This window comes from Diuraphis noxia, unplaced genomic scaffold, assembly GCF_037042655.1.
Source record: "Diuraphis noxia isolate RWA-SAM2 unplaced genomic scaffold, SU_Dnox_SAM2 contig0001, whole genome shotgun sequence".
In the NCBI taxonomy this organism is placed as follows: Eukaryota; Metazoa; Arthropoda; class Insecta; order Hemiptera; family Aphididae; genus Diuraphis; species Diuraphis noxia.
The window spans coordinates 70,564,548-70,636,636 of NW_028301711.1; the positions used below are offsets into that span (position 1 = coordinate 70,564,548).

General features: G+C 28.8%; 1 protein-coding gene, 2 long non-coding RNA genes and 4 pseudogenes across 3 annotated transcripts in view; 5 read left to right on the forward strand and 2 right to left on the reverse strand.

Annotated features, from left to right (window-relative positions):
- LOC149061547 (uncharacterized) overlaps nt 1–3,531 on the reverse strand; it is a 4,414-nt gene extending 883 nt beyond the window's left edge. The window contains exons 1-4 of the mRNA XM_089216947.1: nt 3,167–3,531; nt 2,243–2,414; nt 1,306–1,414; nt 665–801 (exon numbers count right to left, since the gene is read on the reverse strand). Of these exons, the coding sequence (XP_089073073.1) occupies nt 665–801; nt 1,306–1,414; nt 2,243–2,408 (412 nt within the window). The 5' untranslated portion in view covers nt 2,409–2,414; nt 3,167–3,531. The remainder of the gene's footprint in view (nt 1–664; nt 802–1,305; nt 1,415–2,242; nt 2,415–3,166) is intronic.
- The window catches only part of LOC149061545 (uncharacterized), a 14,308-nt pseudogene extending 6,436 nt beyond the window's left edge, over nt 1–7,872 (forward strand).
- LOC149061548 (uncharacterized) lies at nt 3,271–5,099 on the forward strand (annotated as a pseudogene).
- Nucleotides 7,873–18,624: 10,752 nt separating the features above from the next.
- On the forward strand, nt 18,625–22,684 carry LOC149061549 (uncharacterized). Its single transcript, XR_016190150.1, has 3 exons — nt 18,625–18,785; nt 20,989–21,094; nt 22,590–22,684. It is a non-coding gene; the product is annotated as an uncharacterized LOC149061549 (long non-coding RNA).
- Nucleotides 22,685–35,626: 12,942 nt separating this feature from the next.
- Nucleotides 35,627–45,114, reverse strand: LOC149061550 (uncharacterized). Its single transcript, XR_016189513.1, has 6 exons — nt 44,075–45,114; nt 39,479–39,638; nt 38,615–38,786; nt 37,688–37,796; nt 37,048–37,183; nt 35,627–35,906 (listed from the first exon to the last, which is right to left on the reverse strand). It is a non-coding gene; the product is annotated as an uncharacterized LOC149061550 (long non-coding RNA).
- On the forward strand, nt 39,583–41,411 carry LOC149061551 (uncharacterized; annotated as a pseudogene).
- LOC149061552 (uncharacterized) lies at nt 41,505–45,095 on the forward strand (annotated as a pseudogene).
- Nucleotides 45,115–72,089: the final 26,975 nt, after the last annotated feature.

Below are 72,089 nucleotides of genomic sequence, written 5' to 3' on the forward strand. Positions count from 1 at the left end.
CCTTACAAGCCACTCATGAGCCCTTTAAGGCTGCATCCGAATTGGTTCCCGATATTCTAGGTAGGCGGCACACGTCCGAATTGCTTCCCGATACAGACTTACGAAAAAGCAAAATACAATATAATATAAATGAAATATTTAATATTATAATTAATATTTTAAATGAAAAAATTGGTGAATTCTTCGATTATATTTTAAAAATTATATTGAAAAAGATAGCTCACTTCCACCAACAATGTGGGCTGAATGTACCAGTAGTATAGAACGAACTATACTAATTGCTGTGAATCATTTCACAGAAAATTCAACAGTTGCTTTTATTCCGCACATCCGAACATATAAAAATAATGAAATCAGTAGATTAAAATTTTTTTTAAATGTTTGTTATAAGTTTTTACCTCAATAATAGAAAATAATAACTATAAAGAAAATAAACGAATTAAAAAAAACGATATACCGCATATATTTATTATTAGGTATTTATTTTATATTTTTAAATTAAGATTTTAATTTATTTTTAATGTTTGTTATATATTATTTATTAAGCCAAAATTTTAACAACTCGGGAACTAATTCGGATATACCCTTTGAAAGAACCCGGGAACCAATTCGGGCATTTCAGAACCAATTCGGACACTCCGATTTAAAGTATGTAGGTACTTACGTAGATCAAAATAATAAAATAAAATATTAGTGTAATCCGTTTTTCGGATTTTAAACGTAAATCCCGGTTTTGGTTTTGGAGTCGTAGTTGTAGTTGAAGTAGAAGTTGAAGTTAAAGTTGTAGTTGCAATTGTAGCCCTGGAATTTATACATATTAATTAGTTACTGAAAAAATTACATAAGTAATTTGAAATGTAGTAGAATCTTATATAGATACATTTCTATTAAATTAAGTTAGAACATTTTTTATTATTAACAGGTTAACCGCCATGTGTACCATCTCTGGTACATGGTTGATTTGCCATTCGTATTCTAATTTTACCTAAACAAATTAATTTATAAGATATTAATGGGCTAGTCGAAAATTTGTTTGTCTAGCGGGCTACGAAATATTTTCCTGTGTTAAAATCGTATTTAAGTGTACCATAGTAGGCACGCAAAAACATATTGGCAAAACAACAAGTGTACCAAAAATGGCACACGTAGCGCTTTTGGCAATGTACTGAAAAATAACGTAGCAGTTAACCTGTTAAGTTTGTAACTTTGTTTATGAATTTATCGTAAGTTTATTTTTATATAAATTTTGTTGAATGGTTAATTTAAGTTTACAATTTTAGATATTTTATTTATGTTATTACATACCATTTCGATTCAGGAAGGCAATAATGATCTTTCAAATATTTCCTGGTGCACGGAGTTATTTTACAACACTCATTAGCGATAGCCCTTTTAGATTTGAACGAGTGACTTCCTGAAAACAAAGGTAAATCATTAGCAAAGACAAACATTTTTCAATAAATCTAACTAAATAGAATATGCTTATAATAAGTTAACATGATCATCAGATTACCATTTACCATATTTCTTTTACATTTTATTCAATTTTAAATTGTTTTAATTACAAACTAAAATATACAAGGAGTAGCAAGGAAAGGGAAGATTAGAACCCCTAAAATGTTAAAAAATTTTAAAAAAAGTTTGCTTTTTAGTTCTTAATGTATTATATTAGAGCATTACGAGAAAACATAATGTTTATTTCGTCAAATCTACATCAGCACGCTATGACCATAATGATAAATCAAAATTTCTCCGTATCTTAGTAAGATACACTCGATAGTCGATAGTGTCAAAATAATCGATTATTTCGATTAATCGATAGATTTTGAAAACAAAATGTATAATATTTACTATATTCTTAGTTTTACGATATTATTTAATTCGCTATTTGTTCGATAGTGAATTGGATTGATATAATCGATATCATCGATACGACTTATACCACCATCATGACTCCTGTGGCTAGAAACCTTAACCGCGGGGGAGGGGGGCATCGCAGTCTTTGAGAAAGATTTTAAATGATCTAACTAAGTTATGAAATTTTCGTTTTATTTTTTCATACTTATAAAAAATGAGAAGAAACACAAACCCCGATAATTAACTGTGTGTGTGTGATAGGTATCTAATTTTGTATTCTAGAGTTCGTTGATTTTACAATTAATATAAACTTTATAGGTTAATTTCGACCAATAGACGATACTATTATAATTAAGAATAAGGTACTATAGAAAATTATATTCACGTGGATCTTCGTTGTAGCGGCCTTTGCAGATGATTGAGAGCTCAACTGCGAGATTTGATCCACAAAACCTGAACGGAGCTTCCCAGTACGAACTATTATTAGCGATAGATCCAAGAATTAAGTCAACGCACAAGCTCAGTACCAAAATAATCAAATTGAACTTCATGATTTTCTGAAATAATACACAACATTATACGATGTGACTATAATATGTTAAAAACCTGCAGAATAAAACTAATACGTTTTTGATCTTGATTATTGTTAAATTCATTTGTAAATTAATATTATTGATAAATTAAATACTAAAAATAATATTTTTTTATCACACAAATATAGCATATCTTATGCAATTTTTATGAAATTATCGAACGATTTTTGTTATATAAATTTAAATTGTTGAAACCTAGTTTTTTTTAATTAATAATAAACCAACTAATAGGTAAGTAACAAAAAATATCATGCTAAGTATCAATATATGAAAGCCTATGTTGATAGGTACCTATTATTCATACTTGTATAATTTTTAGGCCGTTGGTAGGTTAATTTATTCTACGAATATAAGAAATATATTTCTACTGCATTCTATTTATTTTAAGTTAGGTTAGGTTAGTCTGCACATAAAATTATTTAACGTTATTTAAAAATTGAAAACTAATTTAACTGTAATTTTCCATCAGAATTTACATAAGTAGGTACATACTAATTGAATGTAAATCTTTATTTCTAAATAAATATATTATATGTTTTGTTTGTGAAAAATATTTACATACAACAATATAAGATATTTAACTATATAACTCAATAAATAAAAATATTTATTCAATATGTATCTTGATTAATTTTATATTAAATTTTACCATTGAAATTACCTAACAATAAGACCAATAAGTAGTCTGTTGATAGTACTTAATATATATAACATACCTTATTAGAGGTACAATGTCCGTGTAGGATATAGTAGATAGTTAGATTTATCTGGTAGAAGACTAGAAGAGTAACAATAATATTGGACGAACACTGCAGTCAAAATGAATTGTGATCATTCGCAGTATGGTGTAGTTCTGAGTCCTGACGCAGCTCTCACCTAAATATATAAAGTTATTATAGATTGAGAAAGTAGTGAAGAGGAGGGGATTGATAAAACCACACACTTGTATGTGGTGAAAAAGGTACGTTATAGGCTATAGGCCAGGAGTTCCCAAAGTTAACTATTCCCCCCTCCTTGTTGATGATTCTGAAATTCAAAGAGTCCTGCTTTAACCTCTGCTTTACCAAGAGATTCTAGGACATTATTGAAAATATCCAAGACTAAATTTTGTTCAAAAATAGTTTTTCCTGGAAAATATATCCATATAGGACTTGAAAAACAACTTAAAAGAATTATTTCTGGAACTTTTCAAGATTTAATTCATAGTTTCAAACTAATAATTAATATAGATGGTATTCCAATTTTTAAAAGTTCAAACATACAAGTGATACCAATTTTATTTGGGATATATTTTAGATATAAATTAACTACAATATAAAGTGTTCTCAATTGGTTTATATTTTGGTAAAGGTAAACCTCATGATATGGATTGTTACCTAGAAGAATTTGTTAATGAAGTCAATTATTTATCAGAGAATGGTATTTTACATCAAAGTGGAAAAACAATTCCAGTAAAAGTTGTTGCTGTCTGTTGTGATGCCCCTGTAAAGGCAGACATTCTTGGTATAAAGTCTTTTAGTGGGTATAACTTTTTATAATATTGGTTAGATACAGAATTTAGAAAAACTGAAACGTTACTTACAAAAATCCCAGGACTGCATTTTAACAACTCGTTTGTTTTAGATAAAATGCACCTTGTTTATTTAGGAGTAATTCGTACTATGATTTTAACATGGAGTACAGGAAATGTTCCTCACAAGTTGTCTAGCCAACTCTGTCTTAGATTATCATCATTATTAGTTGAATATCGTTCATGTGTACCTATTGAAATTAATAGGAAGCCAAGAGAACTGAAACATTTCTTCGTTTTGAAAGCTATTGAATTTCGAACATTTTTGCTATATTTAGGACCAGTTGTCTTAAAATCTGTTTTTACTAGTAAAAAATATGAGAACTTTTCAACTTTTAATTTTGCAGTGACTATATTATTATCACCTAAAATGTGTAAAGATAGTGGATGTGTAATTATGCCAGATCATTACTACGGTATTTTGTTGAAGACTTTATTCATCTGTATAATAAAGACTTTATCACTCATAATTTCCACGGTTTAATTCATATAGTAGATGACTCTGATCACTATTCAGGAATAACATCAAATTTTACTTTAGAAACAATATCTGCATTTCAATTTGGAAATTATTTGCAAAAAATTAATCAATGGTGCGAGGATATAATAAACCAGCTGAACAAATTTGTAATCGATTATTAGGTGAATGTTTTTTATTGGAAAACTATTTTGAAACTCCTCGGCAATCATCATTATCAAAAATATCAAATATTCACTGTGATGGTCCTCTACTAGCAAATTGTTGTGGACCACAATACAAGATTCATATGTTTCAACACTTTCAATTAAGAATAACAAAACCTGATAATTGCTGTGGGTCAAAAAATGGTGATATTATAATGGTGCACAACTTTGCTTATTCAAAGTCACTAAAAACTGAAGTTGTCATTGGTAAAAAATTTATATCACAAGAAGATTACTATTCAGTGCCGTGTAATAGCTCATCACTTGGAATTTATGTTGTTCAACATTTATCCATCTTAAAAATGTGGCCAGTTTCAGAAATTTGCTTAAAATATATATATTTCCCATACAAAAACCAGTCTTATATTGTCTTACCTTTAATTCATCTATGTTAAATACCTATTGTAAATGTAAAGATTATTTATTAGGATAAGTATATTTTGTACTTTAAATATTAGGTTATAAGTGTTAGATTTCTGAACAATAAGATGGAGAATGTTACTTCTAAAGCATGTAAAATATTTGTTAATTTAATTTAAAACTTAAATGCTGAATGATGTAAATTTAATGATTATGTATTCAGATTTCAGTTACATATATATATATTTTATTTTAAGTTTAAGGTTGTTTATGTTTGCTTATGAATTGAGGCCGAGCATAAAATAGAAAAAATATATAAATTTGTTGTGTTAATAATCAATTAAATTGTTTTCTTATTACTGCAATGTGCAATTAATTACAAAATTATCATTGACTACTTTTTATAGTGCTATTTTTATGCCCCAACAAGTTATTATTAACCTATATCATATAATATTTGAAAAAAATACTTATATCAAAATTGATTTATTCTTATATAGGTGATTATGAAAGAGGATACAAAATTATGATAAAAGCAAATAAAAAACAAAGCGAGTCAAATTTAGAGTCAGAATTTGAAATGAGAGGTAAAGGTTGCCAAAATAAAACAACTTCTTCAAGGCTACTTTTTGAAATTAGTAGTAGCAATGAGGATATTGCTCTGGATAAAAATGATCTACATCCTCTGACCAGTTCTACTGAAATCCTAGAACCACAAGCCAGTTTACGACCAACCAACATTGATCGTCAGTTTCCTACTCCTCCACCTATATTGTTGAAATCTGCTACAAAGAGGACATATAATTCAATATCAACATTGTCACCTTCTACTTCAAGCTCAATTTCTAGTGCAATTATGAGTACTCCAGTCGATAGTGATAAGATTTCTAAGTCTGTATGTCCTTTAATAGGTACACGTTATAGTAAGAACGAACACTGATGCTCTTCATCAGACCTGTGTTTCATTTCTGATGAGTTAAAAATCTTAAATTATTTACTGATTATTTTTAAAGTTATTAATTTTAATTGTACCATTATTGAAGCCAATATTATGAAATTAAGAAATACTGTTTCTTATATTAAACATCATCTCATTGATAATAAAGATACAACCGATGATAAAAAACCTGTAGTAGTATCTAATTATGAAATGGACAATGTAGTATTTCCAATAAAAAGTGAAGATGGTCTTAAAATGTTAGAAAAAAAACTTGAAGATATTGAATATTTCCATAAACTGGTAATTATGAAATGTTTAAGGTAGCTAGTAGTTAAATTAATATTTTTTTTTTGTTATTTTTGAAAGTTTTAACTAATGCATAATAATATTTTATGTGTTAGTTAAATTAAATAACACATTTTGATTTAATATTATAGTACATACCTAAATTCTTTTAAATTAATAAGCCAAGGTTAGTTTATATTATTACTAGAAACCAATTTATAAATTGAAACAATACATATATATATATATATATATATATATATATATAAATAGTTCCTAAATAAAAATTCTCTCCTAAGTAATATAATTTCATTATTCCTACCTATATTAAAGAACATCACTATACTAAAAACAAGTACTTATATAATATGTATACAAAACAATATATATAATATTTTAAGCACATAGATATATTTAGGGTTATGAAGAACAAAATTATTAAATACTATTGTAAGTTATTAAAAAAAATTGTGTTTATCTGTGTCACCCATAGGCTCTATATATAGCGCCAAAATCTCTGAATCTATCAACTCATTATCTTGATAAATAATAATTTTTTCAACTTTGGATTTTTACTAAAATATTGTAATTATTTTAGCTACAATAATACACAAATAAACTTAAAATCAAAAAAAAAAAAAAAGTTAGTGTTGTGAATTTGTGATATCCTTTAATAAAATTATATTTTCTGTATTTTAAAATATGTTTTAGACCATGCATTAATAATGTACAATTAACTTAATAGGTGTCCACAATTGCATTTACCAATGGTGGGATAAAGAGTTTATCTAAAATGACAACATCGACAATGAGAATAATGTTTTTCGATGAATTTATAGCAGATTATAGTTGGAAGGGGCAAAAAAAAAAGTCTTGAAGCAAGTCCAATTCACAAAGTTATAATAAGTAGGCAATATTCATATCAACTATATTTTATTATTTACAATTTTAATATTTGTTAAGAAGTTTCACATCCTTGAATTACACACAACATTGTTAATTTTCTAAGGCTGATTCTTACAATATCCAGTTAAAGTTGTCGGACTCTTATAACCTCCGGAATTCTGCCGGTAATAAAATCTGTTATCAGTCTGTTAGCATTAACTGACACTACCGTATATTGTAAGAACGACCCTAACAGTAATAAAGAATAATTTTGAATAGAGTTATTAATGTTTCATAAATCTCGTAGTAAATCACACACTTTTATAATATAATGTTCAAAATTGTAGAGAAGCTTGTTTCCAAATTAAATGTGTATATCTCATATTTTGTATTAGGTACATTATTTTATGTCATATTATATTGTTTTATACTTTTTTATTAGGTGCGATATAACACAAATTTCCTACCACTACAAAAGCTGGTATTATAGAAATCATAAGCCCATGGATGGCTCAGAGCGAAACCAGAATTAAAAGGTACACATTTTCAGTTATTTTATTTACATTATTATAAGATTTAAATTAAATATACATTTTTTAATATGATTGTATTTATTAATTATAGAAATGCCATTAAATTATCTTTAGACTACTGCAGCAATAGATGATGATCTTGCCACATCTGACCAGCCTATCTGACCTGACCAGCATTTTTTAATGTATAGTCTTATTTACAATTGTTTAATTGTTACCTATTCGTTACATCCAAGTTCAGTTATTATTATTTTTATTTCATACTTAAAAATTGTTTTTTTTATATAAATAATTATACCTATGTATACATTATAGGTACAAATTTTATTATATACTTATATTGTTATTTGTTACATCCAAGTTTAGTTATTGCAGTTTTTATTATATAATTATACTTAAAAGTTGTTATTTTCTTTTAGTAGTACTAAAGTATACCCTATTATAGTATACCTATTACTTATGTATACATTATATATATTTTATTAAGTATATATATTATTATTTTATTTTGTATTAATTGTATACATATTGATATTATGCTTATAACCATAAAGGTTCTTTATCATTTTATTTAAAATTAATTTTTTTTGTGTCTTTCATAATATTGAATTATAAATTAATAATTTTTTTTTTTTTTAATAAACAATTTCTTGCAATTCTATATACATAGGGTGTGTATAAAAAAAATTAACATATGTACCTACCTATAATAAGCTGAAAACACTGCATTTTTAAACTGCATATGTTTAAAAAACATTTAGAAAGTTTTTAAAAAATATATTAAAAACCTTTTTTGTTTATTTAAAAATGTTAATTAAACATTTTTTTTATATGGAAAAGCGGCCATCAAAACATTGCTATATATGTTTTAAAAACCTTTTTTTATTATTTTTTTTTATGTTTTTAAAAACATTTTTTAAATATTTTATTGCTCATATAATATATTATAATTCTCTTTGTACAATTTTTTTATCTATGATATTTTCATTGCTTAAATAAAAGTTATTTGTTGGAAACGAGTGGGATATGCATTTTGGGAGTGCTTTATAATATAATATAATCATACATTACGGAGGATAAATTATATGACATTATTATTTTTTTTTTTTTTGGAAATTATTTTCGATTGCGTCATATTGTGATGGTGTTGTGTAGTCTTTCCCATATCGTGTTGTTTCTTTATGCCCAAACATGGTCATAATTTAGAACGTAGACAGTGAAGAATGTTAATAGCTTACTGCGGTGATGTGTCATTTTTGTTTATTTGTTGTGATGTAATTGTTTAGGAATGTTGGTAGTTAAATATTTCTTATACCAGGTACCTACTATGTTTTAATTGTGTCTGATTTTCTACACCTAAATATGTTTGTAATTATTGGTTTCATCATTTTATACTTCTATCTATTTAATTACAGAAGTACAGAGAATATTATCTACTTTTTAGTATAATACATGATAATAATCTTTTTATAGGCTATCTGTCTTGTATATTTTTATATTTTTAAAACATTATTATTTGTATAAGTAGCTACTAATTAAATAAAATTTTAAATAAATAGAGGAACTCACTATCACTAACTCACTTAATCAAATAATGATTGAATTTTGATAGTTCTATGGATAATAAATAATTGTGCATGTTTCTGATTATGTACAATTTTGTTTTTATGTGTAATACATAAATATTGTAACTAATCCCACTAATATAAAAATTAGATATACTATAGAGCTTAACTATTTTAAGTGGTAGTTACTCATATGGGTTTAATTAGCTCAGTATGTTTTCAATCAAAATATTTCGTCATTAATTAACAAAGTTCGTAAATCACATACCTATTTTAATACGTCTGTCAACCTTGGACATACTAACGACATTATATTAATGACACCTAATATAATAAAACATTAACCACATCTTTTTAGTGCTGTAGTTATCTACATAAGTATACACTAAATAACATTTAGACAATGGAATTTACTAGGGTTGCCAACCGTCCTACATTGGGCAGGACTGTCCTACATTTGTTAGTACTTAGATTTGTCCTACGCGTCCTACAAAGCTTTACACTTTTTGTAGAACAATCCTAAATTCCTACATTTTACAAAAATAGACATTGAAATGTTGAATGTTCTTTATATTATTATCACAATATGTCAATATGATATTATTATCGACGTGATAGAAGATTATCATAGACTCTATGACAGGGGCGTACCCAAGGGGAGGGTTTTCGGGCCTGGACCCCCCATGGATTGACTGGATTTAAAATTCATAAGGTGCAAACCACTGATTGTGTAATAATATGGTTGATATAGTATATTTACATTATTATTATCGGTTAGGTTTATTTTTATTAATACTACCCTTAAGTAGTGCATTTACTGAAAGAGTATTTTCTGTTATGGATTTTTGAGAGAAATAAGTGTTCAACAGCTCTCATAAAATCTGAACAATTAATTTATTTTAATTATAAAGAAGACTGTTTTGAATTTTCTTAGTCAGTAAAAAAGAACAAAGATTTAATTAAGTTGGAGAAGAGTCAATATAAATATTCCTTCAAATGATTATTTTTGTTATTATTGGCTATTGTTGTTTGTAAAAGTCTTGTTTATTATTTTTTATTGTATAAGTTTTCATTAGATGCATAGTTGCATTTACTGAAATTTTTAAGTTTGTTACGAATTAAATAATATATGCTATTTAGTATTTATTATAGTTATTATTATATTAAATTCTGTTGATTACATAATTACACTGATTACAGTATGGTTTATTAAACTATGCTATGTTTATTTAACTATTAAACTGTTATGTATACATATAACAAGTATAAACTGCCAATTGTCATAATGGTGGTATTTTTTTATTTTTATTTTTGGTTTATCTAGACTGCAGTTCTCCCCCTCCCCATTTAAAAATTCAGGCTATGAAACTGAAACTATGCGACTATGGTATATAATGTGAATGAAAAAAATTGTCCTACATTAAACAATTTTAAATTGAATTTAGTGATTTCCCACGGTTCTAATTCTATAAATATTCAATATTGATCAGCTATTATTTACCTACCCATTTTTCCGGAACGCAACTATTATATTATTCAATGGTTCCGTTACAATCGTTGTCCGCTGTCTTCTCGAGGTGTAATCAGAGAGAGTTCCTGTTCCAGCTCCATAATTATATCTGGAACATCCCTGTCCATAGTTGCCTACCAATGCATTGGTCCACGGACTAAAATAGTGTACAATGCGACACTGTTAGCATGATGTGTTGCATCTCATAAGGAGTGTAGGTGAAAAATACATGTTCTAAACTCGAGTGCTAGAAGCATACCGATTTTATTGTGTATAAAGTACCGATAGCAGTACATGCGTTAATACATCATAATTGCATAACCTTTATTGTAGATAGCAGGTAGGTATCATAGCTATTATAGCTATGTAACATCTCCCTTTTTATATATAAACAAAACAGATTACCTATAGATTGAGTTTACAAAAGTGAAATAATACATAATGATACAAATTATAAATTAAGCTTAGTTGAAAATACAACACGTCGCTTACATATCCAACTAGGCTTCGAAACAACATTATCTTTGTTCAAATTATACCTGATCTGTTTACCGGCAGGCCGTAAATGTACAATATTTCGTAGTTTATTATTACCCGTGTTATCACTAAAAACATATGATCTGGGCGTATTGTTTTATTGATGATTTTAGCTGGCTTCCAAGTTTTAGAATAAATCTCTAAACATAATATAGTTTTGTTTTCATATTTTTATTTTCACGTACTAATTTAAAATCATTTACTAACCATAGGCTGTAGAGCATTGTTTAAGATTGGAATTTTCGATCTTAAAGTGCGACTCATTAAAAGTTGTGCTGGGGAAAACTTAGAGCCTATGATAGCACTGTTTCGATATTCTAACAACATTAATTGTTTATCAACTTTACCTTCATCCGATATTTTTAGTATTGATTTCGCAATACTTAAACCTTTCTCCGCAAGTCCGTTTAATTTTTGGGTATCTAAGGCTTGACGTAGTTATAACAAATTCCCAATCAGTCGCAAAATTCTGAAATTCATTAGAATTAAATAGCATACGACATGGAAATCTGTTCACGACAAAGCAACAAATGGGCCAAATAGAGTTGTGCGTAGTCTAACAAATAGGAAATTGTCATTGAATACTAGTAAGACCTTTTACATGACGTTCACTATAAATAGTACTCAAATCCCTATAAGTGATTTAAAAATTCACTTTTGTGAAAATGCTAAAAAGTGTGCTGACACAAATACGTGTAAAAAAATTCAATGAGTTCAAAGTATCAGATATTTAGGTATAACTATTGATAAACACCTGAGATGGGATCTGCACATTAATTATTTACTTAAACGCCTGCGTATTTCATTGAATCATTTTTATAAACTCCAGTCAATTTTACCTAAGCACCTCATCAGAATAGTATATATATCCTTATATCAAGCTGTTCTCCAATATGGTGTAAAGATTTGGGGTGGTGCAACTGCGAATGTAATAAAACCGCTACAACTACAGCAAAATAAAATAATAAGAGTATGTCTGGGTAAAATAGATTTAGTAGGGTCAACTGTACATAACTATAAAGAGCTAAACGTTTTGCCTTTTAAATTAATTTACCAGAAATTAGCAATATTATGGGTAATTAAAAATATAAACACTTGGTTTAATTTAAAAAGAGTAGAAGATAAGAGAATAAACAGAGCATATAATGCTCCTGTAGCATATACAAATACCTCATATGGTCAAAGATTTCTGGACTATCAAAGTCCTACTATCTTCAACTCCATGAATAATGAATTAAAAAATACAATTTGTATAACACCTAAGTATGCGAAAAAATTGGTTTCTGATTGGTTATTTACTAACATGGAAAAACTTTAATACTTGTACTAGTGTTACAAATTATTATGCTATATAAAAAAAAATAATAATATGATAAATGTAATTGTTAAATGTCTTCTTATGTTTATTTTTACCTAGTTGTAATATTTTACCTTTATGTGTACTTGTTTCTGATAATTATTTCTTATTTTTTAATGTTAAATTTATTTTTAAATGATATTATGTAATTAATTCTACCACTTTATAACTCTCTTTCTCCAACAGAAGCGTAAGCTTACAGGAGAAAGATAAATCAATTAATGTTTTATTTAATATGTATCTTGTTAAGTATTATTTTTTCTGATTAATAAAAAAAAAAATAAATAAATAAATAAATATTATCTGCCACAAGTTGCTTTGGAATCCAACGTATCGAAAAAATAACTTTTAGTATTTTAATTATATTATTTGAGGTTTTAGAAGATAAATAATTAAACTTAAGCCAACCAGAATAGTATTCAACTTATACTAGGTAAATATCTTTCCCATGAATCATGATCCAAAATATCACACCTAACTTTCTCATAAGGTAGATTAGAAACTTCTTGACATATCATAGGGTCTTTAATATTCTCATTTCTAAAGTTATTACCTACATACTGCAAAATTAGCAACATATTTCTCGATATCTTTATCTAAACCTTTCCAATAAAACAAGGAACGTGCCCTCATTTCAGTCTTACAAATTCCAAGATGAATTTCGTGTAGTTTAAATAAAATTTTATTCTGTAACTTCATAGGGACAAACACACGATTATTAAGAAAAAAGTGTGGTAATTTTTTTTTGTGTATATATATATATATATTACGAGTATTATTGTAACGCCATATCTATGCCGAAAGTCCACGGCAATTATCGTGTCAGATAAGGCGATCGTCGTTCGGAGATATTTGTCGTACCGATAGTCAGTTGTTATAGTGCGGCCACCGACGAACGCCGATTAAAGGCACGTAAACTATTAAATATTTAAATAAAGTTCTTTTCCGTAAACCCGAATTATTTTATTTACTTTACTTTTATTTTAATAATTGCTCCCAACTGAACACCCAAAAATATAGTGTTCTACAGTTCAGGTGTGGGGTTCATACGGAAATTGTGCGGTAAGTCGGTCGTGTGTGTGTGCGCTAAACTCGATTCGGTTTGTTTTTCTCTTTTTTTTTTTTCTGCATATATATGCATATAAAGCGTTAGGATACGCGAACGTGAAATTTTTTTTTTTCGAGTGAATATTAATGAAGTAATATTTTCACCAGTAATTATAGTACTTATATTTTGTGCTGCGTGTACGAAGGCCATGCTATTTTAGCTGGGGCTGTCCGACGACGTGTTATATATCTGTTCGTTATCGGCGAGTGGCTCAGCGGAGCGAGTTGTTCGTACTATATATATATTTTATTACCTGTAGAGCTGAACTTATCGCGTGCGCGTGATGGCTGAGAGTAATAGATATAGTGATAGTGACACGACAACACAACACCGACGATATTTGGCAGATATAGCGATGGTAGTACCGGAATTTGATCCTGTACATGGTGCACTGACGATCGAAAAATGGATCGATAAAGTGGAAGAATATGCTATTCTATACGAGTGGGACGATGTTGCGATTCAACATTTCGCATTAACGAAACTCGCGGGAGTAGCTCGACTGTTCTCTCTACCGAGAGAAGAACGAACGTGGTTGCAGTGGGTACCACTATTGAAAGAAACTTTTCCGTCGACAAATGAAGACGTTTTACGGATAAAGTTGGACGCTCAAAATTTTACTAGGAAAACAGGTCAAAATATGATAGAATATTTTTATGAAAAACTGTCTAGGTGTAATCGGGCCGCCATGGACGATAACGAAAAGATACAATGGATAGTTCGCGGGATCGGCAACGATCGATACCGAGACTACCTGGGCCCACTATCTAACTACAAAAAGCCGGCAGATTTATTACCACATTTGATATCGGCAAATGATTACATCGAACGTGATAAAGAAAAAAATGTACAAAAATCGAACGAAAATTCAATTGTGAAACAAACACGTACAACGGGAACGAATAATTCAAACAAAACGTCACTGATTTGCTTTCAGTGTCGTGTTGCTGGTCATACGTCAAAGGAGTGTGCGAAGAAACCAACAGTGACTTGTTTTCGGTGTGCTAAACCAGGACATAAATCATATGAATGCCGTAATAAACCAAACGTGAGTGATACGACGTCAAGTTCTGTGCCGCAAGCCTCTTCGACGACCAATGTAAACGGGAAACAGCGATCGGTGTTGAAATTGAGTGACGGAACAGTGAGTCAAAATAAATATTTCAAAACCGCCATAATAAATGGCGAACGAGTACAAGCATATATCGACATGGGTGCTGCGTGTGTTGCAATGCGAAAGTCGGAAGCTGATCGATTAAGGATTAATTACGACGACACTACGCGGGAAGAATTTGTCGGTTATGGTTTCGGCAGGGTGAGTTCGTTGGGCCGATTCAAGACTACAATAATAATAGACAAAGTGAGTGCATATGTTACAGTAAATGTTGTTCCGGATGACGTACAAGAAATTTCGCTTTTAGTTGGTCATCCTTTCACGGAACAGCCACACGTCGTGATAATAAGTGCGCCTAACGAATTACGCGTGGAAGAAGTCGCGTCCGTCGAGATGACGGACCACGTCAACAAAACGCCAATGTGGGCCAAAGAAGCACTAGTAATTCCTAAAAATCATGTGGGACATATCACTGTTGTCACGACACTTCCGGATCGAGATTTATGTGTTGAAGGAGGGATACGCGCTACCCGGCAGATGGTGCCGCGTTGTTTGGTATCGACTGACGGCGAGGGGCGCGCGGTGGTGCCAATGATAAATTTATCTGATGGAGACGTCACGATTAAAAAAGGCGATACAGTAACAAGAGGGGTGCTATTCAATGAAGTGTTTTCGAAAGGTGAAAAATGTAATCGTGAAGTAAACCAAGAACCCGTGTCGCCCGAAGAAGTTGTGAGCGATCTCGCGGCCGATCAAGCCGGCGAAGTATTAACATTATTAAACGAGTATAAAGACTTGGTAGCTCGAAATTTGCGACAAGTAGGGTGTACCAACCTAACCGAAATGAAGTTAGTACTTAAGGACGATCGACCAGTAGTGTATAGACCGTATCGGATTTCCTATAAAGAACGAGAACAAGTGCGCAGTATCATTGACGAACTGAAAGAAGCAGACATAGTTGAGGACAGTGAATCGCCGTACGCCAGCCCCATACTGTTGGTGAAAAAGAAGAATGGTGACGTCCGCATGTGCGTGGATTATCGTGCATTGAATAAGAAGACGGTGCCGGACAAATACCCACTACCAAGGATTGACGACCAACTGGACAGGCTGCACGGTAACACGTATTTTACTAGTCTAGATCTTTTTAGCGGTTATTATCAAATACCAATTAATGACGTAAATACGCGCGCACAGACTTCTTTTGTAACGCCCGACGGTAATTTCCAATTTAAACGTATGCCTTTTGGTCCAACCAATTGCCCCGCAATTTTTTCGCGAATGATAACTGCCGCCTTAGGTAAATTATTGTATACGGTCGCTCTAGCTTATTTAGATGATATTATTATTCCGAGTAAAAGTGTGGAGGACGGCCTCGAAAAATTGAGATTAGTATTACAGTCACTGAGAGAGGCGGGTTTAACGATAAAAATCGAAAAGTGTAGATTCTTTATGCGAAGAATCGAATATTTGGGTTTTGAGATAAGTAAAAATGGTATAGAACCGGGGCGTCGAAAAATATTAGCGGTAGAAAACTTTCCCGTTCCTAATAACGTGCGAGCGGTACGCGGGTTTATAGGGCTAGCGAGCTACTTTCGTAGATTTGTGAAAGGATTCGCCGTGATTGCTCGACCACTGACAGATCTTTTGTGTAAAAATACGCGTTTTGAGTGGACAGACGAGCGAGATGAAGCATTTAAACTGTTAAAGAAAGCACTTACGAGTCGACCTATTCTATCGATGTATGAACCGAATGCATATACAGAGGTGCACACCGACGCAAGTCAACATGGTGTAGCAGCCGTACTAATGCAACGACAAGCGGAGGACGGTAAAATGCACCCTATAAGTTATTTTAGTCGTAAGACATCGAAGGACGAGGCGAAGTACCATTCGTATGAATTAGAAGCACTGGCGATAGTGAGCGCGTTAGAACGATTCCGCGTGTACTTAATAGGTATTTGTTTCGTAATTAAAACTGATTGTAACAGTCTAAAACTTCTAGCAGATAAACGAGATCTAAACCCAAGGATAGGTAGGTGGTTTATGAAATTATCGGAGTATCAATATAAAATAGAACATTTGAAAGGAGATCGAAACTTAATTGCTGATGCCCTAAGTAGGAACCCCGTAGAGTCGGAACAATCGGTGGATGTGGCTAACTTAAACGTGTTTGGAATAAAAATAACGACCGACTGGGTGGCGGCGCTCCAAAAAGACGACGAAGAGGTGGCGAGGATGATTGCAAAAATAGAGACTAATGACCCTACTACGAAAGATAGATATATGATAGAAAATAATAGATTATACAAGATAACAAAAGGGAGGTGGAGGTTGTATTTACCAACTGACCTTAGGTACGATGTTGTTAGTACTACTCATCGGGAATTAGTACATCTCGGGATAGAAAAGACACTATCTAAAATAAAAGAAAACTTTTATTTTCCCAAAATGAGAGAGTTTGTAACAAAATATATTAATAGATGTGTGAACTGTATGTTTTACAAAGTACCAAAAAAAAGAGAATTGTACTGGCATCCTTTAGATAAAGGCAGTGAACCGTTTCAAGTGATACATCTCGACCATGTGGGACCTTTCGTTATGACAGAGAGAGATAATAAATATATTCTTACGATAGTAGACGGGTTTAGTAAGTATGTCGTACTACGCGCCGTAAAAGACGTAACGGCTGTCGAAACTGTGTATTATATGCGCGAGTTTGTGTGTACGTACGGCCGGCCCGAACGAATAATCACAGATAGGGGTACCGCGTTTACGGCAGCGATATTTGAAAAATTCTGTCACGAACTAAATATAAGTCACGTGAAGGTAGCATCGAAAAGTCCACGCAGTAATGGTCAAGCTGAGATAATAAACGGAGTAGCTGTCAGGTGTTTGGCGATGATGACCGAGAATTCAGATAACGGCGATTGGGATTTAAGGGCGATGGAAGTGCAGTGGGGAATCAATAATAGTAGGCACAGAATAACAGGTCACACGCCGTCCGACGTAATATACCGTTTCAAGATTACCAGTCGTGTAGATAATCCATTAGTGAGCGAGGTGTCGAAAGTAAACAAAGATAAGGGTATAACAGAAAAAAATATTAATCCGACTGAGGTTCTGCAGCAACATCGCGAGAAAGAATTATGTAAGATAAACCAACGAAAAACAAGACCTGAAAAGTTTCGTAAGGGGGATTTGGTGTTAATTAAGTGGGAGGCGCCAGCTTCGGGGCAGAGCAGGAAGCTCGAGCCCAAGTACAAAGGCCCGTACCAAATAGCGCGAGAACTAAGATATGACCGATACGTTGTCACTGATGTAGAAGGAGAACAGTTGGGTCAAAGGCCGTTTTAGTGGGGTGATAGGATTTGACCGTCTAAAGCGAGTCTGTAAATAAAAAAAAATAATGTAATGTTTAAAGACGTGTTTTCAAAAGAAAAAAAATATATATGTAATTATATAAAAAAAAAAGTATGTTATTCTACCAATTGTTAATTTTTATAGTATTGTATTGTTCATTTGTTTTGTCGGGACGCCAAATTATCAGGTAGGCCGACTGTGGTAATTTTTTTTTGTGTATATATATATATATATTACGAGTATTATTGTAACGCCATATCTATGCCGAAAGTCCACGGCAATTATCGTGTCAGATAAGGCGATCGTCGTTCGGAGATATTTGTCGTACCGATAGTCAGTTGTTATAGTGCGGCCACCGACGAACGCCGATTAAAGGCACGTAAACTATTAAATATTTAAATAAAGTTCTTTTCCGTAAACCCGAATTATTTTATTTACTTTACTTTTATTTTAATAATTGCTCCCAACTGAACACCCAAAAATATAGTGTTCTACAAAAGTAAATCGTCATCATATAATATTTGGTAGGTAACGCATATTAAAATATGGTATAAGCTCACGCGAGACTTTATTTTTATGCTTAGGCCAGCCATTCTTGCACACGTATACTAATTGTTTTAATAAATCATCTTTAATTGTTTCTTGTACAAACTCATTTCGAATATTTTTAGACATATTAATTGAATGAACTACATCGGAAACATCGATATGAACGTCATTATCTCGAGACGATATACATGCTCGACTTAATGCATCTGCGATAAACATTTTTTTTCCGGTACATGTATAAGATTAATATCATATCGTGATAATTTGACCTTAATGCATTGAAGCCTTTTAGACGGAATGTCATTTATGTTCTTTTTCATTAGCGAAATTAAAGGAAGGTGGTCGGTTTTAACTGTCACGCGCCTACTATAAATATAAATATAAATATAATATAATATTAATATAAATATAAATATAAATATAAATATAATGATGAAATACCTTGCACGCAAATAAGACTGACAGAAATTCCTTATCAACCTGTCCGTAGTTAATTTCGGTTTCAGATAAGCTTTTCGATTTAAAACAGACTGGTCTGCCTTCTTGTAACAAAACACATCCATTGGCAAATTTACTACTATCTGCCTGTATGATCACGTATTTTGTGTTATCATAGTTTCTAAGTACGGAGGGACTAGCAATTAATGTTTTAAGTTTATTTACACACTCATTATGTATTGATGTCCACACAAACTCATTATTTTTTGTAAGAAGATCTCTTAGTGGCTTAGTCAACATTGCCAGATTAGGAATAAAATTTCCGACGTAATTAACCATACCTAAAAACCTTTGCAAATCTTTTATAGTTTTTGGTACCTAATACTCGAAAATAGATTTAATACGATCACTATCTGGTTTCATTTTAAAATGTATGTCCAAGGTAATTAACTTTATCTACCTTATATTAAATTGCGTTTTTATTAAATTTAATATTATTTTTCATAGCCAAATCTAAAACCTGTTTTAATGCACAATCATGTTGAGTCTCAGTGTTACCAAAAACTAAAATATCATCAAGATATTATATGAATACATTTTCAATACTTCCGAACACTTTCATATTCCATTTTTGACATATTTCAGCTGCATTATTTATTCTAAAGGGAATTCTATTGAAACAAAAAATACTAAACGTGCATAAATTAGAACTCTCTAAATCTAATTTTTTAGTTTATTTATTTGTTAACGGGCTGGGCCCTATACAACAGTTTAACATAATACAATAATATATAATTTAAATAATTAATACAATGACACAATTAAATTTATATAAGATAATAACTACAGAATAATAAGTATAATAATGATAATAAAAAAAATAAAAAATATATATATATATATATATATATATATATTACCTATATATATATAATAATAAAATGTATCAGTTTTGATTTTATTTGCCAAAAACCATCTTTCAAATCAAAAACAGAAAAAACTCTTGCATTTTTCAGTTTTGACGATAAATCTGATAATGTAGGCATTACACAATATTCACGAATTATATTTTCATTTAGATCGCGTGGATCCAGACATAATCTCATACATCCATTTTTTTTTTCAACAATCAGACTAGTGATTATTGTGACTAGTGATTTATTTATTTTAATGTGTGATTTAAAAAGTCCATATTTTATTGTAATTTTGATTTTATTTTATCTTAAATTTTAACTATCAAATGATTTGAATATATATTAGAATTATACAAGTATTATTACCTACTATTTAATCATACTATTATAATACTATGCTATAATCACATTATTATCCAGCTCTTTACCCAAACTACTCCCATTGATTTACTAAAGGTCCCACATGAGCGACTTTTTTTACTATGGTGGATAGTTAAGGAAGTAAAGAGTGTCAGTAATATTAAAAAGGCACTAAAACTTAAAAAAATGTATGATAATATTATTGGCATGTTTGAAATTTGTGCAAGTTAAAAAACATCTTTTATAGGTAGAAAATTAACCTTAATTTGTAATAGTTTTTTTTTTTTTTATAATCACCTAAAACATACATTATTACCTACTTTACATTACAATATAATAAAATTTACTGTAAAATAAAGAATTTTAATGTATGAATTACTTACTTATACAATAAACAATTATATAATATTTTATTATGATTATAGGTTTATTAAATTTTTGTCTAATTATTTATATTGATTTTCAGGTAGTCAACAAACCAGAAAAACAAGAGGGATAGTGGATGAATGTTGTTCAGTTCCATGCAAACGAAAATACCTAAAACAATATTATTGCGCTCCTGAACCACAGATGTATGTAATTTTTCATTTATTCTAAAATTTTAATGATGCTTAATGGTTATGATTAGTAATCTTAAATTGGAAATATAAATCGATTATTCAATAAAACTAACTCCTTGATAAAATTATCAAACGTTTTAAAAGAATTCCGTTTAGAAAAAGTATCATGAGTGATGAGTCCGTCCTATGTTTAATATGGCGTATGAAGTTTCCCCATAAAAACTTTTTCCTTCTCACTCTAACAGGCTTAGGATTGTCCAGATTTAACAGGCATGATTGAAAATGTGCTTCTTTATGTTTGAATTTACAAAGTTATACATAAAAATATAATATAATATATTATAATATATTTATATTTATTTATTTTTATTATATGTACATTGTACAAGGTAATATTTTTTATTTGTTTATAGCAAATTCAAGTTGTGAAATATTTTTATTTTCATATTTTATACTTTTCATACCTATTGTGGTTATTTAAAGATTAAATATATTATAGTCATGGCTCAATTTATCTGGCACGTTAAAATTGTTCAAACTCATTTTAAGTAGCCTGATATTTATCCAATTATTTGAGACTTGGCTAACCACTCACTACAGGCATAGATCGTTTATTCAAAATATTTAAACACAGGTAAAATTATAAGCGAGTTATTAAACTATTTATTTTTTATATTTCACAAAAAATAACATTATTTAGTGAATAAACAATAACTACCTACTAATAGGTTCAAACGTAAAAAAATGAAAATACTTATTACATGTTAGTCATGTACTTTGTTAATTAAGTATTTGATTTAAATAAAGTCACTTAAAAAATACATAATAAATAGTAAATAATAAACACTTAACTGTAAAAACATATTGATATTACAGTAACAACTAATATTGTACATAATATTCGAACATATGATCCATATCACAGATATTGGTAAATAAACCTTATCTAAATATATATCTAAGTCCAGACCTGTAAAGAATACATTTAAAAAGTATTTCGGTAAATACTCTGCAAATATATTTATTTTTTAAGTATTTAAATACTATTCAAATACTCAAATTGTATCATAGTTCGAACACTACTCAAATTTTTTATTAAAGTATTCGCAATACTTTTCATATACTTTTGGTTTTTAAGCAATGTAGGTATTATAGCCAATAGACACATAGCAGGTTTATAATCATTTTTATTTTTTATTTATTAAATAATTTTTTATTACATTTTAAAAACATAATGTTTTCGAAATTCAGTATTATGGCTAGAATTACTGATATTAAAACATAAAATAGATAATTCTACTTGTGATGTAGATCCGGGGTAGAAATATTCAAAAACAAACACAATTTTTAAGAACGTCCATAGTAAAGTCACCAGGTAAAACCAGTTTCAATCACCCAAACAGGCTAATAATGTTTGGTCAAAACACCCAACCAAACTGTTCTCAATGGAAAATTACCAATCAATGTATTATTTATTCAGAAATAAATTAATTTTTGTAAATTGCAGATCTAATTCCCAATTTGCAGTGACTACTGCAGAATCTACAGATTCAGACGGAAAATCAAGTCTCATTAATTATTCTTTATACTATTATCCCCTAAGTAAGTATCTGCTTAAAATACTTTACTGGTGAGATTTAAAGATAAAAGAGTGCAATTTAAAACACATAGAGTAGATAATATTGAAATTGTTAGATGTTATTATAATTCCTAACAAGTAACTAAATAAATTATATAACATATTAATGATTCAAAGGAATATTTGCAATAACCTAATTAATTTCATTTTTTAATCTGAAATTATGGCCCTCTACTATGCTTTATTTTCTCTATGCACTCTTTTAACTCAAATATCATTAAGTATTATGCTGGATTAGAATCCGTTAGATATACTTCAACTTTTGAATCTTAAATCCACGAAACACACAAAATAAAAGTTGCTTCAATAATTATTTTTGTTTTTACAGTTGGACGTGTATTAGCTGATTTTCCAAAAGATTATCCAATCCAGTAGGTAATCAATATGGATTGTTAAATTAAAAATAAACTTACTATGATGAACTGAGTTGTGTTGTTTTTTTATTATTATACTTATTAAGAATGAGATCAGTAACACACTAGTACTACCCGTGTCAATGAGATCAGGATACAAGGATTATTTATGTTGTGATTGAGGGGGGGGGATACAAATTGTCATAATATTAAAGAATTGATTTGTTTATACTATATAATAACTACCTACAATAGACTTAAAATATCTATTTTTAGATCATTACTTAAAAAATGAAATAATTATAGAAGGTTTGTTGAAATTTTCAATCTTTGTCTATATAACTTTTTGTTCATTTATATTACAAAATAATTTGTGAATTTTGTTAAATTTTATCATTTTTGTCCAATTTTGAACTAAAATTGTTTATGTAAAAAAGTCATGGCCTTGTATCATATTTGTAAATCTTAGATATAAATGCAATTTTTTTATCAATGCTTAGAGAAAAAAATTAAAAACTTTGAAAATTTAAAAAGTTTATAAATCGTTCAAAAATAATCAAAATATTTTGAAATTTTTATTCGATTTAACAATTTATTAAAGAAACTATTGTAAAGCGCGTTATTTACCATGTTGGTTGTCAATTTGACAGTGTACAATTCAATACATTATGCATATAACTATTTGTAAGAGGAGACTTATAAATAATAATAATATTTATATTTATTACCTTTTAAGAATCATATTATTTAAATAAAGTAATAAATTAATGTCTCCAAAAGCCTTGATTTGCAGAGCGGACAACGGTTAGTTTCTAAGAGGGGAGGTTCAAATTTAAAATAATTAGATTAAAATATCCTTTTTAAATCAATCAATCAATTAAAATGTAATCAAATTAATAAATAATAATTTTAACTACGAAATAACAAAGTTTGAGAAGAGTGCAATTGATATATAAGGTTTACAAAAAACAAGTATTTCTATTATACTTCACATACTTATCGTAACAACCATAATAAATGATAAAAATGAATATAGGAATATCATATTGCATAAATAAATTTAAAACTATATTTAAATGATCCCTGTCACCAAATTCAATATTATATTCACTTATTTTATATACATTGTTTATTTTTTGAGAAGTAGAATAATTCTAGTTGAAACTGACATATTCAAGTTAGAAAAATATAAACTACACATTTCGCACAAAATTACTTTGAATTTAAAATGTATTATATAATATATCTGTATTCAAATTAAAAGATATCTTAAAGGCTATCCTAATTAGTTATTTATGATTAATGAATTTATAGTAGGTAGTTCAGATTTAAATTATATATTTCTTGGAGATATCACCTTATACACTGATTTTGTGTGTTTATACTGACTCAAATAGCACCAAAAATCATTTTCATGTTTTAAGTTGATAAAATAATATTTAACGTTAAAAATGTAATGAATATGCTCCTAACACTTTTAAGCAATTGAATCAATAAACAAGCTTTTTAGTGGTGGTTGTGGGATTTAGCTCATAATATTCCTACAGAAAAACATAAACCATTAATAAAATTATTACTTATTCAGAAGAATATTATTGATGCAGAAAATGCATATCAAATAAGATGTTAAAATGAAGAGTTTCCTCAATGGACAAAATATTTGCCAAATTATTGGACTTATAAAGAATTAAAGTGTATATGTTTTAGGGACAGTTTTTCTAGAGGTCATGTGACTAACAACTATTGTAGTGGCAGTTAGACATTATTAAGATCACATTTTAGGAAAAAGCATACAATGTATTAGTCTTAATAAAATTAATTAGTACAGCTTTAGAAAATTATTATAAAAAAAGTTTAAGAGCATTTGCAGATAGAAGAACTTCCTCAATAAGATTAATGATGAAAAAGTTGCATATTTAAAAAAAGAAATGATTGTTCAAAAATATTATAATGAATTTTTAGTGCTAAGTGAAGAAGAAAATATTTTATTGCATTATATTGATATTAAACATTTAATATATTAATCCATCATAAGCATAAGATGTACATGTGATGTTATCAGGGGCGGACCAGAAGATCGGGAAATTTTCTGATGTGCTGGTTGAATAATCGAATCATGTGGCCTAGAACCAGGGAGTTTGGTTCTATAATTAATTTATTAAGATCTTTATTTTAAAATTATAGTTTTTCAGTTATCGGTCTGTTGAAATCGAAAAAATGAAAATAAACACACCTAAAATTATATTTTGTTGTTCTATAAACAGTATTTATATGAATAAAAATAATTGCCAATGAGGCAGCCGGTAGACATTTTTGGTTTGTACTACTTTTATTGTTTAAGACAAATATAATAAACAATATTTAACTGATTGAATAAAACATTTAAAAATATACTTATTAATAATACTATTCTGACTAGCTTTTGGTTTACAATTAAAATACATACATACTATCTGATCCCCATTGCCCGTTAAAAATACCAACTATATACAATTCAAAATTTTTGTTTAATTCTGTTTAAAACTGGTTAGTCATGATCAAAACATACAGTGGATTTACCCTACCTTAATTTCTATAAAAGATTTTTAACACGGTCATAAAAGTGTATTCAATCATGATATTTTATTGGTACCTATAATAACAAATTACTAATTTCTTATTTATTTATACTTTTGTACTTTTTTAAGTACTTGGGAACTTATAATTTTTTATATCACAAAAATGTACACAGTACTTAGGCATCGTGTATTGTAATATAATCAATTTAGGGATCAGAACTTGATGCACTTAAAAAGTACTAAATATGCATGCACTTATGCGCTTAAAAAGGTACAAATATGCTCTAAAAATACGTACTTATATTATGTTCGTTTCGTTTTTTCTAATAGCCGCTAGTTAATGTTTTTCAGTGTAAACGTGTTGAGTCACAAGAAATGTTCGATCACTGTTAACATTTACTTCAAATAACTTGTCTAGAGCATACAATACTTCCGTCGGTTTTGAATATATCCGTACCATATTCCAAAACAAAACCATTCAAACAATATTTGTCACAGATTGTATAATTTTCAGCATAATAAAATAAAAATAATATAAGTTAATAAGTTATTGAAACAAGAACAAAGACGCATAAAACTACAAGTAACACGGACGTAGAAGTCGGAACTGATAAAAATATTACGTCTATCAATGCCATCACCTATAATCTAATCATTGGGTTATTTTTCTAGAAAAGTATTTTTAGAAAATCATCATATTTTTATAGCAGTTGTTTCTATTTTTTTTTATTTTTTTTTATATTTGTATAATATTATACTCGTATTTAAGATAAAGCTAACTGTAGTTGTAATTTATAAATATCAATATATTATATTAATCAATAGGGGAAAACATTGTTTTTATGTCAAATGGAAATTTGAAAAATATGAAACAAAAGAATATCTACTATGTTATCTCAATATCAAAGTATTCATTTTTTAATTAAGAATTTTCATACTGAATCTTCATAAATTATAAAAAATACCCCAAAAAATTGGAAAACTAAAAAATATGCTCTAAAATCTAAAAATCACTAAATATGCACTATACCCTTTTGATATGTTTTTCGTAGTGGCTTGGAATGAATTTCTAGCTCACTAAGCAATAAATTTAATGGTTAAAAAAAAACATGCAACTTCTGAGCCCTAATAATCATGGTTATATACAAAAATCAAAGTTTGTATCATAAACTTATAGCACAACTTTAACTTAACAAACATCTTAAGACAAAATGTTAATGTTTTTTATAGTTTCTTTAATACAATACCTGATATCATACTTTTAAATTGAATCTCAATTGATTATGTAAACAGCAAATTAGTGATAGAATATCCAGTGTTGGAATGGAAAGGAAGAATTGTGCATTAATAAGGGCTGGACTGGGCAGGCGGGATACCGGGAGTTTTACAGAGGGCCGTTTGTATACTCGTAGGGATGTTTTTTTTTTTAGGTTTATCGTTTAAGGGCTCATGGTACGGTGCACACTGCACAGGAGGCAACATTTTAAAACATGCTACGCCAGCTCATATAACCATTGATCTGCGCATGTGTGTGGACTTGAATTTTTCAAGTGATTGATACCACAGAATTCCCCATGAATTAACTGTTAACTCGGTGACTTGGTTCCTGATATTACCTAATACCAAACACTTAATTCTAATTATTTTTTTTTATATTATTAATTATCACTAAAAAATGTATTATTTCGCGTTCAACTTACAAGTTTCACTAGTTACAGTAAATATTATATATGCTGTTAGGTAACTAATTACTATAATAACGTATAAAATGAACTATACGAGTAGGTAACGTTGTTATTTTATTAAGGATGACATCAGTAGGTACCAGACTGGTACTACCAGTGGCAACAAGTTTTATTTATTTTGATTATATTCGAAAAACATCAATTAACTTCTGCTAACAAGTCGATAACAAGGCCAAAGCTAGGAAAAGTCCCTGCGCGCATTTCAGCCAAACAGCACTGATCTAATCTTGAATAGAAAATAGACATATACCTAATTTAAATCTTACCGATTGTATATCAGAAAATGATCATTATTCTTTTTTTGCAAATTAGATACCTACCTTTATAGAAAAAAGCTCGAATTGATAACTGTGTATGTCTTCTAAACAGCATAGATTAATTTGATGATTAAGTACAGAATTTGTAATTATTTTGACTTATAAAACTATTTATTAGAAATGTTTTATGAAGATTGGTGCTTATAGAATTTCTAATTTAATAGTTAATTAAATAATGATAAAATTATTATTCATTCTGTATGTTATAAATACCTCCTTCACGCCAGTCACCATTCCAAATTAATCATTTGGACTTGGAATATTTTCAATTAAATCATTCTTGTATCAGTAATAATGTTTTGTCCACATCGCAAGCAAATAATTGTGTAATAATTAATCACAAGTCAAGTTATTATACTTATTTCACCCAAACCATCTAACTCAACACAAGTCGTTCGTCCTCCTGTATGCTGGGACACTACAATATTCAAATCCAGATTATGTATTATCTTATGTGTATATGTACAGGCATGTAGTCCTAAAGTTATTTGTGAGTATGCTACATAGGTATGTGGCAGCTTTTGTCATCAACCCAGGTCCGTAGCCACAGTGGGAAAGGGCGCTGCCCCCTTAAAAATATTAGACAGACATTGTTTTATATATAACGCTCCCCCCCTAAAGTTTGCTTTGCACCACCAGAAAATTTGGTCTGGCTACGGCCTGCATCAACCCCTCCACCTCCACATCCTTTCAATTATATAAATTAATAACATATAATTAGTTATTATTTTATTAAGTTGATTTTAAATTATAATAACTTTAACAATGTAATTAATATTATTATAAAGTATATTTATTTACCTAATACATAATATAATAATACTTCTGCCAGCTAGTTTAAAACAATTTTTGTGAAGTAGGTATACGCATGTTTTTGAGCGCATACTTCCGGACTCAAGTTTTTTCTTTAGTATGCTCTCTTTTAAAAATTTGAAAAGTGGGTATGCGCCGCATACTCACGCATACCCTCCACTACCCGAGTAGCAAATTTGTAATGCAGAGTCGGTGTCGAAGAACCGTGCTTAAAGCACCGTGCAGACACAGTGCAAGGGGACAAAAATAATTTGTTTAGGTTCAAAACACATGTGAGGGTGTAAAATGTTACGGTGAAAATGGCAATGTTTAAATTAAACCTATATTTGGGTTCACATTGAGTGCTTGGGTGTCAAAAAAGCACGGTTCAATTATCGAGCAACCATGTATTTTATTACGGTGCTCCTATTGTTCAACGGTTAAAAAATATAAAGAAGTATTACAACGATGATTGATATGCCGTTATTATATAATATTATAACCACGCGTTTTGTTATCACTAAAAAAGTCTATTCATTTCAATATTTGAGTGCATTTTACTTATTTTATTATTACCTATTATAGTTATTCAACGTAGGTACATCATCATAGTTCGTCATTTACACAATTATATATACAGTATATACGACAATTAAACTGATTTCATTTAAAAATGTAAGTATATATTTACAATATAATATATTATGTTAATATTAAGCAGTATTTATTGTAAAATGACTTTATAAAGAATGGATAAAAGAAATAGAAAATAATTAATAAAAATGTGCAGGTATATATAATATAATAAACATATACTATATTGTACTAATATATACTATAACAGATTAGGTATATATTAAACATGTGATTTCTTGTGTTTATATATTTACATACCTATTATGTTTTACATATTATAATATATTTTTATGTCATGTACCTACAATATACAATCTTATTAGCATTTGATCTTAGTTGCAATCGGAAATAATTAAGTACCTACTAATACTATTAACTAACATTAATTATTTCTCAGATAAGTGTTTATTTGAATGTATTAAACAAGAAAAAGTAACGAGTAATTTAGTAATTTTACTATAAAAAAAAAACTAAATTACTGAAAATTAATTTACCATCAAAGTACTTAAAGATTCCTGTAAACTTCCTAATTTCCTATTAACTTAAGATAATAGTGATAATACGTATATAGTTACTCGTGGTTACTCCTTAACACTGCTTATCAGTATTCACTACTATTTATAGTATACCTGTCAGTCTATAAATGGACATTTATATTTAAGTAGGTAGATACTTATAAGTTATAACTTTATAAATTATACTACAGGTATATTATTATTATTATTATTATTGGTATGGTATCTGTCAAAAAGAAAAGTTGAATATTTGTTTGATTTTATTTATATCAATTAGATTATGAATATTACTATTCTTAACTGCTATAGCAGTACATGTATACATGTATACATGCCTACCAATGTAAAGAATATCTATAAGTAGATAGTATATAGGTATATAAGATATTAAGATCTATTTAAATGAATGTTTAAAATAATTATACATTGTTTTCATTTTCATAATACCTAATGCTTTTAATCAATTCAACTATTTGAGATTCTATGATTAAAACATTACCTATTTTTTTTGCTCTACTTTACTTTTTTAATTATACCCACCAAAAATAATTAATAAATAAAAAATAATAATTATTGTAGTATGTATTTTTTAGTTATGATTTAAGTTATGCTATTGACATAATATACAACTATACAAGTATTAAGCGGTACAATTATAGCTTCCTAATCATAATTTTTTGAGACATTAATAAAGTACTAAAGTAGATATTGTTTTATTAGATATATCTACTCATTAATAGGTAGGTACTTAGGTATTGGTAATAACTAATAGGTATTGATCATTGATGTATTTTATGTATTCAAGTAATATATAATTTAAATTATTTAAATTATTGTTCACTGTATTAAATTTACTTTAGGCCTAATATCCACTTAAGTAAATCAACGCGTTACCGAAGCAGAAAAAGTGCAGCAATAAGAGGTTCAATTGATGCATGTTTTTATAATGAGGTACTATGCCATTATAGCTATAGAGGAAAAACAAAAAAAAATTTGTTGTGCTGGAGTTATACAATGTAATACGTGGTAAATAAAAAAAATTTATTCTTAATATTTGTATAGAATGAAGTTATAGAAAAAAAACTCCGAGCAAAAGTGTTATTATATAAAATATAGCAGCGGTTCCCAAACTTTTTTTATTCAAGGCTCCCTAATAATTAAACATTTTTTTTCACGCCTCCCCTAAAGAATATTCAATAAAATAGGTTTAAAATAGTATAATATATAATATTTATTAGTTTTAAATTTAAATTTTGATGACAAAAAAAACAGTAAACTTAATATTTTATTCTATACAAAATAATAGTTTCAACAATATTTTTATCGGATCTAAAATAATTGATCTAACATCTAAGAATAACAATATGTGTAAAATTCCAACCGCGCGCCGCGCCGCCCTTGTTAAGTGCTCGCGCCTCCTTTGGGTGGCGCGCCACACAGTTTGGGAACCGCTGAAATATAGTATTATTAGTATTGATGCTTGAATTAAAACCATAAATAAATACTAAATAGGGTGTTGTTTTCAAATTGATTTTAAAAATATTGTGTTTAGATTTTTGATATTGATTTAACTGCTAAAAAAAAGTTTTATAATATATTTATATATATAATATATATATGATATTTAATTTTTTACTGAAAAAAAAATAGATAATTGTTTTAAGAATTACCTATATTAATTATTTTTATTTATTTTTCTAGAGGCTTTATCTGGTTTAATAAAAACGGCGTCGGATGAAACAACATTCCATAAAGTAGTTGATAACTACTTAAGACATGCAAAATAATTATATATACATAATATATTGATAAGTGTAAAGTTATTTTTACTATTTTTTTTTTTTAATATTATGTTATATTTATGCTAATAAAGTAATTAGTCAAACATAATATGAATTGGCATTTTATTGATATATTTGTTTATTTTTACCAATAAATTAGTTTTAATAATGTTATAGTAAAATATTATATTTTAAAATATATTTTATGCATAAAATATATATTTAGATATACCTAAACCTAAGCACGGTAATATTACAAACCGTTGAGCAATTACAGCACCGTAATATTTTACACCGTGGCAGAGTTAATAAATTTACTTCTTCACTAATGATGCACGGTCTGAAAAACCACCTTGGTTCCGTTTTTGAACCGACAACTGCACCATTAACGCACGGTTAAAATGTTCACAGTAGCACCGTGTACTGACGCTTACACGCGCGGATGATGCACGGTGTTCTCTGTATAAAAGTTCGGTATTCAAATCAACCATCTGCACTGTGCAGTGAAGAGAATTTGCACCGTGCTTTTAACAATCATTTACTGATGGCAGAGCACGCAATGTGAACTGAATTTGCTACTCGGGTACATCACTGTATATGTATTAGATTCCACCAAAATAATATAAAAAACAGTAATTTTAATAACTTACTATAATATGACTACATTTCCTCAATTATTTTTGGGTTTTTATATATAGTGTAATATAAATAAAGAAGTTTAATTACATGAAAATAAAATATCATTATCTTTATTTAAAAGTATATATTTTATCAAATATCGATAAAAAAAAAAAATTAAATAATTTATATTGAATAAGGTTTAAATTAAAAAATAATAATATAACCACCAATAATATACCACTTATATGTATATAAGGTATGCATGATAAAAAATATTATCAAATTTAATTTGTATTATTTTTTTTATAATATATATAGTGTGATCACACTATATCCTTGTATTTAAATGGGGTTTGAGAGGTGATAGGGATTACTTAAATACATATTTTCAGACCAATTTCAAATTTTTACCTCTCTCGGTACGCAGTACAACTTACTTTTTTTTACGGCGATATTTGAAGACTGTAGTTTATGCAGATCCACCTGTCAATCTTCAGGAATTAAAAAACAAAATACAAGTAGCATGTGATATTTTTAAGTGAGGACCAAATCACGGCTACAACTTTGATTGAATTTTTGAAACTACTGGAATTATGTTTAGAACATGATGGGTGAAAGGTTCGTACAATTCGTACGATAAATATTTATTGAATAAATTTTATTTTTTTGCAAAAATGATGGATAATTCCAAATTTTGACTTACTCTAAATTGGATACAATTAATTCAATTTGATTGGAATTTAGTACAATTTCTTCATATTATTCATCACCTCTATATGCCAAGCATTGTTGGGCTCTAGTAGCTAAGTATAAATATAATCACGATATAATTTTATTTATTTTATTATTATAAATGTATAAAGTATTACCACATTCTTGATATGTTTACACTTGGTATAGTACAATTAATAATTAACACTTTAAAATAAAATTTCCATATAACACTGCAGTAATGCAGTATACTCGTATTATGTTTATGGTTGACTGTTTCTTTCCCATAGTTCCGAAGCTATTAATTATAGCCCCATGGTGGGTGGGGGGGGTAAGTTGACGTGTATCAAATCGAAATAGTTCGTAAAGGACGATTTTGGATTCAATCCATAATTGTATCACAAAAATACCAGAAATCGGTATACCCTACTATGCTGTACTCATATTATTTTTTATCGTAATAAGGTAGGTAGGTACAATATGACATTTTTATTTTTCGGAAATACCTAGAATACATTTTATTTAATATTCAAAGATTATACATACGAATCAGTTTATAACTGCATTATTACACATTCAATAATCGAAAACAAAAAGTTAAATAACATTTAAGAAACTTTGAAAAAATATAGCGATAGAAAAATATATTTCTTATTTCAATGACATTAAATTGTAAATAAAACTTAAAACGTTTAAAAGTATTGAGAGTTTGGTGATACAAATTATCCTTGTTTTTGTATTCTTAAATAATAGATAGTGAAATATTCATCTTGATAAAATTCAATACTGCTCATCTACCTGAGTAAATGGCAATAAATATTTATTTATTTTATTGCTATAATATTATTATAATCTGTGAGCTATTTATGAATAAAAATTCCCATCGTAAATTTCAAAAACCTTTCTCAAATGTCCGATAAAAAAAAATTGAGGTCGTTATTTGATCACTAAATTGTTATACGTAACATAATAATTAAGATACCAGTGTTATAGACATGGTGGTGCTGGTGGAGTTGTAACCTTCCCTCCCAACCCTGAAAGTTTAAGAAAATGAAAAAATTATTTCTATACCTTGTCCATGAAAGTTACTGCAATTAAAAATTTGTTAAAACAGCCTTCAGTAATCAGTAACCGATAAATAAAAATTCTGGACACTCAAAAAAACAAAAAAACTGTGAAATACATATAGGTAGTGCTAAATAGTAACCAATAATTACTAGGTACACAAAATCAATTTTCTATTGAGACTGATAATTGATAAACTGAAATTAATTATTATGTAGGTATGAAAAATGTATATATAAGTTACTTGACAAAATGTAATATAGTACAACAAATTAAATGAAGGTTTAATTTATATATAGCTAACAATGTCAATCATGTTATTTTTTTCATTTTTGTAGTACCTATGTTGTTTTATTGAAAGTACTAATTTAAATATTTTGGGTAACTCTTTTTCAATTTTGTAATCATGTCATTAAAAATAAAATTCTGATTTTAAATGTGGAATGAAAACAAACTTTGATTTTTGGAATTTGAAAACACAAAAAGGTACCAAGGTTTTTTTTAATCAAATTAATTTAATTACATACCAACCAAGTTCATCCATGTACAATTAAAATAGTTATATAAATCTATATAATATTAAACAAAAATTAAAATTTACAATTATAATATTATTATCAATAGATAGTTAGTTTGTATTAAATGGTTTAGTTTTACAGTAAAGGAACTATCTAATACATAATGTACCTACTATATCACATACAGTAATATCTTTTTCGTATAAACTATTAGCTTCAATTACTATAATATCTTACAAACAATTGTTTAAACAATATGTCATGGTTAATATAAGTACCAATCGGAAATACAACATTATCGGTTATAATGGTTGATAATTTTTAACAATGCTAAAATTGGATAAAACTGACTGCTAGAAGATTTAATTAAAGGGAGTCCACTATAGTATAAATAAACAACTAATATATTGAAGGAATGTAGACTTTTTAAATGTATTGTTTGTGCTATATTTTAAGAGTTTGCTACACCCACAAGTAACGTAATTAATCATTATCATATTGGTTATCAGTTTTATCATATAAATTCTAGGATTATAATTTGGTGTTTTGGTGAGCCCAGGTTGATGTTAACTAAGATTTAAAATAATATTATCATAATAGAAATCACAAGATATGACCACATCAAATGCCATTTTATGGTATGTTAGCACACTACATAGGATGTACATATGTAAAGTATAAAAAGTAAAGAAGTTGAAACACTCAACACCCTAGACACATTATTGTAGGCCACCCAAAACGTTCACTTCCGTGATGTTCAATATTTAAACACACCAGCAAGGTATGAAGTTACAAAATATTCAAAATTTTGGACTCTTAAGTCATAACTTTAGACCGGCGAAGAGTGTCGCTTGTATAAACAGATATATATAAATATAATGTTCTATATTGAAATATTCTAGTTTAGTTTTATATACGTCATAAGATAAAAATGTTGTTTAAAAATCATAATTCAATTTGCTTTATTCAAATTATCTTATTTAACCAACTTAATATGGTAAAATTGCTTCCTAAACCAACCAATGAACAAATTATTTTCTTTTTATTATATTAAAATAATAATCAATCATACATATTATGATTTCTTAAAATTACATTTTGTGGTACAATTTTAGTTCTTTGTTCTTTAATAATTATTATTATTCTAACTGAAACATTTACATCGAATGTAAATTACTAGTGTATGATAAACAAAACAAATAAAAAATAATAAGTCAGAAAATCATGTATAAAAATATAAAACTTATATTATTATTTGAGTTGGGTAATAAAAACTAACTTATAATTGTTAAATCTACATTTACTTTCTTATACATACTAATTTAAGTATTTGATACATATTATATTATTATTATTTTATTTTGCACTATAAATTAAATTGCAATATAATGTTTAAAATTGAAAAATAAAATGTTGGGATATCTATAGATAGTTCATATATGATAGTATATCATATTAATAATTTAATTATAACAAAAGATTGAAATATATTTTTGAAGCTGCAATATAATGTTGACAGTTGCTTGGTGTACTTGTTACTTATCCAATTGAAGATATTCCAATACTTGCATCACTGAAAAATTGAAACAAATTATTAAATCAACTTTTAGTTTGTGGATTTGGATACTATTTAAGTGTATTTATTGCTATGATTATATACATTGGATGGGTAATATTGAAATTACATTAGAAGGTATGTTTTGAGTTTTATATTTATAAGCTAAATTTTTCATTCTAACTATATACTCAATGTATCATAACTAAACTTGAATTTGAACGAAAAAGGTTAAAATTTATTTTGTTGAATCCGAGAGCATACTTAATGGTATTTGAGTTAAAATGGAACAAGTAAAAATATAGTTAGGTGTCCTAAATTCTAGGACAAGGTGTCAAGATATAAGAATATTGTCATTTTAAAAAATAAAATTATTTTTACTATTAAAAATAAACTATATTGAACTGTTTATAAATAGTTTTGTAAGAAATCACAATAACGTCTAAGTATCTAGTTCTATTTCAACAAATTCCAAGGAATTCAAATGCACTCCAAGACCCTTACAAGCCACTCATGAGCCCTTTAAGGCTGCATCCGAATTGGTTCCCGATATTCTAGGTAGGCGGCACACGTCCGAATTGCTTCCCGATACAGACTTACGAAAAAGCAAAATACAATATAATATAAATGAAATATTTAATATTATAATAATATTTTAAATGAAAAAATTGGTGAATTCTTCGATTATATTTTAAAAATTATATTGAAAAAGATAGCTCACTTCCACCAACAATGTGGGCTGAATGTACCAGTAGTATAGAACGAACTACTAATTGCTGTGAATCATTTCACAGAAAATTCAACAGTTGCTTTTATTCCGCACATCCGAACATATAAAAATAACGAAATCAGTAGATTAAAATTTTTTTTAAATGTTTGTTATAAGTTTTTACCTCAATAATAGAAAATAATAACTATAAAGAAAATAAACGAATTAAAAAAAACGATATACCGCATATATTTATTATTAGGTATTTATTTTATATTTTTAAATTAAGATTTTAATTTTTTTTAAATGTTTGTTATATATTATTTATTAAGCCAAAATTTTAACAACTCGGGAACTAATTCGGATATACCCTTTGAAAGAACCCGGGAACCAATTCGGGCATTTCAGAACCAATTCGGACACTCCGATTTAAAGTATGTAGGTACTTACGTAGATCAAAATAATAAAATAAAATATTAGTGTAATCCGTTTTTCGGATTTTAAACGTAAATCCCGGTTTTGGTTTTGGAGTTGTAGTTGTAGTTGAAGTAGAAGTTGAAGTTAAAGTTGTAGTTGCAATGTAGCCCTGGAATTTATACATATTAATTAGTTACTGAAAAAATTACATAAGTAATTTGAAATGTAGTAGAATCTTATATAGATACATTTCTATAAAATTAAGTTAGAACATTTTTTATTATTAACAGGTTAACCGCCATGTGTACCATCTCTGGTACATGGTTGATTTGCCATTCGTATTCTAATTTTACCTAAACAAATTAATTTATAAGATATTAATGGGCTAGTCGAAAATTTGTTTGTCTGGCGGGCTACGAAATATTTTCCTGTGTTAAAATCGTATTTAAGTGTACCATAGTAGGCACGCAAAAACATATTGGCAAAACAACAAGTGTACCAAAAATGGTACACGTAGCGCTTTTGGCAATGTACTGAAAAATAACGTAGCAGTTAACCTGTTAAGTTTGTAACTTTGTTTATGAATTTATCGTAAGTTTATTTTTATATAAATTTTGTTGAATGGTTAATTTAAGTTTACAATTTTAGATATTTTATTTATGTTATTACATACCATTTCGATTCAGGAAGGCAATAATGATCTTTCAAATATTTCCTGGTGCACGGAGTTATTTTACAACACTCATTAGCGATAGCCCTTTTAGATTTGAACGAGTGACTTCCTGAAAACAAAGGTAAATCATTAGCAAAGACAAACATTTTTCAATAAATCTAACTAAATAGAATATGCTTATAATAAGTTAACATGATCATCAGATTACCATTTACCATATTTCTTTTACATTTTATTCAATTTTAAATTGTTTTAATTACAAACTAAAATATACAAGGAGTAGCAAGGAAAGGGAAGATTAGAACCCCTAAAATGTTAAAAAAAGTTTGCTTTTTAGTTCTTAATGTATTATATTAGAGCATTACGAGAAAACATAATGTTTATTTCGTCAAATCTACATCAGCACGCTATGACCATAATGATAAATCAAAATTTCTCCGTATCTTAGTAAGATACACTCGATAGTCGATAGTGTCAAAATAATCGATTATTTCGATTAATCGATAGATTTTGAAAACAAAATGTATAATATTTACTATATTCTTAGTTTTACGATATTATTTAATTCGCTATTTGTTCGATAGTGAATTGGATTGATATAATCGATATCATCGATACGACTTATACCACCATCATGACTCCTGTGGCTAGAAACCTTAACCGCGGGGGAGGGGGGCATCGCAGTCTTTGAGAAAGATTTTAAATGATCTAACTAAGTTATGAAATTTTCGTTTTATTTTTTCATACTTATAAAAAATGAGAAGAAACACAAACCCCGATAATTAACTGTGTGTGTGTGATAGGTATCTAATTTTGTATTCTAGAGTTCGTTGATTTTACAATTAATATAAACTTTATAGGTTAATTTCGACCAATAGACGATACTATTATAATTAAGAATAAGGTACTATAGAAAATTATATTCACGTGGATCTTCGTTGTAGCGGCCTTTGCAGATGATTGAGAGCTCAACTGCGAGATTTGATCCACAAAACCTGAACGGAGCTTCCCAGTACGAACTATTATTAGCGATAGATCCAAGAATTAAGTCAACGCACAAGCTCAGTACCAAAATAATCAAATTGAACTTCATGATTTTCTGAAATAATACACAACATTATACGATGTGACTATAATATGTTAAAAACCTGCAGAATAAAACTAATACGTTTTTGATCTTGATTATTGTTAAATTCATTTATAAATTAATATTATTGATAAATTAAATACTAAAAATAATATTTTTTTATCACACAAATATAGCATATCTTATGCAATTTTTATGAAATTATCGAACGATTTTTGTTATATAAATTTAAATTGTTGAAACCTAGTTTTTTTTAATTAATAATAAACCAACTAATAGGTAAGTAACAAAAAATATCATGCTAAGTATCAATATATGAAAGCCTATGTTGATAGGTACCTATTATTCATACTTGTATAATTTTTAGGCCGTTGGTAGGTTAATTTATTCTACGAATATAAGAAATATATTTCTACTGCATTCTATTTATTTTAAGTTAGGTTAGGTTAGTCTGCACATAAAATTATTTAACGTTATTTAAAAATTGAAAACTAATTTAACTGTAATTTTCCATCAGAATTTACATAAGTACATACTAATTGAATGTAAATCTTTATTTCTAAATAAATATATTATATGTTTTGTTTGTGAAAAATATTTATTCAATATGTATCTTGATTAACTTTATATTAAATTTTACCATTGAAATTACCTAACAATAAGAACAATAAGTAGTCTGTTGATAGTATATAAGTATAACATACCTTATTAGAGGTACAATGTCCGTGTAGGATATAGTAGATAGTTCGATTTATCTGGTAGAAGACTAGAAGAGTAACAATAATATTGGACGAACACTGCAGTCAAAATGAATTGTGATCATTCGCAGTATGGTGTAGTTCTGAGTCCTGACGCAGCTCTCACCTAAATATATAAAGTTATTATAGATTGAGAAAGTAGTGAAGAGGAGGGGATTGATAAAACCACACACTTGTATGTGGTGAAAAAGGTACGTTATAGGCTATAGGCCAGGAGTTCCCAAAGTTAACTATTCCCCCCTCCTTGTTGATGATTCTGAAATTCAAAGAGTCCTGCTTTAACCTCTGCTTTACCAAGAGATTCTAGGACATTATTGAAAATATCCAAGACTAAATTTTGTTCAAAAATAGTTTTTCCTGGAAAATATATCCATATAGGACTTGAAAAACAACTTAAAAGAATTATTTCTGGAACTTTTCAAGATTTAATTCATAGTTTCAAACTAATAATTAATATAGATGGTATTCCAATTTTTAAAAGTTCAAACATACAAGTGATACCAATTTTATTTGGGATATATTTTAGATATAAATTAACTACAAAATAAAGTGTTCTCAATTGGTTTATATTTTGGTAAAGGTAAACCTCATGATATGGATTGTTACCTAGAAGAATTTGTTAATGAAGTCAATTATTTATCAGAGAATGGTATTTTACATCAAAGTGGAAAAACAATTCCAGTAAAAGTTGTTGCTGTCTGTTGTGATGCCCCTGCAAAGGCAGACATTCTTGGTATAAAGTCTTTTAGTGGGTATAACTTTTTATAATTGGTCAGATACAGAATTTAGAAAAACTGAAACGTTACTTACAAAAATCCCATGACTGCATTTTAACAACTCGTTTGTTTTAGATATAATGCACCTTGTTTATTTAGGAGTAACTCGTACTATGATTTTAACATGGAGTACAGGAAATGTTCCTCACAAATTGTCTATCCAACTCTGTCTTAGATTATAATCATTATTAGTTGAATATCGTTCATGTGTACCTATTGAAATTAATAGGAAGCCAAGAGAACTGAAACATTTACTTCGTTTTGAAAGCTACTGAATTTCGAACATTTTTGCTATATTTAGGACCAGTTGTCTTAAAATCTGTTTTTACTAGTAAAAAATATGAGAACTTTTCAACTTTTAATTTTGCAGTGACTATATTATTATCACCTAAAATGTGTAAAGATAGTGGATGTGTAATTATGCCAGATCATTACTACGGTATTTTGTTGAAGACTTTATTCATCTGTATAATAAAGACTTTATCACTCATAATTTCCACGGTTTAATTCATATAGTAGATGACTCTGATCACTATTCAGGAATAACATCAAATTTTACTTTAGAAACAATATCTGCATTTCAATTTGGAAATTATTTGCAAAAAATTAATCAATGGTGCGAGGATATAATAAACCAGCTGAACAAATTTGTAATCGATTATTAGGTGAATGTTTTTTATTGGAAAACTATTTTGAAACTCCTCGGCAATCATCATTATCAAAAATATCAAATATTCACTGTGATGGTCCTCTACTAGCAAATTGTTGTGGACCACAATACAAGATTCATATGTTTCAACACTTTCAATTAAGAATAACAAAACCTGATAATTGCTGTGGGTCAAAAAATGGTGATATTATAATGGTGCACAACTTTGCTTATTCAAAGTCACTAAAAACTGAAGTTGTCATTGGTAAAAAATTTATATCACAAGAAGATTACTATTCAGTGCCGTGTAATAGCTCATCACTTGGAATTTATGTTGTTCAACATTTATCCATCTTAAAAATGTGGCCAGTTTCAGAAATTTGCTTAATATATATATATATTTCCCATACAAAAATTAGTCATATATTGTCTTACCTTAATTCATCTATGTTAAATACCTATTGTAAATGTAAAGATTATTTATTAGGATAAGTTTATTTTGTACTTTTAATATTAGGTTATAAGTGTTAGATTTCTGAACAATAAGATGGAGAATATTACTTCTAAAGCATGTAAAATATTTGTTAATTTAATTTAAAACTTAAATGCTGAATGATGTAAATTTAATGATTATGTATTCAGTTACATATATACATATATATTATTTTAAGTTTAAGGTTGTTTATGTTTGCTTATGAATTGAGGCCGAGAATAAAATAGAAAAAATATATAAATTTATTGTGTTAATAATCAATTAAATTGTTTTCTTATTACTGCAATGTGCAATTAATTACAAAATTATCATTGGCTACTTTTTATAGTGCTATTTTTATGCCCCAACAAGTTATTATTAACCTATATCATATAATATTTGAAAAAAATACCTATATCAAAATTTATTTATTCTTATATAGGTGATTATGAAAGAGGATACAAAATGATGATAAAAGCAAATAAAAAACAAAGTGAGTCAAATTTAGAGTCAGATTTTGAAATGAGAGGTAAAGGTTGCCGAAATAAAACAACTTCTTCAAGGCTACTTTTTGAAATTAGTAGTAGCAATGAGGATATTGCTCTGGATAAAAATGATCTACATCCTCTGACCAGTTCTACTGAAATCCTAGAACCACAAGCCAGTTTACGACCAACCAACATTGATTGTCAGTTTCCTACTCCTCCACCTATATTGTTGAAATCTGCTACAAAGAGGACATATAATTCAATATCAACATTGTCACCTTCTACTTCAACCTCAATTTCTAGTGCAATTATGAGTACTCCAGTCGATAGTGATAAGATTTCTAAGTCTGTATGTCCTTTAATAGGTACACGTTATAGTAAGAACGAACACTGATGCTCTTCATCAGACCTGTGTTTCATTTCTGGTGAGTTAAAAATCTTAAATTATTTACTGATTATTTTTAAAGTTATTAATTTTAATTGTACCATTATTGAAGCCAATATTATGAAATTAAGAAATACTGTTTCTCATATTAAACATCATCTCATTGATAATAAGGATACAACCGATGATAAAAAACCTGTAGTAGTATCTAATTATGAAATGGACAATGTAGTATTTCCAATAAAAAGTGAAGATGGTCTTAAAATGTTAGAAAAAAAACTTGAAGATATTGAATATTTCCATAAACTGGTAACTATGAAATGTTTAAGGTAGCTAGTAGTTAAATTAATATTTTTTTTTTGTTATTTATGAAAGTTTTAACTAATGCATAATAATATTTTATGTGTTAGTTAAATTATATAACACATTTTGATTTAATATTATAGTACATACCTAAATTCTTTTAAATTAATAAGCCAAGGTTAGTTTATATTATTACTAGAAACCAATTTATAAATTGAAACAATACATATATATATATATATAAATAGTTCCTAAATAAAAATTCTCTCCTAAGTAATATAATTTCATTATTCCTACCTATATTAAAGAACATCACTATACTAAAAACAAGTACTTATATAATATGTATACAAAACAATATATATAATATTTTAAGCACATAGATATATTTAGGGTTATGATGAAGAACAAAATTATTAAATACTATTGTAAGTTATTAAAAAAATTTGTGTTTATCTGTGTCACCCATAGGCTCTATATATAGCGCCAAAATCTCTGAATCTATCAACTCATTATCTTGATAAATAATAATTTTTTCAACTTTGGATTTTTACTAAAACATTGTAATTATTTTAGCTACAATAATACACAAATAAACTTAAAATCAAAAAAAAAAAAAAAGTTAGTGTTGTGAATTTGTGATATCCTTTAATAAAATTATATTTTCTGTATTTTAAAATATGTTTTAGACCATGTATTAATAATGTACAATTAACTTAATAGGTGTCCACAATTGCATTTATCAATGGTGGGATAAAGAGTTTATCTAAAATGATAACATCGACAATGAGAATAATGTTTTTGGATGAATTTATAGCAGATTATAGTTGGAAGGGGCAAAAAAAAAGTCTTGAAGCAAGTCCAATTCACAAAGTTATAATAAGTAGGCAATATTCATATCATTTGGAGATTGGAGAACTGGTCAAAGTTCTGAGAACTTATTACCATTATGCGCCACACAAGAGAGAAACTTTATTCAAGGAGCTCGTCTTAAGCGAGATGGACTTGCTGATTTTTTTATGGGAGATGGGGCTGTTCCCTGGCAGTACAATATGATTCAATAAAGTATTATTAGTTTAAGTTGAATAATCATTAATGTATAGTTAATATAATTAATATAATAAATAATAATATTAATACCTAATCAATATAATTAATGTATAAGTATTTGAATAATGTAATAAAATAAACATATTATAAATTACCTAACCAATCCAGTTTGTATATTATAGATAATATATAACCACTTAAACTTAGGTAGATGATACAAATTTTTAAATCTATTTTCAATTTTTTAAACCTAAGAATTAATGATTTTGTCCAAGGTACATTCATACCACTTTGGAAAGAATGTAATTTTTTCAGACCTTAATACTAATTTTTTGTCTGATATTAATTATAAGACCAAGGTACAATACTCTCCCTATCTATGAAGTACACAAATCAAATTAATAAAATAATCAACTCACCAAGTTTGATTCAGTCTGCATATTTAGATCAATATTTTTTCTTAAAAAACTGTCGGCATATGAGAACCATTGTAATTTAGGCTTATATATATATATCACTTGTCCCAGATCCTGTTCTCATAGATTTGTTTATTTTCGCAACTTCCTGGTTGTACGTACCACGAATACTCCTAATTTTCGCACAATTGCATTTACCAATGGTGGGATAAAGAGTTTATCTAAAATGACAACATCGACAATGAGAATAATGTTTTTGGATGAATTTATAGCAGATTATAGTTGGAAGGGGCAAAAAAAAAGTCTTGAAGCAAGTCCAATTCACAAAGTTATAATAAGTAGGCAATATTCATATCAACTATATTTTATTATTTACAATTTTAATATTTGTTAAGAAGTTTCACATCCTTGAATTACACACAACATTGTTAATTTTCTAAGGCTGATTCTTACAATATCCAGTTAAAGTTGTCGGACTCTTATAACCTCCGGAATTCTGCCGGTAATAAAATCTGTTATCAGTCTGTTAGCATTAACTGATTTAACTGACAATACCGTATATTGTAAGAACGACCCTAACAGTAATAAAGAATAATTTTGAATAGAGTTATTAATGTTTCATAAATCTCGTAGTAAATCACACACTTTTATAATGTAATGTTCAAAATTGTAGAGAAGCTTGTTTCCTAATTAAATGTGTATATCTCATATTTTGTATTAGGTACATTATTTTATGTCATATTATATTGTTTTATACTTTTTTATTAGGTGCAATATAACACAAATTTCCTACCACTACAAAAGCTGGTATTATAGAAATCATAAGCCCATGGATGGCTCAGAGCGAAACCAGAATTAAAAGGTATACATTTTCAGTTATTTTATTTACATTATTATAAGATTTAAATTAAATATACATTTTTTAATATGATTGTATTTATTAATTATAGAAATGCCATTAAATTATCTTTAGACTACTGCAGCAATAGATGATGATCTTGCCACATCTGACCAGCCTATCTGACCTAACCAGCATTTTTTAATGTATAGTCTTACTTACAATTGTTTAATTGTTACCTATTCGTTACATCCAAGTTCAGTTATTATTATTTTTATTTCATACTTAAAAATTGTTTTTTTTATTTAAATAATTATACCTATGTATACATTATAGGTACAAATTTTATTATATACTTATATTGTTATTTGTTACATCCAAGTTTAGTTATTACAGTTTTTATTATATAATTATACTTAAAAGTTGTTATTTTCTTTTAGTAGTACTAAAGTATACCCTATTATAGTATACCTATTACCTATGTATACATTATATATATTTTATTAAGTATATATATTATTATTTTATTTTGTATTAATTGTATACATATTGATATTATGCTTATAACCATAAAGGTTCTTTATAATTTTATTTAAAATTAATTTTTTTTGTGTCTTTCATAATATTGAATTATAAATTAATAATTTTTTTTTTTTAGTAAACAATTTCTTGCAATTCTATATACATAGGGTGTGTATAAAAAAAATTAACATATGTACCTACCTATAATAAGCTGAAAACACTTTATTTTTAAACTGCATATGTTTAAAAAACATTTAGAAAGGTTTTAAAAAATATATTAAAAACCTTTTTTGTTTATTTAAAAATGTTAATTAAACATTTTTTTTTATATGGAAAAGCGGCCATCAAAACATTGCTATATATGTTTTAAAAACCTTTTTTTATTATTTTTTTTTTATATTTTTAAAAACATTTTTTAAATATTTTATTGCTCATATAATATATTATAATTCTCTCTGTACAATTTTTTTATCTATGATATTTTCATTGCTTAAATAAAAGTTATTTGTTGGAAACGAGTGGGATATGCATTTTGGGAGTGCTTTATAATATAATATAGTCTGTGAACTTTCGGCCTTTTTAGGGGCTTACTGATCACCCATCACACAAGGGGAACACTTATGTGATGACCCATAGACCGAACCGCGTGGTGTCCTTTGGACACGTCGGTAGAATCTATGGGCTTTTGTACACGCAATGGGAACTGAATCCCAAAGATCTATTTAAAAGGGAAAAAGTAAATAAAATAATATTAATAAATAAGAAAACGTGGCAAAGTTGAAGGTAATTATAATAGTGTATTTTGCATGGCAATTACTATTTAGAAACAATATATATATATATATATATACTAGTTAGGCACATGGCAGAGTGCACATAACACAAAAAAATATATAATAATTAAGCACATGGCAATGCATAAGAAAACAGGGGAAAAAATATATAATAATTAAGCACATGGCAATGCATAAGAAAACAGGGGAAAAAATATATAATAATTAAGCACATGGCAATGCATAAGAAAACAGGGGAAAAAATATATAATAATTAAGCACATGGCAATGCATAAGAAAACAGGGGAAAAAATATGAAAAGATTAAGCACATGGCAATGCATAAGAAAACAGGGGAAAAAATATGAAAAGATGGAATACCAATGTTACGGCTCCGACAAGCGGTTACCGGCAAGGGAATGGTATGTCAGACGACATACCATTATATAAACATCAGAGAGAAAGGACCCACGGCTCCGCAAAACGGTTACCGGGGCATTGCGGACAAGATGAAAGAAAAAATATATAAAAAAGAACATTATACTGATATATAATAAAAAAAAAACCAGGGGAAGTAGGGGGGAAAAGATATTTTACGACTGCAGCTGATGCCTTGAGACGTTGGTAACCGGTGGCTGCGATAGGCTGGCCTCGTGGGCCGTCGACACCTCAACTCGTGACCGACATGGCCCATCTGCACCGGTTACAATGATGACGATTGAATATGTTGGTCGCCGAGCCGTCCTCGGCCCCAGATCTGAACTTAGCCCATCATGTCGTCGACGGCAACAGATGAAAAATTAAAATAAAAGAATGGCGATGTTGGCCGCGTGGGTTGACCGGACCGGATCGTCGGCAGATTGAACACAGGAACACAGGAACAAAAAACAACACGTACGTGGACTCGAACCAGCGATCGTGAAAAAAATGTCGAGGCATCAACGGACAGCTTGGCTTGTCGGTGACCGTTGACAAAATCTTGAAAGAGTGGGGAAGCAGTGTCGCTTTTTGCGGGGAGAGACAATATTATTGGGCTTCATAACGTCTTGTCAGCAGGTACTGGCGGACGCGATCGTATCGCCGACGGCGGCAGGTGGTAACAGCTGCCGAGACAGACCGCCGGACACTGCCTTGAGGAGGGGGCGGGGGACAATAATAATTATGTAATAGGACTATTGTTCGTCTTAATCGCAACGCGCTATGGTGATTAGATAAATACAATTAAAGTAATGGTCGCAGACCGATAGGTATGGTGATATATTGATTAAAGGGAAAGGTGGGTTCAATTGAATAATGATATTGTAGAGGCTAAAATTCTGTGACGTTACAAGTCATACATTACGGAGGATAAATTATATGACATTATTATTTTTTTTTTTTTTGGAAATTATTTTCGATTGCGTCAAATTGTAATGGTGTTGTGTAGTCTTTCCCATATTGTGTTGTTTCTTAATGCCCAAACATGGTCATAATTTAGAACGTAGACAGTGAAGAATGTTAATAGCTTACTGCGGTGATGTGTCATTTTTGTATATTTGTTGTGATGTAATTGTTTAGGAATGTTGGTAGTAAAATATTTCTTATACCAGGTACCTACTATGTTTTAATTGTGTCTGATTTTCTACACCTAAATATGTTTGTAATTATTGGTTTCATCATTTTATACTTCTATCTATTTAATTACAGAAGTACACTGAATATTATCTACTTTTTAGTATAATACATGATAATAATCTTTTTATAGGCTATCTGTCTGGTATATTTTTATATTTTTAAAACATTATTATTTGTATAAGTAGCTAATTAAATAAAATTTTAAATAAATAGAGGAACTCACTATCACTAACTCACTTAATCAAATAATGATTGAATTTTGATAGTTCTATGGATAATAAATAATTGTGCATGTTTCTGATTATGTACAATTTTGTTTTTATGTGTAATACATAAATATTGTAACTAATCCCACTAATATAAAAATTAAATATACTATAGAGCTTAACTATTTTAAGTGGTAGTTACTCATATGGGTTTAATTAGCTCAGTATGTTTTCAATCAAAATATTTCGTCATTAATTACCAAAGTTCGTAAATCACATACCTATTTTAATACGTCTGTCAACCTTGGACATACTAACGACATTATATTAATGACACCTAATATAATAAAACATTAACCACATTTTTTTAGTGTTGTAGTTATCTACATAAGTATACACTAAATAACATTTAGACAATGGAATTTACTAGGGTTGCCAACCGTCGTACATTGGGCAGGACTGTCCTACATTTGTTAGAACTTAGATTTGTCCTACGCGTCCTACAAAGCTTTACACTTTTTGTAGAACAATCCTAAATTCCTACATTTTACAAAAATAGACATGGAAATGTTGAATGTTCTTTATATTATTATCACAATATGTCAATATGATATTATTATCGACGTGATAGAAGATTATCATAGACTCTATGACAGGGGCGTACCCAAGGGGAGGGTTTTCGGGCCTGGGCCCCCCATGGATTGACTGGATTTAAAATTCATAAGGTGCAAACCACTGATTGTGTAATAATATGGTTGATATAGTATATTTACATTATTATTATCGGTTAGGTTTATTTTTATTAATACTACCCTTAAGTAGTGCATTTACTGAAAGAGTATTTTCTGTTATGAATATTGAATGGATATGTGAGAGAAATAAGTGTTCAACAGCTCTCATAAAATCTGAATAATTAATTTATTTTAATTATAAAGAAGACTGTTTTGAATTTTCTTAGTCAGTAAAAAAGAACAAAGATTTAATTAAGTTGGAGAAGAGTCAATATAAATATTCCTTCAAATGATTATTTTTGTTATTATTGGCTATTGTTGTTTGTAAAAGTCTTGTTTATTATTTTTTATTGTATAAGTTTTCATTAGATGCATAGTTGCATTTACTGAAATTTTTAAGTTTGTTACGAATTAAATAATATATGCTATTTAGTATTTATTATAGTTATTATTATATTAAATTCTGTTGATTACATGATTACACTGATTACATTATGGTTTATTAAACTATGCTATGTTTATTTAACTATTAAACTGTTATGTATACATATAACAAGTATAAACTGCCAATTGTCATAATGGTGGTATTTTTTTATTTTTATTTTTGGTTTATCTTGACTGCAGTTCTCCCCCTCCCCCATTTAAAAATTCAGGCTATGAAACTGAAACTATGCGACTATGGTATATAATGTGAATGAAAAAAATTGTCCTACATTACACAATTTTAAATTGAATTTAGTGATTTCCCACGGTTCTAATTCTATAAATATTCAATATTGATCAGCTATTATTTACCTACCCATTTTTCCGGAACGCAACTATTATATTATTCAATGGTTCCGTTACAATCGTTGTCCGCTGTCTTCTCGAGGTGTAATCAGAGAGGAGTTCCTGTTCCAGCTCCATAATTATATCTGGAACATCCCTGTCCATAGTTGCCGACAAATGCATTGGTCCACGGCCTAAAATAGTGTACAATGCGACACTGTTAGCATGATGTGTTGCATCTCATAAGGAGTGTAGGTGAAAAATACATGTTCTAAACTCGAGTGCTAGAAGCATACCGATTTTATTGTGTATAAAGTACCGATAGCAGTACATGCGTTAATACATCATAATTGCATAACCGTTATTGTAGATAGCAGGTAGGTATCATAGCTATTATAGCTATGTAACATCTCCCTTTTTATATATACCTAAACAAAACAGATTACCTATAGATTAAGTTTACAAAAGTGAAATAATACATAATATAAATTATAAATTAAGCTTACAAATGTGAAATAATACATGATACAAATTATAAATTGAGCTTACCAATGTGAAATAATACATAATGATACAAATTATAAATTAAGCTTAGTTGAAGGTACAACACGTCGCTTACATATCCAACTAGGCTTCGAAACAACATTATCTTTGTTCAAATTATACCTGATCTGTTTACCGGCAGGCCGTAAATATACAATATTTCGTAGTTTATTATTACCCGTGTTATCACTAAAAACATATGATCTGGGCGTATTGTTTTATTGATGATTTTAGCTGGCTTCCAAGTTTTAGAATAAATCTCTAAACATAATATAGTTTTGTTTTCATATTTTTATTTTCAAGTACTTATTTAAAATCATTTACTAACCATAGGCTGTAGAGCATTGTTTAAGATTGGAATTTTCGATCTTAAAGTGCGACTCATTAAAAGTTGTGCTGGGGAAAACTTAGAGCCGATGATAGCACTGTTTCGATATAATCCCACACTGACGGCCATAGACGACTGGATGCGGAGCAGGGGCCTAGAGCTGGCTCATCAGAAGAGCGAGGCGGTGGTGCTTTCCCGGAGGCGGGCGTTTGTCCCTCCGCGTTTGACGGTCGGCGGCAACCTTATCCCATTGCGGAATGAGATCAGGTACCTCGGTGTCATTCTGGACAAGCGTCTGACCTTTGCTGCACACTCTAGTACCGTCGCTGCGAAGGCGGCCCGTTCGGCTGCTGCGCTATCCAGGCTTATGCCCAACATAGGCGGATCGGCTCAGTGGAAGAGAAGGCTGCTCGCGTCTGTTGTGGAAAGCCAGTTGCTGTACGCTGCTCCCGTCTGGATCCCTTCCGTTACAGAAGTCGCCAGAACTAGGGGATCTTGATCCGTCCGCAGAGGACCGCCGCCTTGAGGGTAATCCGGTCCTACCGCACCGTGTCGGACGAGGCCGCTCTGGTTTTGGCCGGTATGCCGCCCGTTGATCTGCTTGGACTGGAGAGACAGTACATCGGATTCCGACTGCGCGCCGCAACGGAGCCCGGCGAACAACGGCCTTCTAAGGCGGCCGTGAAACGTGAGGCAAGAAGAATCACGATCGTCGCCTGGCAGGCGAGATGGCAGGCTACCCCGAAGGCGGCCTGGACGCGCCGCGTCATCCCTGACCTGGCAAGATGGCTTGGAAGGACTGTCCCGTGGGTGCCTCTGACGTTCCACATGACACAGGCACTCACGGGCCATGGCTGCTTTGAATGGTACCTCCATCGCATGAACAGGGCCGCCAGCCCTCGCTGCTGGCAGTGTTCGGGCGAGTCAGACACCGTTGAACACACTCTGTTCGACTGCCCCCATTGGGACGGCTTTCGCGAAGCCCTGAGTGCCAGGATTGACCATCGACCGAGCACTGACGACGTTCCGGACATCATTTGTGGACCGGCGTTCGAGCTCCTGCCGGCGGACGCGCACGGGAAGGATGCGATCCTAAGAGAAGCCGAAGAGCGGTTCAGGCTGTTCTACGGCATGGTGGAAAACATCCTTTCAGCCAAGGAAGAGGAAGAACGGGTGCGACAGGCCGTGAACCGACATAATTCACCATAGTTAATCGCAGCAACAATTGATTTGTAGTCTAAGGCAACTAGGGATTACCGTTATAATGTATTATATAGCCCAATTGTTCATGTAATAGCAGCGAGTGGGGGATTGGCCCGCCGCTGCTAATTGTTGGTTGTTTTTGTTTTGAACAATAAACGATGGGGGCTGGAGGAGAAGTACTGGCACCATAATTCCTCCTCCAGTCCTCGATACCATAAGGAAAAAAAAAAAAAAAAAAAAAAGACTCATTAAAAGTTGTGCTGGGGAAAACTTAGAGCCGATGATAGCACTGTTTCGATATTCTAACAACATTAATTGTTTATCAACTTTACCTTCATCCGATATTTTTAGTATTGATTTCGCAATACTTAAACCTTTCTCCGCAAGTCCGTTAAATTTTGGGTATCTAAGGCTTGACGTAGTTATAACAAATTCCCAATCAGTCGCAAAATTCTGAAATTCATTAGAATGAAATAGCATACGACATGGAAATCTGTTCACGACAAAGCAACAAATGGGCTAAATAGAGTTGTGCGTAGTCTAACAAATAGGAAATTGTCATTGAATACTGGTAAGACCTTTTACATGACGTTCACTATAAATAGTACTCAAATCCCTATAAGTGATTTAAAAATTCACTTTTGTGAAAATACTAAAAAGTGTGCTGACACAAATACGTGTAAAAAAATTCAATGAGTTCAAAGTATCAGATATTTAGGTATAACTATTGATAAACACCTGAGATGGGATCTGCACATTAATTATTACTTACTTAAACGCCTGCGTATTTCATTAAATCATTTTTATAAACTCCTGTCAATTTTACCTAAGCACCTCATCAGAATAGTATATATATCCTTTTATCAAGCTGTTCTCCAATATGGTGTAAAGATTTGGGGTGGTGCAACTGCGAATGTAATAAAACCGCTAAAACTACAGCAAAATAAAATAATAAGAGTATGTCTGGGTAAAAAAGATTTAGTAGGGTCAACTGTACATAACTATAAAGAGCTAAACGTTTTGCCTTTTAAATTAATTTACCAGAAATTAGCAATATTATGGATAATTAAAAATGTAACACTTGGTTTAATTTAAAAAGAGTAGAAGATAAGAGAATAAACAGAGCATATAATGCTCCTGTAGCATATACAAATACCTCATATGGTAAATGATTTCTGGACTATCAAAGTCCTACTATCTTCAACTCCATGAATAATGAATTAAAAATACAATTTGTGTAACACCTAAATATGCGAAAAAATTGGTTTCTGATTGGTTATTTACTAACATGGAAAAACTTTAATACTTGAACTAGTGTTACAAATTATTATGCTATATAAAAAAAAAAAAAATAATTATATGATAAATGTAATTGTTAAATGTCTTCTTACGTTTATTTTTACCTAGTTGTAATATTTTACCTTTATGTGTACTTGTTTCTGATAATTATTTCTTATTTTTTAATGTTAAATTTATTTTTAAATGATATTATGTAATTAATTCTACCACTTTATAACTCTCCTTCTCCAACACAAGCGTAAGCTTACAGGAGAAAGATAAATCAATTAATGTTTTATTTAATATGTATCTTGTTAAGTATTATTTTTTTCTGATTAATAAAAAAATAAATAAATAAATAAAAAATATTATCTGCCACAAGATGCTTTGGAATCCCACGTATCGAAAAAATAACTTTTAGTATTTTAATTATATGACTTGAGGTTTTAGATGATAAACAATTTAACTCAAGCCAACCAGAATAGTAATCAACTTATACTAGGTAAGTATCTTTCCCATGATCCAAAATATCACACCTAACTTTCTCATAAGGTAGATCAGAAACTTCTTGACATATCATAGGGTCTTTAATATTCTCACATCTAAACTTATTACATACTGCACAATTAGCAATATATTTCTCGATATCTTTATCTAAACCTTTCCAATAAAACAAGGAACGTGCCCTCATTTCAGTCTTACAAATTCCAAGATGAATTTCGTGTAGTTTAAATAAAATTTTATTCTGTAACTTCATAGGGACAAACACACGATTATTAAGAAAAAAGTAAATCGTCATCATATAATACTTGGTAACGCATATAAAAATATGGTATAAGCTCACGCGAGACTTTATTTTTATGCTTAGGCCAGCCATTCTTGCACACGTATACTAATTGTTTTAATAAATCATCTTTAATTGTTTCTTGTACAAACTCATTTCGAATATTTTTAGACATATTAATTGAATGAACTACATCGGAAACATCGATGTGAACGTCATTATCTCGAGACGATATACATGCTCGACTTAATGCATCTGCGATAAACATTTTTTTTCCGGTACATGTATAAGATTAATATCATATCGTGATAATTTGACCTTAATGCATTGAAGCCTTTTAGACGGAATGTCATTTATGTTCTTTTTCATTAGCGAAATTAAAGGAAGGTGGTCGGTTTTAACTGTCACGCGCCTACTATAAATATCATGGCTAAATAACTAGGTATGATCTTAGTTCCGTGATACGCATGTCGATGACGTCAGCCGGAAGGAGTTCTTAAACCCGCCAAAACGGCTGGCTGTGCCCTAAAAGTTTACTGCCGGTTGACGTCATAATTCAATGTAAAGAACGATAAATTAGCTGTTTCTTCCATGAATGCGCTCATTGAACCAAATTTGGTAATTATGTGATCATACCTAGTTATTTAGCCATGATAAATATAATGATGAAATACCTTGCACGCAAATAAGACTGACAGAAATTCCTTATCAACCTGTCCGTAGTTAATTTCGGTTTCAGATAAGCTTTTCGATTTAAAACAGACTGGTCTGCCTTCTTGTAACAAAACACTTCCAGTGGCAAATTTACTACTATCTGCCTGTATGATCACGTATTTTGTGTTATCATAGTTTCTAAGTACGGAGGGACTAGCAATTAATGTTTTAAGTTTATTTACACACTCATTATGTATTGATGTCCACACAAACTCATTATTCTTTGTAAGAAGATCTCTTTTTTATACTTAAAATTGGAGCATTCTGTATGTATATATTTATAAGTTGGTCACCCGGTCCTTTGTCTATCATCTGCGCAAGTTGCGGCAGAAAACTGCATTCTATCGTAAGTTCTGTCGCAGCGAAAACAGCCACTAATTGGATTGTTCAGGGACAATTAAATAATCCAGTGAGGTGTGTAAAATATTTAATTAAGTAAACTTGTGTAATATAATTTTGAAGTAGGTATATAAAAATAAAATGGTCATTTCTGTTTTATAGGGTTGTGTATCATAAGTATTGGTTGTGTCAACACAGCCAAAGAAATAAAGTGAATCATCCAAATGTAGAAGAATCAACTCCAAGAAACACCCAGTGTGAAGCTAAAATTGATATTTTGATAAAAAAGAATAACAGAAGTACTAGGAAAAATGATATATTTCTAAAAAAGAATCCACCATTATGTGGAAAAATAACATTAATGAATAAGCATAATCATACTATCAATACAAGTGGTTCATTAAAATATTTACGTATTAATTCAGAAGTAATAAGTAGTAATATATTTTAAAATAGGAATATGAAAATTATAGAGGGATACAACTTATGAGCCACAGTATGAAGATTTGGGAAAAGATAATAATAATATAAGATAGTAGCACAGAATATATGAAATATATTTCACATATTCTGTGATAGTAGTAAAGACAGTTGTTATTACCTAGCTACCAGGTTGGGTCAACAATGAAGGAGCCAATATTTTCTGTAAAACAGAAAGTAGAGAAGCACAGCGAAATGAAAAGGAAATTGTTTATAGTATTTATTGATGTAGAGGAGATTTATGATAGGGTTTTTTTAAGTGGGCATTAATGAATAAAATATTACCTGCAAATGGGTGTGTGAACGTAGTTGGAGTTGTGGTTGTACCTATGTGGGTATTTATATAAAGATGAATGTTTGCCTAATTATTGTTATGTTCATAGTAAGATATATATATATATTTTTTTTTAATGGTGTTAAAATGCATTGGGATATGAATATTTGTAAACATTTGACATTTAATCCACATAATATTTATTGTCAAGATTTATTAATGCTTTATATTGTTTTTAATATTTAGTTTAAGTACAAAATAAAATAAAATATGATATTATATAATATCCAGTTTAGAATATTTCTTTTAAAAATAAGCTCTCGCCGATACTCTATTGAAACATTTGTAAAGACTATACTAAAAATATTTTGTTAAGATGTGTGGTACATTACTTGTACTAGTAATAATATAATATTTATAATAATAATTAATAAATATAATAAAATAGTAGGTATGTTTTTTTTTTTTATTACATAGGTACTATATGTTAACAAATAAAATAAAGTTTTTTATACTTACCTATATAGTATTATCCTATTATTATCTCTAACTTTCATAATACAACAAAATGATTGATGGGGGGGAATAAAATATAATTAATACTTTAAGTACCTAATACCTACCTTTTACCTACCTAACCTTTATGCCAATTTGAGTTTTTTTGGCATATAACTCTGTAAATAATAATCCAAAATAGATTTTCCTGTGATTAAACTGTAGAGTATAGACTATTAATAACTAAACTTAATTTTAAAAAAATATTCCTAAAATATCAAGTGTACACTTTTAGTTTTGAGATCTTATTTATAAACTACAATTATTCAATATTTTAAAGATACCTAGTTGATAGATACATAATTATTATTCTATATTACTTTTAGACTGAGCAAACATTTATGCAATATTTTGATGATGGAATGGAACCAAATGAAGCTTGTAGATTTCATGAAAATCAAATAATGAAAAACAAAAGTCCATTAAAACTACTAGCTAATGGATCTGTTAATCCAATTAAAAATACTGTGTATCATCTACACAATGTTTGGAGAAACCTAAATTTTGGTAGTGTAGATGCTCCTTTAGAGAAGTTAAAAGAAAAAATTGAATTGTATAATTCACAAGGTGAATTCATAACTGAGTATAACTATATTATAATATATTGCTCATATTAGTATGTATAAAGTTCATTATATGATTAGAAAATGTAGTTGTACAATGTACCTAATAAGCATTACATTTACAAAACACAAATGCTAATAAATGTATAGCGTTTAAATACATATTATAGCATACAATATTAGCATTTACATTGTTGAATTAATACAAATATGAAAATACACATCCAAGTCAAAAGTATTAATTTAACAAACGAATCATTAAATATTTATATTTATTGTTTATGAATAAACATGATTACATAATTTTTATAATTATTTATTAGGAATTTCTGTAAATATACTTGAGGAAAAGTCTAATTGGACTGTTCTTGTTGCAACATCAATAATGAAAAGAGCTCAAATGTTGAGTTCTTCAAAAGAAGTAATATTTTGTGACAGTAGTAGTAGTTATGATACTTTGGAGACTACTATCACTATTTTATTGACAGTAACTAAAGCTGGGGCAGTACCAATAGCACTATTATTACATCCTGGGCAATCTACTGAAAGTTATAAAACAACTTTTGGTTTTCTAAAGTTAATATACCCAAAATGTTTTGGGAATACTGATGTAAGTTTATTTTGTATTAATTATAAACATGTAGATTGTTAATATCATGCTGAATAACCACTGTATATAATTTCAGGCACCTTATGTTTTCATGACAGACGACTCAGCTGCTGAGAAACAAGCATTGCATGAAGTTTGGCCTACTAGCGAGCAGTTATTATGCCATTTTCATGTAGGTCAGAAAGAATGGCGTTGGTTAACTGACACAAAAAATCAAATTCTCCAGGACAAAAGGCAGTCTTTGATGGAGTTATTTGGAAAAGTACTTATAATCAATTAATCCTACTAGTTGAAACATTGCATATTCAGGAATTCAGTTATCTAAAAATAAAAATCCCTCATTACTGCACTTTTAATTATATTTCAACAGTTTTATATTATTAGATATTAGTTCATAATAAAATATAAGAACATACCTAGTAAAAAAAAAACAACATTAGGTTAATTTAAAATGATAGGCATATATTTTTATTTAAATGCTGAATTGAATAAAAAAAAACAATTATTCATTTTCTAATTTAAAAATATTACATATCTTGTCTTTTTCCTTCGCTTTTTATGTCCATGAAAATATATATAATTATTATTTATATACATATTTTGTCAAACATATATTATTTACTATTTTAGGTTTCTTTAAAATATTTTTGTATGTTACTGTACTGAAAAGTAGATGTTCTGATTTTCGTTTCCTATACACTAGATTTTCATCAAAAAGATAAAAAATGTATACTAATAGTTAAGTTTCTGCTGTTAAAATATATAATGACATAATTTACAGGTCATGTATGCAGACAATGAAAAGAATTTGGAAGAAGCAGTGTTGGATATTAAAAAATTATCAAATGATTTTCCAAAGTTTGTAAAACGTTTTGAAAATTTTTACAAACGAAGAACACAATGGGTTCAATTATATCGTTTAAGTATATTAACTCGTGGAAATAACACTAACAATTATGTTGAAGCATCGATAAGGGTTTTAAAAGAAATTGTTCTTTGCAGAACTAAAGCATACAATGTCGTTGCTTTAGTTGAATCAGTTTCAAAAGTATGGGAAGAATACTTTGTCAATAGAATATTAGACCATGCACATGTTCGTAAGGATGAAATCCAAAGAAAATATACTGAACTATACAAAAAAATGTCTAATATAACTGTAAAAGATATTAAAAATCTATGTAATGGATTATTTTTAATACCTAGTTCATCAAAAGGTGATGTTCAGTATACAGTTAATATAAGTATTGGAGTGTGTAATTGTTCTGTAGGAGTTGTTGGAGCCTTTTGTAAACATCAGGCATGGCTCCATAAATATTTTAGTTTACCCTTTCCTAATGCACCACCTGTAACATCTGAAGAGCGACATTTACTCGGGAAACTGGCACTTGGAGAAAGATGTCCCTCAACTGACTGGTTTTATGCTCTTAACGAAAGTACCTACTTCAATATCTACTAATATTGATGATCCTACTTTAAGTAATGATTCAATAGTTACAATTAGTGTTAACTTTGAAGACTGTCTGACTGATTTTGACTGAAATTTGACTGATGTTTCTAATACACAAAATGAAACTGAAAGGAACAATACTGTAAAACAAAACATAAAAAATGAATTCAATAGATTGGAAAACTATTTAATGAATGTTCCATTAGAAATTCGAGAAAAGTTTGCTATCAAATTAAAATGTATAAAGAATACACAACAGCTAACATCTTTTCTTGTAAATATAAATAGAAGTCTTACATCAGTTAACAAAAGAAGAGGCCAAATTAAAGTTCAACCGACTGCTATTTCTAGGAGAAGACAAGGATTAACCCGAGGCTCAAGAAAGGTTCCATCTGGGCGACCTCCAAAAGCCGAAAAAAGTAAAATTAAAAAAAGAATTCATAATCTTAAGTGTTTATTCCACATAATTTTCTTGCATTTTTGTTTTCTGAATAAAAATAATAATTTATAACTGCAGATATTTATTATTACCATTCTTAATGATATTTCAAATGTCCAATTTTAAGGCATAGAAATTACCACAGTATAATTACTTGTTAGTTATATCACTGACACCCGTATGCACAGTCATTTAAGTATTACTTAAAATCATTTTAAGTGTCACCTAAGCACAGTTCCTTAAAATTGCGTTGCACAGTTATACTTATGGGATAGCTGTCACTTAAGATTTCTCTTAAAGTTAAGTGGTGGATAGACCACCCTTAAGAGGCCCGTAAACTAAATTTTTTTTTAACAGCTGATAACATAAAAATAATAATGGAATCAATTTGTTAAAATTGTTCACAGAATTATCGTTCTACCTTTTGCAGTGCATTGATTTATGTTATTTTTTTTATTAAATTGTCCAATCTAAAGTATACTTAATATGGATGATATATTCGAACTAATTGAATTTGTGCAGTTTGCCAATGAAGATAACGCACCTAAAAGGTACATCAGAGATCAAGAAAACCCTGTAGAATTTTTTTCTGATCTCCAATTTTACAAAAGATACAGGTAGGTATCTGTTATAAGAACTAATTACTGAAATTCTGTAAATATTTTACATTGCCTACCTATAATAATTATAAGGTGAAATAAATACTTTTTAATTGATTCAACTGTACAAATGTAGGTAATTACATAAAACACAGATTGAATGTATTTTTAATTATATTTTTAAATTTAGGTTCTCTAAAGAAGTAGTTATGGATATTATTATGCCATTAATTACTATTCATCACAATAATAATCGTGGTTTGCCCATCCCACCTATTCTTAAACTCCTAACAACACTGCGTTTTTATGCATCTTCAAACTTTCAAGTAGACACACATTTTAAGTCTCATTCAGTTGTTTGTAAAATAAGTTTTGTCAATTACAATTTTAGATTGTAAATGGTGACTTAAGAGGAATCGACCAAAGAACTGTATCAAGAATAATTAAAAATATATCTAAAATGTTGGCAAATAATGTAAAAAATCATGTACATTTCCCTAGAAATGTGGATGAATGGACTATTATAAGAGGGAAATTTTACCAAATGTACAAGATGCCTGGAATTGGTGGATGCATAGATTGTACACACATAAAAATACAAAATCCTGGAGGTCCTGATTCAGAAGTGTTCAGAAACAGAAAAGGCTATTTTTCTTTAAATGTTCAGGTATGCATTAATCATTTAACACTTATCAAATAGATAGTGGTTTTAAACCCAATCACAGAGAAAGTATAAGTAATTATTTATTTAAAAGTTATTTTTTATACCTATTGTATGTCTGTATACTAGGCTGTTTGTAGACCATCAATGGAATTTTTAGATATAGTTGTAAGATGGCCAGGCAGTTACCATGACAGCTTTATATTTAGTGGAAGTCATGCAAACAAATACTGTTCTGAAAGTACAAACCATGTGTTATTGCTTGGAGATGGAGGTTTGAATGCATTTATATATTTAATGCACTTATAATTTAAATTTTTATTTATTCTTTAGATAAGAGCCTTGAGAAATTTTTTTTTTTTGTTATGTAGTTATCTAATTTAAGAATCAAATATTTTTATATTTTTAATATTTTAATTTCTACTCTATAATAAATATCTCATTTTTTTCAATAGGTTATGCATGTAAACCTTATTTGTTTACACCTTTAAGAAATCCTGTAACACCATCAGAGCAAAAATATAATAAGTGTCAGATTAGAACAAGGAATATAATAGAAAGAACATTTGGAATATGGAAAAGAAAATTTCCTTGTTTGAGAAGATGTCTTGCTAATGCACCTGGTACAACTGTAAATATTATTCTTTCTTGTGCATTACTTCATAACATCTCTCGAAAATATAATCAATATAATACAGACAGTGATGAAGAAGAGGAAGACCTAGAAGAGGAGGATGTTGAAGTTGCTGGAGAAATTGACCATAGTATACTAGGACCTGCAGCAAGACAAGCATATATTATAAGGCATTTTAATTTAAAAAAAAAAAATAATAAATCATTATATTTATTAATGGTATTTATGTATTTATTTATTCATAAAAGTTACAAAAACTTAACTCAATTTATTATAATATCACATTATTATACTTAATAAATATGTATAGGTATTAAAGAATTTTAATTTAAAAAAAAGTATATAATATAATAAACAAACAGAACAAATCAACTGATTTATAAAAGTAACAAAAACATAACTTCACTTAGGTAGTGTAATAAATATTACAAGCATTTTACCTTAACTAAATAATAATAAGCATACAAATCAATATACATATATTTAAATAATATTTTCTTTAATTTTTTTAATTTCTAAAGCAAGCTTTTCATATTGTAACTTGAACAATTTATGTTCCTCAAAGCGCTTAGCTACTACAGACTGCATCATAAGTTTCTGATTTAAAATCTAGATAGATATATAGATAGATAGTTTAAAATTAACTAATCAGCTAATATACTGCATATCTTTAATAATTAAATTACCACATTAATCAAGTTATTTTGTAACAACTAGGGCCCAGATTTTTAGGATAATTTAAAGCTGAAATGGGATCTTAATATTCTCCATGAAAATTATATTTTATTTTTATTCACTCAAAAATATGCTTTATTCAATTTTAAAGTACCTAGTTGTCTAGTTTGTTGTTTTTTGTAACTTTTTCTACTTTTTTAACATTACATATATGTAGTTATAATAAGAAAAACCAATTGTAATTACTACACTTATTTCAAATTTACATTGTTAACTGTAAAAAACCTTTCTTATAAAACTGCACACATTCAGTAATAATATGTAAGAACTTAAAAATCTGAACCCTAGTAATAACTTATATTTAATATTATGCATAATTAATAATAATTGTGATCCATCATATATCATCTTTTTTTAAATATCTGTAATAACGCAAAAATAAAAGAAAAGAATTTATAATAATAAAAATAAAACTCTAAAATAAATAATAATATAACTAAAATATTTAAGTTAATATAACTATTATATAACTAAGGCTCCTGCCAATAGTTATATATTACTAGATATAAATATTAAAATTGCGCTATTACCTTCCTCCTGATCGTCGGAGGATTCTCGAGGTCGTGATTCGAGAACGATCAAGTACACCGTAGTAATAAAATGTTAATTATTAAATTATAAAAATTTAATAAATACAATATAATATATGAAATTATATAAATATATGAATATTGATGCGCATGCACCTTACCTTATTCGCAGCTGTTTTTGATATGCAGTTGACGTAATAAAATAAATAAAGGTTTTTTATTAAACACTCAGATTAAAGAAAAACAACACTGTTAAATTTCGATTTTAAAAAAGAAACGGTCCAGCTGTCGCTCGCAATGTCTGGTGTTGAAAAGTTTTTAGGTGCTCCTGCACTCTTGAAGTTGTTTTAGTTTTGGGTGGTGCTCATGCACTCAAGGGTGGTGCTCATGCACTTAAGAGTGGTGCTCATGCACTGATGGAAGGAGACGACGTGGTCCAGCCAGCCAGGGTTGTAGGTGGCTCCACCAAAGGCCTCTGCGTTTCCAAAGACTTAGCATTGTCTTTGGCAACAGAGATCCTCATTGGACCATCCCCTGCTCTGGTGGCACACGAAATAGCTCACACGTGTTGTGCCAGAAAGTCACAACTACGTATAAGTTCCCATGTGATTAAATAATACAAATCGTTCCTTTCATCAGTGGACAATGGTGTTTTTTTTGTTGGATTTTAACTGTTATCTGCGTGCGACAACTTGACTGTTATTTATTTTATTGAATATTTAAACAACATACAATCATGATGTGTGAGCATATCATTACATATCTGTATATATTTTTTAATATTACCTGTAACTTATTCATTTTTTCTTCTGATTTAATCGCCATTTTTTGCCTCTTTACTCTCAGTTCACATTCTTTCAGGATACCATCTTTTTTGGTGGATTTGCTTGTGATGGTTTTTATATGGTTTCTTTTTTCTAAAACACGAAAATTTATTATACCTATTGGCTAATACAGATGACAGAAAGTAAATTATATAAGTAAATGACATAAATTAGGATAGTACACAAACCTGGTTGTACTGGTTTTATATAGCTTTCATTAACTGGAGTTTTAGTTATATCTATTATAATAGCAGGTTTCGATTTAATAAAATCTATTTCAGTAGATAATTCATCTAAGCAAATAAATAATAAACTTATCTAATAACTTAACATTTACATAATATGATCAATTTAATAACCAATAAGTACCGGAAATCAGTATTGGCGTCTCAGCATTGATAATTCCCAAATTAACAATATTACCCGAACTATCTATAATACCTGAACTGTCTATAATATTATCTAAGTTCAAAAACATAAAAAGAAATTAAAAAAATGTTAATAAATGTATTTAAAAAAAAAGTTATAACTCATTTGTTTTTGATTTTTCAAATGCCACACCATCACTGTCATAATTATTTGTCCACTCTACAATATGTGGTTTTCCAATAAGTTCCTCCACCTCAGGACTTTGAATGTTATTTGTTGTTTCATATAAACCTCCTCCAGTTTTCAATCTGTTATACCTTTCAGAAGTGAATGTTTTCCTAGATTTGGCCTTTTCTGATTCCCAAAATTTTTTTAAATTCTTTACTTCTCTCTGTAAGCATCAATATCAACATTTAACAACAAAATCATGCTGATATATTTTATAAAATAAATATCTAAAAATACTGGTTTTTACAAGTGAGTATACATTATGACTTTTTTTTTTTTTTTCTGTTTGAACCGACAGCAGGGGAGGATCTGTGTGAACATTACTACTCGGTACTCCCCATACATTATGACTTACTTTTTGGACTTCAGCATGTGAATTAAACTCATTTGTAACCTTTTCCCAAGCTTCATGTTTTTGTAGGTTTGAATTAAAATCTTCTATAATATGTTTCACTTTAGCTACACAGTGGAAAAATATTTCTTTCTCTCGTGTATCCCAATTCGGAACTCTCTCTCTCTTTTAAGTTTTAATAGGTTTCATTTTTAATTATATGCTTACCTAATTGAACTAATATAATTACGTATCTTTGTTCAATTTTAACGCGTGATTGTTAACGAGTTATGACAATTGACAATTTAAAAATGAAATTCAAACAATATAAAAACGATTAACGAATCACTGATAAGTGATAATTCAGTTGATAACATAAAATATCATGGAAGAATAATGCAATTTTAAGGATTACCTAACTAAGTAATACCTAACAACGGGCTACTTAAATTTTGACTATGCAATTCAAATTTACGGGCTTGCTAAGTATTGGTTACATGGCCCGTAGCTAGGTATCACCTAAGCAGTTTTAGGTGAACCTTAACGCATCGACTATGCATACGGGCATGAATATCATAAATAATAATGATTAAAATAATATAATATTCATATTTATAGGACTGGTAACAGTAATATTATAATATTACCTAGGTATATGAACTGAAAAACAAATAGGTATTTAAATTATTTTACAATGATTGTATCTAAGTTCTAACTATCAAATATTGAAAATTTAAGTTGTACCTAGTAGGTATTATTAACTTGACTATTAGTAAAAATGATCAATGTTGCAACAGATGAATCAGAGCAATTAGGGCATTTTTTTAAAGAAACCCAAAAGACACAATAGGCCCCAATGCCCCATACCCTCATTGAAGTGTGTTACAAACATAATTATTCAGTTATTGAAAACATAAAATTAAATTATATTAATGAGCAAATAAATTAATGGGTAAAACTGTATATTTTTAACACTGGTTTTGATGTCATGATTATGTTTACCAATCAAAGAAAGTTTTTCAGATAATGTAGGTGTAATATTAAGGGGTCATGTAAATTTTACGCAATAATATTATAATATAATTATATTATAACATAGAACAGTAATATTATAATAATATGTAATTGTTAAGTGATAAGATAATATATATAGTAATAATTCATATTAATATATGAAAAAGCGCGGCAATTTGAAATCAACCAATAAGAGCGCTGTATTTGAAACCCGCACTGTGGCGTCTAGGGTTTCTTATATCGCCAACGGTCATCAAGTATAGATTTTTTTATAAAATCATTTAAGTTACCTTTCTCCATAAATGATCCAATACCTGGTTTTGATATTAGATTCTGAACGAAGTGATGAATGACGAATGTATTGATTTTACAATGATGTGTGTGTTTTTTTTTGTGTCTGTGTACAGCATAACTAGTCGAAATAATGCTTCGATTTCAAACTTTGGGGGTGGTTTCCGATGTAAAATTGAAGATTCTTGGTGCATTATAGAGGTCAAAAGTAAACATTTTCCAACAGTTTTCATAAAAATCGAGAAAAACAAAAAAAAAAATGACAGAAAAACGGGAATTTTTACGCAAAACCAGTTTTCGACCAAATCTATATTTTTATATGGTTGTAATTCAAAAACTAATCACTGTAAATACTTGAAATTTTCACCAAATTTTAATGTTAGTGATATCTATATACAGTTTAATTTTCAAAAATTTTCGACTTTTTTTGAGTTATTTATAGACCACTGAAATTTTCAATTTTTTTGAGAATTTTTTTTGAAATGTCGGTAAAAAAATGTTGGACGACCAAAAAAACTTGAAAATTTAATACAAGGTTCCTTATGAGTTGTTCTTATTGTAGCTAAAAAAAAATTAAAAATCGTAAGTCACAATTTTTTTTAATAAGCATTTACAGTTCAAAATTTTACGAAATCTGTCGAAAACGCGAAAATTTGCAAGTAATTTTGAAGTTTAAAATTCATAAAATTGTTTGCGTTTATAACTAAGGATTGAAAATTCAATACTAAGTTTTCTATAAGTTTTCCTTCAAGTAGCTATAGAGAAAACTTTGAATTTTAAATTTGTACGAAATAGCGAAACGATAACGATTTATCCTCAAATGATTTTAAACATTTGTTATTATTCAAAAAGTACCTATAAGTCGTAGATACGTGAAAGTTTTATCAGTTATTTAGATTGGCATTTTCTTTACATGATTTAATTTTAAAATATTTTGACTTTTTTTGAGATATTTATAGACGACTGAAATTTTCAATTTGTCTGAAAATTTTTTTTTGAAGTGTCGATAAAATTTTTTTGGCCCTATCAAAATACTTGAAAATTAAATACAAAGTTCCTCATAAGTTATTATTATAGTGATTAAAAAATTATAAGAATACATAGGCAAAATTTTTTTTATTAGTATTTGAAGTTCAAATATTGACTTAATACGTAAAAAAGCGGGTAAGTCGTGGATGTCACTCTGCTGTACAGTAGGTTACTGTTATGGATGGGATTAAATTTGAATGCAATGATAGGTATCATTGTATACGAAAAACGATTCTGAATGGAGATGATTTGTCAGTCTAGGATAACTGCTATTGTAAAAATATATTATGAGCCTTGTATTAAATTCTCAAATCTTAGAATTAAAAGGAAAAACTTTTATGAATTTCGATCTAAGAATAATATATTTTTACAATAGAAGTTGAAAAATAAAATAAATGTATAGCCACAATTTCTTTTTTTACATGTATTCAAATTTTAATTTTGACAACATACGTAAAAATCGCAAAAATTCGTTAATTATTTTATCCTAGAAATTCATAAAAAATTTTCCTTTTATACCTAAGATTTGAAAATTTAATACAAGGCTCCTAAAATGTTTTTACAATTATCAGTTGAAAAATAAAAGAAATATATAGTCACAAATTTTTTTTATAAGCATTTACAGTTCAAATTTTGACTAAATACATAAACATTACGGCAATGTTTAAATTATCTTAGATCAAAATTCATAAAAGTTTTTCTTTTTAATTCTAAGATTTGAGAATTTAATACAAGGCTCATAATATAGTTTTGCAATAGCAGTTGAAAAATAAAAGAAATATATAGTCACATTTTTTTTTAACCTGCATTCAAATTTTAATTTTGACAACATACGTAAAAATCACTAAAATTCGTAAATTATTTTATTCTAGAAATTCATAAAAAATTTTCCTTTTATACCTAAGATTTGAAAATTTAATACAAGGCTCCTAAAATGTTTTTACAATAGCAGTTGAAAAATACAAGAAATGTATAGTCACATTTTTTGTTTACAAGCATTTGAATTTCAAATATTGACAAAAATTCGTCAAAACCATGAATATTTGAAAATTATTTTGTAGTTCAAAATTCATAATATTGTTTGTATTTATATCTAAGGTTATAAAATTTAACACCAAGTTTTCCATAAGTTTTGCTTCAAATAGCTATAGAGAAAATTTGAAGTGTCATTATAGGAAAAATGTTTTGAGCGTTTGAGTTTTAAATTTTTATGAATTCGCGTAATGATAACGATTTATCCTCAAACCAGGTATTCGTATATCTATGATAATATAAGGAATTATGAATTATGATAACTACATGATAACTACACTAATTGATTAACTATGCCTTATGCAAAATGCGACTTAATTGAAAAATAAAATATTAATTTCAAAATAGAATATATGACAATATTAAAATAAAATATATCCTAGACTGACAAATCATCTCCGTTCAGAATCGTTTTTCGTATACAATGATACCTATCATTGCATTCAAATTTAATCCCATCCATTACAGTAACCTACTGTACAGCAGAGCGACATCCACGACTTACCCGCTTTTGTGATAGGTACTTGATAGTTGATGTTACATTCTACTGAAACAGTAACTATACATTAATAATATTTTACTAAATTGGTTAGGCAGGATAGTCAAAAAAAGAAGAAAAAAATTTAAATTAGAATAGGTAATGTTATAATATTAATAGGAACTGATTGATTAATTTGATTATTAATTAAATACAAATGAAAATATGAATTAAATTAAACATTAGTGCCTAGTGGAATATAATAAACTATAAAATTTACTAATCAATCTGTTGAAGTCAACACATTGATAAAGGCAACTTTTGCTCATATTATTGTTACTTATTATTATTATTATTATTATTACTATTATCTACATGATTTTTATATTATATATTATTTTCAACTTAATTTTTTTCGTAATGACTATAATATCACATACCTATCTAAATATAGGTAGGTTAGGGCATTAAATCGTGATGAAATATTCTATAAGTACCTATACATATTAGTATAATCTATATGACTTTTTTTCTGGCTTCACAATCCATTAATGATTTTTACCGTCAAAACTACCTCCTCACATTTCTCTCTATCATACGCTATAACTTGCTAATCCGCCCCAACATGGGCTGTCACATTCCATATCTCTTTTAAGCTGTCTATCCATTTTCTTCGTAGTCTTCCCCTTGGTCTCCTCCACGCTAACGTCCAAGTTATTACTTTTTTTATTAGACATTCTTCTGCCCACCACGCATTGTATACAATTTTCTTTTTTGTATAAGTTTTCTAACTAGGCATTCGATCTCAATTCCCATTGTTGTGTTCCGATATTAAATACTGGACCATATATTCTTCTTAGGATTTTCCTTTCAAATCTTCTTAGTTTCTCTTCGTGACCTTTAGTTGTGGACCATGTGGCACATTCATAAGTCAGTACTGGTCTTATGTAGCTTACATAAAATTTTTCTTTGACTTTTTTCGTTAGCGTTTTTGATTTAAAGAGGGTCTCCATTGCGAAATAACATCGGTTAGCTGCACTCAGCCTCACAATTATTTCTTCATGCATAATATTTTTATTGTTTAGAATTACTCCAATAAAATTTTTTTTTTGTTAGTACTAAGTACTAAGTACAGTGTATTTAGTACACAATAATAATACACACTTTGTTTTAAACTTGATTAAATTATATTTAAAAAGTTGAAAACTCATTTTTATAAAAGACGTTTTAAACATAAAAAAACATTTTTTAATCATTTTAAACAGTTTTTTTTTTTTTAACAAGTTTTTACCTACTCTGCATGTGTACTAGAGTAACTATAATTGTTATTTAATATTTGTAATATTTATTGATTTTAAACTTTTTTACGGATAAAAAAGATTATCATTTACTTTACCTTGATCGTCATTTTGATGAATAAAAAATAATATAATGTACCTATGTAACACTTCTTTTTAGGTGGCATTTTATTCATTGTTAAGTAGATAAAATTCGTATATTATGGTACTGTGTCTGGCATCAGTGTTATATTGTCATTTATTATAAATACTATTTATTTTATATTAATTAAAAATTTATATTTTATGCGATACTGTTAACGCAAATTAACTCAATACACACTACACAGTGTGTCAGTGGATGAGTGTATGCTTCTAAATTCTATATTTAATTAGGTGTCCTGGTCATTATCGTTCTCACAACAAAATTATGTTATTTTATAGCGTTTTCCACCTGACTGCACTAGGTGCATTAGTGCACTTTTTTATGTTTAAACAGCATGAAATACTTTTGGGAAAAAGTATTTTAAAAGTATTCGAAATACTTCATTCGAAATATTGCCAAAGACTGTTGAAACTTAATCTCACAGCTTAAATTTTAATTAATTTAAATACAATTTTAGTAAAAAGGCCTATTCTTCCTTATTTTGTCTACAATTGGTGCCATTTCAATACTATCTCTCACAAATTGAATTCCTATTCTATCTTCCCTAGGTGCAATTGTTTAAGGAGTAGAGAATAAATTTATACAAAAGGCACGAACTTGCTATTTGTCAAATCGTTGTCGAATGTCTTAGAATCATCCATTTTCAGGATATTTACATGTTCCTTATTTAATTATCGCAATCACTAGGCATTGCTTGTTGAATAACGAACTCAGTATTTCTAAAATGTATAATACCCAATGAATACTTTAGTTGTAGGATAATACATAACCAAACAAAAGAGAATACTATAATAACTCAGGTCAGGAATTGTCACTTTTATTTTTGAATTTTTAATAGTATCCATGTTTAACTTTACAGATCCATCATCTAAACGGGTTTTTTAAAAATCTAGTACTGTTTCCAAACAACCTTTTGGACCTATAAAAGAAATTAAATTAAATTCTTTAAAGAATTTAAATTAATAGTAAATGTATAGTTGTTACTATAAATAAAAATATCTACTATTAGATAAATAAATCCCTCTTTTGTCACATTATTTTTTATTGTTTTATAACAGTGACCAGGAGGCACTGAATTGGAGATTGGGGAGTGCTTAAATATCCTCCTTATTGTTGTGCCTATGCTAAACTAATACTTTATAAGTATAAAATACTTACCATTTTGCTCAAAATAATTTATTGCTGATTCATCAACCACAAAAAAAAAACGGTTTATTACCGATCGTTATTTTTAAATTATATTCAGACATAATAGTATATAAATAATAAATGCCTTTTACAAATAAATTAATATAATAAAAATAAATTAAAAATTGTAATTGTTTTTTTTAAATTTGTAATGAATTATTATTTGTATTATTTGTTTAATAATAATAATAGCCATTGATATAAATACTATTTTAAGATAAATTAAATGATAAACAAATTGTATGTTTCATTTGCACTTGCACCAGCCTGCACTAGAACGATTATTAGTGAACTGTACCAGTGCCACCTTGGTGTGACAGTGCGGTCAGGTGGAAAACGCTGTTAATAATAATGATCAAAAATATTATTTGTGCTCTGTGCAGTAGGTAATTTACTAATGCGGGCTTTTATAAATGCCGAAATTTAATAATATAAAATTATGAATCTCATGACGTGTACAATGATTTTTTTATTTATTAATTATGGCACCCAATGGCCCCTCTCTGCGGGCACCCCTGATCTCTTATTAATGTACTTGAAATACATGTCACGCGCATACAATGCCTATATAAGTATAAAATATTTATTTATAATATTATGTTATAATATATTCGAATTAACCGGGCTTAAGACGTAAGAAAAGGCTCATTTGAGTTTAATAATAATAACAAGATCATATATATATATATATATGTATATACCTATGTACTATTATAATTAATATTATAATGTTATGAAGCCGAGGGGATGACACAAAATAACAACTCGGTCTTCCGTGATTCAACCATCGCGGCGATTTAATAGCCCGAGTACACGCGCCCACCAGCCCACGAGACGCTTTTAAACGATGTGACTTAACCCGTATTATTATTATTATTGTTATTATATTACAGGTATTACGACGTCGTCGTCGTCATTGTGCTTACATAAGTTTTGCAAATTAATATACACAATGGCAGCGGCACGATCCAGTACGGTGCCGCGATCGCTTATTACTGGTTTTGGTAAGGGATTGTTGAAAAGGGGTGGTTTAATGGTGCAGGGGGGATTTCATCGGTGGTTGCAGGATTGCGTGACCACGGACATTACGTAGTGACATACGCATAGATAGTTCGACAGGTACGCCAAACGAATGATATTATACACATAATAATAATATTAAATATATATTATATTATAATACCGCCCATAAGCTACTATTAAATATAATGTGCAATACACTGCAGTGGCGACCGGACGTGACCACTGACTAAGACGACTATTGGAGAATTATTTTTTAATCATAATCGGATTCTAAACGGAACTAAGCATCAGGAGGTATACTCGGTTTTACCTGAACAATGATACTTGTATGTCATCAGATTTTCTTTAGATTATTGGTCTGTTAAAATATTTTTCATCTTATCAATGAAGCAGGAGTGCTCGTTCTATGCAAGTACCTACCTACACATCTTCCGTAGTTCCATTATTATAGGTATCTACTATCTAGCTAATGTTAACAATATTGTAAAAATATAGTTTTAATTTGTTTTTCCTTTGTTTACTGTTGTCGCATATAGGTACCTAACCTTAGTGACAGCACCAAGCCACACAACTTAAAAAATAAATACGTAAAATTAAGTTC